The 72,089-nt window shown below is 39.5% G+C and overlaps 1 protein-coding gene, 1 long non-coding RNA gene and 1 pseudogene across 4 annotated transcripts; 1 reads left to right on the top strand and 2 right to left on the bottom strand.

The window, feature by feature from the left end:
• Positions 1–12,772: 12,772 nt before the first annotated feature.
• Positions 12,773–18,073, bottom strand: LOC149026243 (uncharacterized). The gene is made up of 3 exons (XR_016171464.1): positions 17,900–18,073; positions 14,339–14,579; positions 12,773–13,264 (listed from the first exon to the last, which is right to left on the bottom strand). It is a non-coding gene; the product is annotated as an uncharacterized LOC149026243 (long non-coding RNA).
• Positions 18,074–25,946: 7,873 nt separating this feature from the next.
• LOC149026242 (pentatricopeptide repeat-containing protein At4g20770 pseudogene) lies at positions 25,947–36,307 on the bottom strand (annotated as a pseudogene). Its single transcript, XR_016171463.1, has 2 exons — positions 33,566–36,307; positions 25,947–26,589 (listed from the first exon to the last, which is right to left on the bottom strand). The product of XR_016171463.1 is annotated as a pentatricopeptide repeat-containing protein At4g20770 pseudogene (transcript).
• Positions 36,308–36,405: 98 nt separating this feature from the next.
• LOC149026241 (alpha N-terminal protein methyltransferase 1-like) lies at positions 36,406–48,467 on the top strand. Of its 2 annotated transcripts, XR_016171462.1 has the most exons (9): positions 36,406–36,610; positions 36,758–36,902; positions 41,587–41,645; positions 43,558–43,677; positions 43,847–43,948; positions 44,842–44,896; positions 46,906–47,003; positions 47,503–47,749; positions 47,831–48,467. XR_016171462.1 is itself a non-coding variant. In XM_089143277.1 (8 exons), exons 1-8 carry the CDS (start codon positions 36,479–36,481, stop codon positions 47,620–47,622), a joined length of 831 nt encoding a protein of 276 aa, XP_088999403.1. In that variant the 5' UTR covers positions 36,406–36,478; the 3' UTR covers positions 47,623–48,467. The 2 variants fall into 2 exon arrangements, 1 of the variants encoding a protein (XP_088999403.1); XM_089143277.1 differs by having other exon boundaries at positions 47,503–48,467.
• Positions 48,468–72,089: the final 23,622 nt, after the last annotated feature.

Here is a 72,089-nt window from a genome sequence, read left to right as displayed (position 1 = left end):
CCAGTACTTAAACCAAACGATGATGTGAGAGAGAGGTGACTTAACCCCCAGCCATGGATTGTCCGAGAGGGATGAAGGACCCTTTGCCAACCGAGGATGAGCGAATTGAGACCTACCCAAAGAAGTATGGTGCTATGACTTAAAGCATGTCTGCCTATAGAGACCAGCATACATAGAGTTAGATTCATACATGCATTGTCTGTCTCATATCATATCACATTATGCTTTGGTTATGTTATCATGTTATTTATGCTATTATGGAATTACTTGCGTTACTGGGTTTCTTTCGATACTCACTCCTTTTGTACAATATCTTTTGTTAGACTATTCTACAGGCATTGATGACTATGAAGGCCAATATGAAGAAGCGCAAGATGAAGAAGCGTACAATATGCAAGGTGTTGGCAACTATGAAGATTACGTTGAGGATTCCTCGAGTGGTCTTACTTGTTACCAAGATTAGCCCTACTGTGGAGTGGGAACGTCTGAGCGTGATTGATGAAGTCTATGTTTATGAAGACGTTCTTTATAAAGTAGAATAGACTCTAGTTTAGTTGATTATATCTTTCTTTCTTTCTTTCTTCTCTTTAGAACCAGTTGTAATCTCCTTTGACTTTCGATCTACATTCCGCTGTACTCGTGGAGTGAGATTCCGCCTCACTCTACATTTTGATTATATATATCTATTGATATCATTTCCGCACTTTGATGACTATCTCGTTACTTTACTTTGATTCATTTGAATAATATTGTTAACCTTGATTTAGTCCTGTTCTTGATTATATTATTGTGAATGTGGGAGGTTGATTTACTCGATACTGGATCTTGTGGACTGTGGATCACACACTCGGGTATGCCAGATAGGGTACCGGCTGGGTGGATGTGACAGCTGCATACAAAGAGATGGCGTTGATTATAAGGAACCTTTTTCCTTGTGGTTAGGTTTGCCTCTATCCGCCTCATATTAGCCATTGTTACTCAGACGAACTTATAGTTTTACCAGATGGATGTAAAGACTGCTTTTCTCAATGGAGAACTTGAGAAAGAGATCTATATAAATCAACCTCAAGGCTTTGAAGCTAAGGGACTATAGCACAAAGTGTATAGGCTTAAAAAGTCTACATATGGCTTAAAGCAAGCATCTAGATATGGAATGTGCACTTCCACCAAGCTATGATGGAAAATGGTTCTCCCATGCTTGAGGAAGACCCTTGTCTTAAAACCAAGAGATTCAATGGTAATTTGGTCATTCTAACATTGTATGTAGATGGCATAGCTAGCAATAGCAAGGAGCTATTTGAAACCATTAAGAAATGGTTGTCTTGCGTCTTTGATATGAAGGACATGGTGAAGCAAGCTATATATGTGCTTTGTGTTAAGATTGTCAAAAAAAGGCAAAAGAGACTACTAGGTATATCTCAAGAGATCTATATTGACAATATCTTGAAGAGATACCAAAATGCATAACTTTTGAAATCCCCCAGATTTTTGACCCTTTAACCTATGGTTTTAGGAATGTGAATTCAGAACTTGAGTAGGTGACAACTGTGGGCCATTCAAGTCAAACCCGAAGGTTTGGAAATGGAACCCATGGTAGTGGATGACCCTATTGATGACTCGACCACTCTCTTAGAGTTTAAGAGGAGAGAGAAAGTCAATCATGAAGGTATTAAGAGGAGATTTTTGGCACTTTCGAAAACTGATGAAGGAAGATCCAAACACCGAGGTAAATATACCCAAACGTAGGCCCTTGAAAGACTTTTCAAACAAATAGAAAATCATCAAAATTGGACCCCGGTTGAGGGGGCAACCAAGGGCCGATCGACTAGCCGGTTGACTGGGTTGGGTCGACCGCCCTTTGCCCAGTTTGGGACAATTTGGGAAAATGGGTTTAAAAAATCCTATTTTATGCCTCCATTCATCACAAAAAGTATTTCTTATTACTAGAGTGGAGCTGAGGGCTTGGGAGAAGAGAAATCTAAAGAGATTTGCGGATTCTTTCCACGCAGCATCGCATCGAAGCTTGATTCATCGTGGTAATGCTTAGTAAGGTGAGTGTTCTTGAAAACTCTCTTCTTTAACCTAGTTTTAATGGTTTATATCATCATTGAATGCTAGGTTTTAGTAGTTGGGATTATTGGATTGTAATGAATGCTTCCCATTACTTCTCTTTATGTCTCCCAACGTTTTCAAGAGATGATTATATGAATCATTGCATTCAAAACCATTTTGAACCTCTCAGAGATGCCCGCGGGCATTGGCGATAGCCAATCTTGGAGCTTTTCGTTTGAGGCCTAATTGGGATGATTGGTTGGCATTTGAGGACCCTTTTAGTTTTAATTTGAAGACCCCAAAGTCCCGCTTCAATCTAATTTCGAATCAGAGCTGAAATCTGAATTTTCGCTCAAAACCAGTTGGTGGCAGGTTGACCGGCCATTCAACCGACCCAATAAGCCTATGCAATCTGCCATTTAATTAGAGATATTTGGGATGTGTGTTTTGGCCCTCTTTTGAAACCTAGTTGATTCCCAATTGTTACTTACTCATTCTCTTATGCAACTAGGATTATTTTGGGTCTAATTATACACTCTTTGGTGAACTTTGTGGGATTTTGGAAAGCTCTACGAACTTGAAAATGTGAAGAATATACATAACCATATCTTGCGTGATTGATGATATTATTTAACTTTCATCATTTGATATCTTGTATTATTTTGATATCTTATACCTTGTGATATATTGTGTGTGACTTTGCATGAGCGGAAGGTAAGATAAAGTATGTCTGTTTCTATTTTATATATATATATATATATATATATATATATATATATATATATATATATATATATATATATATATATATATATATATATATATATATATAATTATATATATATATATATATATATATCTATCTTAGAGCTAAGTACATAAATGTTAGGTGTTTAGAAGTGTTTGGCTAGATAATCCCATGAGTGCTACTAACCTTCTGGTAGGGGTATTGAAGCCAGTTAACCTGTGATGTCAGGGGCCAGGTCCTGTGAGCATCAAGCAGGCCCACTGCCATAATGAGATAGTAAATGTTGCATATAATAGACATGGCTCATGAGTGCTCAAGACTGGTAACCAACCCGTGAGAGGACATGAGAGCATTCTGTCCATTATATGTGGATGACCTTACGGTTGAGAAATGGAATCCAACAGATACCTCTTGTTGAGGATCCCATTTCTAGGTAGATAAGGATATCAGACCAACAAATGCCTCCTGTTGAGGAATGATATCCATATCATATGTAGTATGAGACCGTATGATGATGCATTGGGCCTAGAGTTGTCTTGACAAGCGCCCGTTCTCATGCCAAACTGTGATTTGAAAGAGTGATGACTTATATCCCCAGCAATGGATTGATTTGACTTGACCCAACAATTGCAGAGAACCCAATAGACGTCTCTTGTTGGGGAGAGTGATTGAGACCACCCATAAGAGATTGATGTATGACTTAATGCGTGTCTACCATAGAGACCTCATGATAAAGTTAAGAGCATAACACCATATTCATTCATTAGTTATATTATCATCATTATTCATATTATCATTATTAATCTTATATGTGTGATGTGGGAATTTGTGGATGAATGCTTGATATATTGTTGAGTTGACCTCACTGAGTTCTGTTGAACTCATTCCTTTTATATGTATGTTTCTCTTAGATCTTATCGTAGGAGCTGGGTTCTAGTAGAGAACTAGTGATGCTTTGGGAGTCGATAGTGTCCCTAAGATACATCTTTTGAGAAGGGCGAAGGAATCTTCTACCAAGACACTTAGATTATTTCCGCTAAAAACCATTCTTTCCTCTAAACTCTGATATTCAGTTTTGATTAACTTTAGTTTATGTTTTAACTTTAGTTAAGGGATGATTGAAACCTATTGATTATTCAGATTTTATAGCTTTGGTATTTGAACTTGATTTATTATTGTCCTTGATTATGCGATGTCATATGATTGTATGGATTTGTCACTGAACCTTGGTCTTGTGGTGTATCACACCCACAGGTATTCGGGTATGACTGGATTCGGCTAGGTGGGGTGTGACACAACTACAAACCAATAGATACTCCAATGGAAGAGGGTTTGCATTTGAGCCTTAACATGGGTCCTAAGACTCCAAAGGAGAAAACCAAAATGGAAAGAGTTCTCTATTCCAGTGTTGTGGGTAGCCTAATGTATATTATGTGTACCCAGCTGGATATTTGTTATGCGGGGGTTCGGTTAGTTGGTACCAATCAAACCTAGGCACAAAGCACTGAAAAGTAGTCAAGAGGATATCGAGATATCTTAGAGGAACGTATAATTACATGCTATGTTACCAAAGATCAGATTTGCGATTGGTTGGCTATAGCGATGTTGACTAGACTGGAGACATTCATGAGCGCAAACCTCTGGATATGCTTTTTTGCTGCATGACAGAGCTTTTTCATGGTGTAGCATGAAGCAGACTTGTATAGCGCTCTCAACCATGGAAGTAGAGTATGTGGCATGCTCAGCTACGGTGTAGGAGGCTGTTTGATTGAGGAGGTTTCTACGATATACTAGTTTGTGCTAACATCCAAAGAGCCATCCCTTGTCTTATGTGATAGGATGCCAACTTTTAGTTATGTCAAGGACCCCAAGTATTATAGGAAGACCAAATATATTCAACTGAGATATCATTTTGTTAGAGACACTGTAACAAGGAAGGAAGTTGTACTTAGGCACATACCTACAAGTGAGATGGTAGTTGACACTCTTACCAAACCTATAGCCAATGATGTTTTTATTTCTTATGTAAAATCCTTGTGTAGATTGTGACTTATTTATGTATTGAAACTTTCTTATTATTGAGTAATATCAGTTCATCATAATTTCTTTTCTTTTAACTTTCTTTGTGATTGTGTTCTTCTAGCATAAACGTGATATGTTAATAAGCATGAGAATGACTCACTCACACGAGCATTTGCCTCTGGCGTTTTAGTAGTGAGTGAAGATGAGACGGATTGTGAATGACTTTGTGTAAGCCACTTCACAATCAAGTTGTCTCCTTGATTTTGGAATCAAGATGAGATTCTCTATGGTGAAGAGAATAGAAATGAATGTTCCCACTATTTATGTTGCCTATTGAAGCCAGGTGTGAGAACTTTATGTGGTGTTGGGGTAGTGATAATAAAGAAACTTGGGTAGACGCAAGTGGTGCGACTAGACTAAGACCTGTATGGTGTTGAGAGAGACATACTATCACATCCACCCAGCTGGTATCCATCCACTTGAATACTCGAGGGAGTGATCCACAGTCACAAGGTGAGGTCTTAGACAATCACATACCATTTCACACAATAGACCAATTATGAGTAAGAATAAATCAACTTCATATATAATAATAAAGAGGTAAATCAAATAACAAGAATTTTAGAAGGATCTTAAAACCAAATCAGAGTGTGAAAGTGGTCAAAAATGAAACAATCAACTAGAAGGGAAAGTATAAACAATACTCCTAAGATTACAAAAAGTAAGCGTCCTTAAGCAAAATGTAACTATGAATCTCTCAAGTCTATGTTTCACAAATGGTGTTAACCAACTTATGAATCGCATTGATCTTGGTACCTGCAGTCATCACACGAACATTCGTCATCGTGTGCGTTAGAGTCCCCAAAATCTTGTACAGTGTACAGTCTGTTGCCTGCGCTTCGTACCTTGATATGTGGCATCTTTATTTGCAATAAGATCTAAAACAACAAATTCCCCGAAGTGAAATGCAACAATGTTCGTAGCCATAGTTTAATTCAAATCATCCTATATTGTATCATGATATGAAGTCAAATGCAACAATGTTACTATACTCTAACTGATGCTAGTCTCTATATGGTAGACACACATTATGATAGAATACTAGCCTCCTTTGAGTAGGTCTCGTCACTCTAATCTCTCACGGTTGGTTACCGGTCTTGAGATCCCGGGTAAGGGGTAAAGGCATCCTCTCGGACTATTACCATGGTTGGGGTTTAGATCACCACTCTTTCACACACCATTGGCATGAGAACTTGCACGTGTCAGGGATATACCTAGCGCAATGCAGGTCAACTACTTAGTCATATCAACCTAGGTTCAGATACCTCTATGCATCTCACACTCTTGGTTTAGTATCCTCCCCTACTAGAGTTAACATATCCTATGACTCCAACCAACTTGGACTACGCCTTTTCTTAACCCTATTGGTCATCCACATATAATGGGCGGGAAGCTCTCATAACCTCTCATGGGTTGGTTACTAGTTTTGAGTATCCATGAACCTAGGCCTATTATATGTAACCCTATCAATGAATGGCCCCCACAATGTGGTTGGGTCCTCTCATGGGTTGGTTACCAGCCTTGAGCGCCCACCACCCCCACACTGCTGCCACTGGTCACTCAACATCAATACCTACGCTAATAGGGTGTGATAAGACCTCCTAGTCATGGCAAACAACAAATGTGAAAAGTGCTAGGGACATCAGAGGACAGTGTCCCATACCACCTCTATTGATATCCCAAGCCAGGAGTACCCAAATAGGTATTCCCCAATTCACAATCACAATATACAACAACCTCCCACAAAGAAGTAAAAGGTCCAAATCAACATTCAAAGTCCACAAACCAATTCAAGTCCATAATGCCTTAAGTTTAATCCATACATCAATTTCAATAAAAATCGACTTGCATTCGGTAATTTCATAATATAAACATTATTTCCTAAGTCTTAGAACAACAACATGTGTATCAATATGCAAGTCTCATCTCAATTTAGAATGTAACAATTATTATATACAAGTGAATGTCCGACCTTGCTATTGTTTTGCAACTTCGAAAAGACACTCAGAGGGTATGCTCATGCTTCCCAAAGCATCCTAATAACATGCTGGTTCAAAGTTAGAAATAACTCCAGAGGTCCTATATCGAAAAGAGAAACAAAAGCCAACACTGCAAGGAGTGGTTGGTTGAGTGGGTTGCCTGGGGCGACTAGAGTAATTGACTAGAGGGGTACTGGTCGCATGGGTTGGTCGCCCGGGGGGACCAAGCCAATCAACCAGTCTCCAAGTACGAACATAATCTACTCAGATTGACTGTAGGCCTCTAGATTGGGTTCTAACCTGCTCCAAAATACATAGAAATTCTGAAATAATACTAGAACATGATCTAACATGATTTAAGCATTCAACAACACAAAAGAAACAAAAACCTAGCGAATCCTAAGTTGGGTCTTTTCCGAAATCAATCTAGAAAAATCACAGATGAAACAGAGCAAATGAGGATTCACTCTGGGGCAAAGAGAAGAGATAAATTAGGTTGATATAGTAATTAGAAGGCTCCTACTAGGTCTAAATAGTAGAAGAAATCAATTGCAAAAGAGAATTAGAAAGAACGAGGATGAATACTAACCTTAGAGAAAGTTACTCGCCGCATGGAAAGCTTTTCAAAATATCTCCACACTACTTTACCTTCGCGGAGGACTCTCTGACGAGCTCTAATGTCCTTTGACGGCTATGGATCATAATGACACGTTTTAGAATGAAAACACATTAAATAGGGCCTCGAAAATCTAATTTCCAAAATTGCCCTTTTCCACTAGGAACCAGGCTGGTCACCTAGGGCGACTAGGCTAATTGACCAGCCCTTGGAACTTAGTTCCAGAAGCAGAATCAAGTCCTAGAAGTCCATGGCTCTGCCCTAGTTCTGATTCTACACTCCAAAAGTGTCTTACACATCTAGATATTGCTCTTGCGGTAAGAAAATTGAGTCAACATACCCCAAGTCCAAGTAAGGAGCATTGGAGTGCAATTGTTAGAAATTTAATTTACCTAAAATATACTGTAAACTATAGTTCACACTATAGTGGTAAACCATCGATTCTGGAAGGGTATTGCGATGCTAATTGGATTTCGGATACAAACGAATCCTTAGCCACTAGTGGGTATGTGTTTACATTAACAGACGATGCAATCTTGTGAAAATTCACAAAGCAATCATGTGGAAAGGGCTTTACCATGGAAGTTGAGTTGATAGCCTTAGATAAGGTAGGAACAGAGGTCAAATGGCTTAGAAATTTAATGGCAGATATACTATTGTGGGAAAACAACCCCATTGATATCACTACATTGTGATAATCATGCAACTATTCACTTAGCCAAGAATAAGGTGTACAACTCAGCTTTACCATGGAAGTTGAGTTGATAGTCTTAGAGAAGGTAGGAACAGAGGTCAAATGGCTTAGAAATTTAATGGCAGATATACTATTATGGGAAAATAACCCCATTGGTATCACTACATTGTGATAATCATGCAACTATTCACTTAGCCAATAATAAGGTGTATAATGATGAAAGGACGCTATATACGCCTTAGGCACAATCTTGTGCAATAGTACATAAATGAATGAATGATAGCTATCGATTATGTGAAGTTAGAAAGAAATCAAACTGACATGTTCACAAAGGTTATGTCTGTCAAAAACTTGTATATTGCATCTATAGGAATGTGGTTGATACCTAATCTTTGGGTCATATGACAAATACACTACCTATGTAAAGAGGCTAAATACCTAAATTAGGTTTAAGGGGTACAAACGAAGTCATGGGATGATCGGTTCAGTCATGCCATTTGTAACTATTTCATTCTAGGGTATAGATGAATATAGTAGTACTACCACAATAATAAGGTTGAACGAAGCTCTTAATTAGTCTAATCCCAAGAAAGGTGGGGCTTAGTTAGTAGTTGTGCACATCAGAGACTAACCTAAGTGAATGTAGGGGGTTTGGCCTCCGCTAATGAGAACTTATAGGTGAGTTATCTAAACATTCATGAATTCAAGATAAAGGACAGACTTAGTTCAAAAGTCCAAAATGTAATATAAATGGTAACTTCAAAAGTCAACCTCTAAGACATGGATGATGGGTCAATCAACTACACTAATAAGGAAAGGTTCAAGGAGTTTGACTCTACCCGTACTTTGTAGGGTGACTCATTAGACCTAGTATAGGTTCATGTCCGAAAAACACCTATAACGATGTGTCCTTTAGTGTCTAATATAGTCACAACAAGTGTCATTTTTTACAATTTTGACATTTGTGGCTGGGGGATTGTTAGATTTTTATTAAAATCTATTTTATATTAAGTTTTAAGGTTAGTTTTTGCCTTTCTTTAATTTTAATTATTTTGTTAACGTGTGGGACTTATGAGTTAAAGATGGTAATGAGACATTCACGAGTAAAGGAGGCCCTTCATGACATTGAGCATGGGTGTGAGGTGGTTATTGTTAGAAAACAAGCTTTAAATAATCAAAAGAGCAGTTGAACTTGAACAGACAAAAGAGAGAAGAAGAAGAAGAAGAGAAGAGAGATGAAGAACCAGTAAAAGAGGCCTATGATTCTAGCTAAAGGGTCTAGAATCACAAAGCCGTTTTATTTATAGCTTCTAATGAATCTAATACAATTTGAGAGACAAGTAATTGTTCTCTAGAAAAAAAGAAAACAAAAATTACAACTCTAGTAACTTCCTAGCTCCTAAAATAGAAAGTTCTGAAAATAGAAACTATCACCAAAATAGAAACTATGTTTTCTAAAATCTCTCAAAACTCATGTAGCAAGACTCCTACATTAGGAGATGAATATCTTCCCCTCCAAAGTTGAGAAAAGAGAAACTCTCTCTCTCTATTTTCCTTCATCTGCTGGTCTATCTGGTTGGCTAGAAACGAAATCTCCTTCGGCTCTGGTCGCTCTACACCAACAGAAATTCTAGACTAGGCTCAGCAGGCCTTTCGCAGTTTTGTAGAAGCAAACCCAGAGTGGTTTTCCAACCGCATTTCTACTCAACCAGTGCACCTCTCAGATCTTTGGACTCCACCGATGGCTCCCCTTTACAAACTCAATACTGATGCTTCTCTCCCCCTTCGCTCACAAAAGGGAGGTTTGGGCTTTATCTTAAGAGATCATCAAGGAACCCCCATCTTCGCCATCTCTCAAAATGTTGATTTCTCTTCTGCTATAGTGGGTGAATCCATTGCAATTAAGGAATGTCTCTCATATGCAGCTCAACAGGGATTTCAGCACTGTGAAGTGGAATCAGACTGCCAACAGCTTTTGAATCTTCTAGCTGCTCCCCAAGTTGTTCCCCCGCTGGAGATCCAACACCTAGTTGACGAAATCCAGTTTATCTCTAGGGACTTCTTATCGTTATCATTCTCTTATTGTAGTCGGGATGCTAATAGAATAGCACATTCCCTAGCTCAGAAAGCCCTGTCCTTTGCAGGCCGGACAGTTTGGCAATTATCTGAATCTTGGCTTCTTGATCTTTGTCATCAAGATTCCATGTGTAACCCCTGCTCTTCTATCCAATAAAAATCTGAGTTACCAAAAAAAAAAGACTCCTACATTAGAAATAGAAAGTAGAATAATATCAATAGCACAATACTATTCATGTGAACAGTAAAAAACATATTTTACTGTTCACGTGAATAGTAAAAAATAGATTGAATTGTTTACGTGAACAAGTGACCGTGAGCGATAAAATAGCCCAAAGTGCGTACACTTCAATAGTTATGAAAATCAATTGCAATAGGGGAACCTTAAAAGCCTTGATCATGGTGACGAGGTGGGCAGACTCATAGGGTGGAATTTACTCAAATTCAAGCCATTGACTTTAAATTCTTATTGCACCTTCATGACCATTTATGGCCATTACCATGAGTGGGGTTAATGGACAACCTTAGTCTCAATCATAAATTGAGATGAAATAATTAAATGAATAGTATAAGCAAATATATTCATATTACCACCCATGCATGCATGTCTACATATTAATCATAAGAACAAACACAAACAATCACAATACCCATGAGATAAAATATTAATTAAATGTGCAAGTACATAATGTTGTATCACTCACTTTTCACGGCATTATCACTCCCCAAAAGTATCAAATCAAACACCAAAAGAAGGCCAATAAATCACCCAAAACCTAGCAGTTATAAGGAGAATATATGAATTAACATTTGGGATCAATTCAGACCAAGACTGGACATCACCATTCGATTGGACCTTGGAAGGGCTAGTCGGTTGGCTTACTTGGGCTTGTCGACTGCCCCTTGGGTGCAAACCATGTTGGGTCCTTGTTTCATTTCGAATCCCCAACTTTTGGGGGCTTTTGAAGTTGCAAAAGAACAGTGGTAATGCTAAAAAAATACTCCCAAACATCCAACAAAGAAGTAATGCTTAAAAACCACTCCCAAAACATCCAACAAAGTCTCCTAAAATAAATCCCCAAATTGTTTAACGGAGAGCTTTGCGTGAGTGTCTGTGAGATCTCAAATGGGGAGAACAAGACAAATCACCACTCAATAGGATTGAGAGACATGAAGATGATCATAAAAAAAAACATTCAATTTCTAACAACTACCACAACCACCACTAATGCCATCTACCATCATAAATACACCAACAAAATTGATAGAAAATGAGACATGAGGGTTTTCTTACCTCCACACACTTTCACAAGTGTGATTCACGCTTCGGCATGCGTAAATAGTCAACGATTCCACCAACTCTAATGCTCTCCATCTTGAGCTCTCAGCCTCCAAAAATGTTAAACAATTCGTGTAAGAGGCAAAAGAACAATAAAATCGAGTTTCAAACATAAAAAAACTCAAAAATACCCTTTTATGAGTAGAGCCCATCAGTCAACTGGACCAATTGCCTCCAAGAAATTGCCCCTATATCTTTCTTCATTCGAAAGTGGTTTCCGTCGGGCTTTGGTTGGGACACTCCTTTAAACTTGCTTGACTTAATGGTAACATTTACCTGGGTATTGGGGTCTTTCAACCTCGAATTCCGCGCATGCCAAATCCACCTTCCTAAGGCATCCATATTGGCTTATCTCTCCTTCCAAATCATTTATGGTGGCTGGGTCATCTTGTATCTTGTTTGTATCCATGTTTCAACTCCCAAATCCACAGTCTCGACTCGGATTGCCCACAGTTGCCTTCTACTGGTATTCCGGGTTCTTGGACCTTGAATGATGGATTGTCGGATTAGGATTCTAAGGGATTTCACACCTTATCCCTTTTTTCTTGTTATGGAAACTATTTCTAGGATTCTATCCAAATATAGGAACTTCAAGCTTTTTTATAAAATAAAAGTTGTCATAAATACCCCTTGGTGATACATTTTCTTTTGTAGAGCTTCTAATGATGTTTTTATGATAATAAAAGCTATATTGGAATATTCCCTTATCCCCCTGGACAATATATTAATTTAAGAGTAACTTTCAATTGGACCCCTTAGGTTTGACCAAATTCATTTTCTTATATTAAAAAAAAATATATATATATATTGCATTTGCCTCCCTTTTGGATCTTAAAAAAAACCAAGTAAGGACACACCGTCATTTTTATGAGCAAAATGTCCCTATACTCTTTCGGCTTCCTTTTCTTAATTTACCTAGATCTTGAATAGAGATGTGAGGACCAACAATTTGGTATTGTAGTAATTTTCTAGATGAATATGCTACTAGTTTGTGAAAGAAAATTGAAAAAGCATAAGGAATTTTTCATCACAAAAATAATAGTATATCCTTAATTGGTTTTTCTGAATACTCTTTCGTTGGGGGGGGGGGGGGGGGGGGTGACATACTAACAAAGTTCAAGTTGACAATTGCTACCAATTAGATTTTTCTTGTACATCTGACTCGTCAGTTGATTTCGCTCTAAAATTTGACAGCTCTCACAACAAAAACATTCATGTTCTTTACCACATACAAAATGAAAACAACCTAGATGTATTTGATCAATTTCCAGTATTTTCAGCTTCATCATGAATTCTTCAGATAAGGAAACCTGCAAAACAATGCAAACCCAATCAAATAACCCTTCAGAAATGCTGGGATAAGTTTTTGGTCATCGTCATTGTTCATTGTAGTACCGCATGGCCTATGACGTGGAGAAGGGTGAATGGTTTGAGCTCCACATTCACTCCAAGATCCATCATGAACAGCAAAATCAGGTTTCCCAAGTCAATGGAGACCATTCAAGTGTCAAATGCATAATCTAGATTCCTGAATAAGCTTTACCAAATCTCTCGTATTTTAGTAAAGAAGCCTTTTTTTTTTTTTTGGTCAACTAGTAAAGAAGTCTCACTAGTGCAAGAACGCAAGCAGTCACACCAATGCCACAAGATGCAACCACAGGTTTATCCAGAGAGACACCTGCAAAACAATACATGTTAAAGAGAATAAAAGTGTAATGGGGACCATACATGCACCGAAAATTTCATCAGGAAAAAGGTTGTGACATAAAATATGTACAGCTCTCAATGTATAGAAGGATAAATAATACTTCAATATATTCCGACTGCATAGAAGGATGAATCCACATTGGATTGAGTCATCTTTAAGTATTACATCAACTGGAACACCCATGAAATCAATTAGGAAACCCTCCCCCCCTTTTCTCTCTCTCTCTGTCACTGGAGCAGGTATTTCTCCGTATTCTGTGTTTCTTGTCCAATTGGCGTGAGATCTCATTAGTCTTGACAGTCCACCCTTAACTCCCCCCCCCCCCCCCCCCCCCCCCCCCCCCCCCCCCCCAAAAAAAAAAAAAAAAAAAAAAAGGAGAAGAAGAAGAAGAAAAGAGACATACCTAAGCGGAATGTGATTGTGAAATGGAAATAAAATATATACATACTTATTTATTAGAGATATGTTAAGGAGGGAGGGGTATTCTAAAGAACAAAAAGGGTATAGAAGTTCTTGAAGGCTGTGGTCAACCTCATTCAGTACATCAGGTGGCAATTCCTGACAATAATAGGTTTCAATTTTCCCTCCTCCAAAAAAAAATTGTATATAAGCTTCAATTCTTGTTTAAGAGGTACAAGATTTCTGCAATTGCTTTCTCAGGTTTTATGGGGCAGCCCTTAGTAATTGGGACCTGTAGAAAGGAGAGTGCTATAAGCAAAAAATAAACTGAAAGCAGATAGTAAAAACAGAGAAGTTCTTAGCTGTTGGAGATTTTCTATCTTGCAACTTTGAAGTAACCTAGCTAAAACCAAGTGTTAGAATTTCAAGAATCCAAATCCACCATCTTAGGATTTCAGTTCCTGTACCTAGCCTAGGGACTGAAAAGGAAACAAAAAGAAGAAGAAAAATAGAAGAAGACTAATGAAGACAAAGAAGAAGAAGAGGAGGAAGAAAGCTCACAAGTAAATGTTGATGCTCTCTGTTAAGACCCTGCTTAACAATCTTCCAAAACCAGCAGTTCCTTGTCCAGATTAGGAGAATTACCTGTTGCCTTCAGATTACGAAACAGAGTCCCTTGTCCATTTTTGCCTTAAAACTCTTCCGGATACAACCATTTAGATCTCTGATTGTCGCCACTAGAGGCCGTTGTAGCCTGAGAAAATGCTGAAGTCGACACCGCTAGTGTTATCGTTTGCTTTGGACTTGGTCGAGTCAGTGTTGTAGGGTTTGCGATTGAGGAATTGTTGCTCCCATAGTGTTTTATTTATAATATGCAATCAAATCTCTGTTTAGGAAAATTGAGTTACAGCCAAAAAAGAAAATTACATATTAGAATCTTCTAGATCTATTAAAAAGCAAGGCATCCAAGGGAGATTAATTGTCAACCAACAATAACAAACTTAGGAACTAACTAAAATAGAAACCTAAAAGCTAAAATAGAAAGTGAAATATTAACACTCCCCGTCAAGCTAGAGTATACATATCAAAGGCTCCAGTTTAGAATACCAAGAACATATATTAAAACTTCATCAATCTTGAGCACAAGTAGCAATAGTAGACTCTGATAAACACTGAGAGAACTTCACCTAGGAGATAACCAATAGCAGCTTAAAAAAGCAATATTTAATTCGTCACGTTGAACTAAGCATCTAATAATGAGAACAATCGATGTATTGAAGATGAACCAAATCCATAAGTACTGGGAAGTAAGACTTCTTTCTCTAAAACTTCAAACTGAATACCATAGAAAGTTAGAAGTTGGGGCTTTTTTGGGTTCGTTCTGAAGCTCATTTTTGTTGTCCGTTTTTATATAGGATGTTCAGGCATCTGTAGATGGAGTATTGGGAGGATTTGGGCATGTCAATGATACTGATATTAAGGGTAGTGAAGCTTTTCTTAAGACTCTATTGCTTGATTTCTTTGGAGATGATCTAAGGAATCGTCATCTTGTCGTTCTTGGTAATGTTTCTCTTACACTCATACGTATGGTAAGGTCTTGGGCTCAGTAGTTGGGTGCGCTTCTAGCACATTGGGTGGAAGCCTCTATTTAGAGGCATGAAGTCCAAGGAAGTCTGTGGTTCAATCCTCCGCTCTCTCCACACCTTTCCCTTCCCCTATCCAATCCCCTTGGGCCGGTGGCCCCCCTCCCCCCAGTCACTATGACTGGCATCAACTTGGCCACAAAATGAAAAAGAACATAACTTGAACAGATTAAAAATTGCATCCCAAAACAGTGGGATCGGTTGCTACTATCCTACTCCAAAGCCCAAACTGCTCATCAATTATGACAGGTATGAAATGAGCCAATAACTGTATTTTTAATTTGTTTAGTGAAAGTGGGTAAACCACTAACTAGAGTTGTTAATTTGTAAACTATCAAACCAGTAATCGTTGCTTTCAGTTGAAAAGGTTAATTCTCGTGGGGGTACAAATGTGCCGGTTTAGTAATCAAAGTATTGTAAACATCATCTTGAGTTGATGAGAGTACTTCTTGGTTATGGTTGAGGCTAGTGTTGTCCTTCTAGTTCAATGCTCAAACCCTGGCTTTGTTTATGTTGAACAAACCTCTCTAAGAGTCTTATCTCCTCTCATTCTTCAGTTGTATATGTTAGTGATAGATCTTATTGGGCATGATACCAGCAGAATTTTAAATATTTGTCTGTGTGATTTTGTATTGTTTACCTAATGTGGATCCAATTCTAGGGTTAGGGTTTCTGGGAAGATCCCCTAGAATTTAGGATAGCCCAGAATCTTCCAACAAATAATAAAAAATATTATATGATGCCTATGGGTAACCAAGAAAGTTGTTGGAATCTCTTAGGAGGGATATGGGGGTGAAAAGGGTTAATCCAAAATTATATGGGAAAGCTTTGGACAAACGAGAAAAATTTAGGGTTTTGTCAAAACCCAAGATGGGGTAGTGTACTTGGTAGTAGGATAACAAAGATAATACCAGGGAAGATGGGAAGGATAAAGGAAACCTGCAGTTAGGGTTTGGAGGGTTTTGGAGATGACTCTTGGAAAGGCTATTGGTGGTGGGTCTCCATTCAAGTTCTTGATTCTTTCTTCCTCTTCTCTCTTTTCTCTCTTTTCTTCCTTTTCTTTCTTTCTTTATGTTCTTCTTTACTTTCATCTTTCTTTCTTTCTTCTTCTTCTTTCTTTCTTTTTTTTTTTATTATTATTATTATTATTATTTTAATTTTATTTTTTTTTTTTTTTGTGTTCTCTGTTTTCTGTCGCCTCAAGGAAGAGAGACAGAGAGAGGGAGGTCAAGAGGGTTGGGAGGGAGAGAGTAGGGGTAGCAGGGCAGAGCTGGGGTGGGGGAGGGATCTACAGGGTTGTGGGGGGCAGGAGGGGGGAATAGGGGTGTCATGGGGATTTAGAAATGCTGCTGTCCAGGTGCAGCAGCAGGGAAAGGGGGTGGGCGGGTTTGAGCAGAACAGGGGAGAGGCTGGGGAGGTCTTGTGGGGGTAGGGGAATGTGAGGGAGGGGCAGGGGCTGCGGGGAATGAAGGGGAAGGGAATGAGGGATGGTCTGCGATGAGGAAGGATGGCTTTCAAGGGTTGCACAAAGAAGAGTAGGGGTGGGGGAAGGCTGTGGAAAGGGATGGGGACTGCTGTACTTGTTTACTTGCTGGACTTGAAGAAGATGGCTTTGAATGCTTGAAGATGCCAGAAATAATGATAGAGATGCTGATCCTTGAGCAAAACTCTTAAATTTCAACCATGGCCCCCTGAACAAGTAACCATGATCCTTAAAACTCAAATTTTGTTCAATAATCAGAGTTGAAGAATTACAAAGAAAGAATAGGCTATTTATAGCCCACTAAAAGACTAACACTATGTGGGATTCCTTAATAGATTAGGATCTCACCACATAATCTTGATTCTTGACATAGAATCTTAAAATCTAAAGACATGCTGAAAATAAAAGATTAGAGAATTTAAAACTCTATCTTATCTAAGGAGTTCACTTGAAAAAGAACTCCTTAGGACACTCATTACTAACTACCAACCCCACACTAACTCAAGTTAAGAAGTAAGACCCAATTGGACCCTAGGACTGAATCTGGAATTAATTCTAGCAATAAAAGAGGGCTGAAATGTCCTAAATACCCCTCCTAGGGGGTTCAACCAGCCTATGGAGCCATCTACGGGTCAAACTCATGGTTACATCATTACCTCAAGTCAACTTGAAAATAAATTGACCACATATTATACTGTGCTATGAAACAAATCATTAATAATCAGCGGAGTTTTGTAGGTTCTAGTACCAGACGTCCCTTCCATTTTTCTTTATTTCCTTTTTTGGAGTTTTCTTCTTCTTTTTTTTTTTGTGTGTGTGTGTGTGTGGGGGGGGGGGAGACGAGTTCGTGGGTTTTAATTTAAGCTGGAAGAATATTGCAAGTGTTTGAAGAAAGCTACTTCAATAATGAAAAATTGAAAATTACTGCATCTTGAATTCTCATGTATAAAAGTTGTTGCAGATTGTGGTTCTGGAATAGGAAGTCACAAAGAATCTTCTTCTCAGATATTTTAATAAGGTACAAATATAATTTTGCATCTAATTGACTATCTGTTCCCGTGTTATATCCACTGAAGTTACCTTTGAAGCAATATCATGAGACTTCCATGGAATTTCATGGACTCCCCATGGAACAGGCCCATTGTTGTCTCTTGGGAATTGCCTTTTTCCATCTTGCAGCCAGTTGTTCTGTCCTTAACTGGCCTGCATAGCTTTGTTTTGTATCTGATAGGACCCTCTCAAGCTTGGTCTGAGTCACACCAAAACCTTACTGACAGCAATAGATGGCAATAGATTCAATACAAACATTAACAAAATATATCTCTGTGCTTTCAATAACTCTGATAAACATCAACAACAGATACAAATAACACCAGCAAGCTATGAACTCAGAACAACAAAACAGCAGAATAACATTGGAGTTATAGTCGATTTCATCAAGCTTCCCTGATTGGATATAACTGATGAATACAGACTGATACTACTAACTGATAAGAACTTCTGAAATAAAGAGAAACTACACCGAACAAGTTCATCCCAATGGCTAGGCCATTCCCCAGAGGTTTCCCTCTCCTCAAGCATTTGCTTGCATCTTCTTTCTTCTCCTCTTCTCTCTCTCCCCTCTCTCCTTTTCATACTCCCTTGATCACATAACAAACTCTAACCAATTCTTACTCTCCTATCCAATCTTCTTCTGCCAGCTGGAATGTCTGCTCTGCAGCTCTGGTTACAGTAGATTCGTGGGTGCTGTCTAATAGAGAATTGCCACCTGTCCCCTCCCCTGCTTCAGATGCTAGGGGTGCTATGTTCTCTTTTGTCCCTGCTGTAAGTAATGCTGCTTTCCCTTGTTTACCCTTGCGTTTGTATACCTGAATAACACGGGGCTTATCAGTATCCCTTGTCCCTCTTGGTGCCCCCTGTATTTTCTTTCTATTTGTAATTGAATTCTTTTTTGACCCTAAAGAAAGGAAACTATGCCAAGCTTTTTGTTTCTCAAGAAATTCGATGGATCCTCAAAAACAGTTTAACCATTGAATATTGATTTTCTTCCTTGCTAAACAAGCATGAGGTAAAATTAAGTTTACATATTCTAATGCTTCGGTACTGTTAAGAATGATAAAATGCTTAATAGCTGTCCGATCTGAATATGTTTCCTGTCTTAAAATCAAACTATACATTCTTGGTAATATATAATCTCTACCCTATGTTTAACAACCACTCTCAGGTATTTCTTCGGATAAGTATCTTCTATAAATTCTTGGTTATATATAATCTCCACCCTGGGTTTAACAACCACTCTCAGGTATTTCTTCCGATGAGTATCTTCCCCGGCTTGTGCTAGCATCTTCTTCTTATTGTTGCCTTGACATCCCCTATCTTTCAGTGCCTTGTGTTGCCTAGATACCTTGACAGCTTCTGACAATGGGATGCCAGGTTTCAAAGTTTTTCTGGAGATAAGACCTCCAAATATGTGTGGAAGCAATTCATCTTTCTTGACACTACAAGGGATGTCACTACTTTAACTCAGAACTCAATGATGCTGACTCGACCTTTTGCTAGCATGATTGTATTATTGAAATGATAATGAGCTGCAGAAATTCCGCTTATAACATATTTTCATGTTGAGGTTGGACTGGTCATGTTTAATGCGTCAATACTCCTTTCCCTGAATTTAGCATCTTCGTTTTACGCTGTGCATGGCTATCAAGGTCCTTAGGGTCGGTCTCAATAAACTAAGGTGCCTAGGCAACTAAAAGCTTTGGAGAGCCAACTAAGCATAGAAAAAAATTCAACAGTTTTGGTCGAAATGCTTGCGTTTTTCAAAGACGAAACAAAACACAAGGTCAAAAATACAAAATGGATCATATTGACCGAAACGATACGAAATTTCGTATCGACACAAAATTTCGTATCGACATGAAAAGACACAAGCCCATGTTATAAAATCACCATTTTCGTCGGAACCTGCAATATTTCGCAGGTTCTGCCATTTCGACCCATATTGGCTCTCCAGATTTTGACATTTTATTTTTATTTTTATTTTTCTTGCTTTCATCCCTCATTTCACCTAATTTCTAGAACTCCACTTCATTGAAACACGAGATTTGGTCCTCCATTTGTGGATTTTCTCAAATCTTACAAGGTGAGTAACCAACTTCCTCATTTTTTTATTTTTGATTTGTTTGTGCCTTAATTCTTTTTAGATTGCTTCCAAATTTAAGTATGTTTACTTTAGAGTGTTGATCAATGAATTTGTAGTGTCAAAATTAATTTTTGGTTCTTCCTACTTTTTATTTTTATTTTTCTGTTATTAAAAATAATTTTATAAATTATGTATATTGTTAAAAATGTATATGTATAGAAGATGTGTGAGCTTCAAATTAATGTATGTGAGAGTTGAGACACCATATTGCTGTGATGGTGTTGAATCAAAATTTTTTCTTTTCTGTTAATTATCTATTTTTACTATATTTAATATATATTTAAATAATTTTAAAAATATTTAAATATTAAAAAAACTAATTAATTTCTGTTTTAAATTTAAAAATAGGAGAGTATTAGTGGAAGCATGTATGCAATTTTTGGAGCATGTTGTGGAGCTTTTTAAGATAATTATTGTGTATTTTATATATTTTTTAAATTATTTAGATATTAATAAAATATTTATTTATTTTTATTTTATATTTCAAAATAGGAGGTTATTATTAGAAGCATGTATGTAAATTTTGGAGTATATTGTGGAGCTTTCCAAGATACTTAGTGTTTATTTCTTGTATCAGACACTCTTTCAAAGATGTCAAACATAGCTTGGCAATATAGGAGGCCATTGATAGCTAATAGGAGGAAGCACGAGTATAATTACTGCAAGAAACAAATAACAGGAGGTGGGGCCACTAGACTGAAGGTGCATCTAGCTGGTGGAAACAAGGATGTAGTAGGGTGTCAAAAGGTGCCCTCAGAGTATAAGAAGACAATGGCCTCATATATTAGTGGGGGAAAGCAAAAGAAGAAACAGAAGAGAACACAAAGGGAGGAGTTCGAGGATGCATGTTTAGATGATCTCCTAGATCAAGAGGATTATGGTCTAGATGAGCCAGGAGAGTATGGCTATGACCCTGACCCAGAGGCCGAAAAGATCAGGAGGGCGATGATGATGAGTAGGGAGCAACAGAGGGTTGATGACATCAGGAGGCAACAGAGGTCTATAGGTTGTGGGTCTTCTAAAGAGCCAGCAGGTATGGGAGGCACAGGCAGCTTCCAAGTCCCTATAGAGTGTGAGGCAGGAGGTTCCTATCCCACGGGCCCCAACGAGGGATTGAGCTTCATCAACACATTTTATAGATCCGGATTTAGAGATTCTTCGTAATGATCCAGCCCTATTTAGGAGGCCTGAGAAAAAGCAGAGAAAGTTGAAGTACTTATGGGGGTGTGAAGTAGAAAGTGGGGATGACTTTCTCCAAATGGGCTCATTACCATAGTATTCCAGCACATATAGCCCAAGGGCCCTACTATAAGGATATGATTAAGGAGATAGGCAGGGCTAGGAGTGGTGTACATGGACCCACTCCATATGAGATATATAATGTATATTTGTCTAAGCATAAGGAGGAGTTAAATGAGTACATTAATGGATTAAAGCCTATGTGGGCTTATTATGGATTGACCGTGATGGCTGATGGTTGGACTGGTCCCACTAGACAGTCCATCATCAATTTTCATTTCTAAATACATATATTTACATTACATGTACACTTTATAACTTTGTATTGATGCCTTAATGGATGGACATATATAGGCTCTTTTGGCCTCCATGTGTCGCCCATTGCATTGACTTAATGCTAAAGGATATCGGAAAGGTCAAGCTTGTCAAGAAGACCATGGAGTAAGCTCGACAAGTTAGCACCTTCATTAATAACTAAACATATGCATTAAAGATGATGAGGGACAAGTGTTAGGGTGACTTAGTGAGACCAAACATAACTAGATTTGTTACCAATTGGATAGCATTGCAACTTTGAGAGTAGGAAGACTGGCCTTAGAAGCATGTTTGCATCAGAACAATGGTTTAACTGGGAGGGTTCTTCATCCGTAGGAGGAAGGAGGGCATGGTTGACTATACTCGATGATAGTTTATGGCATAATGTGAGGATGGTGGTGAAGATGCTTGAGCTTGTGGCACATGTGTTGAGAATGTTAGATCAGCAGAGAAGACCTACTCTACCACACATATGGGCTACAATAGATAGGATGAAGCAGCAAGTTGCTCAGGTCTACCCACACGGCAACAAAAAAGTCATCGACATCATCCAAGTTAGATGGGAGTCTATGTTGTAGCATCCATTGCATAAGGCTGGTGAGTTGTTAAGTCTAGAATTCAATTTAATTTTCATTATGCTATCACACTATTAAGTATTGATTGTTCCCTATTATTTTTTCTTTTTCTTACACAACATACTATTTAAATGCCAAGTACCATTACAAAGACAATCTTGGGATGAGGCAAGACTTGATGGATGTTGTACAAACTGTAGTGGAGAAGTTGGATCCGGATCCATTTAAACAAGCAATCATTCTAATGGAGGTGAGATAGTGATTTAATATTCACAATTCATAGTTTTATACTAAGTTATACCTAGGTATTGTTTTTCTTCTTCTTTATATATTAGATAAAGACATTTAGGGATGTCACTGAGAGCTTTGGTCGTTTTGTGGCATTATCGAGAAGGGAATCTACCCCTAGGGGTATATTTAATTATTATATTCTACTTTAACTTAGTTATTTAAATATTGAAATGACTTAGAGTCTATGTTTGTTGCAACTAAATGGTGGTTGCAATTTGGACGTGACTCAACCCACTTGAGTACGATTGCAAGCAAAGTGCTCTCCCAAACATGTTTTGCCACTGGTTGTGAGTGAAATTGGAGCACCTTTAGCCTTGTTCACTTAAAGAGGCACAACCGATTGGGTGTGAAACATCTAGAAGACCTTGTCGACTTACACTATAATATGAGAGTGAGAGAGGATCATATTAGACACGAGATGGACAGAGAGAGTAACAATATCGAGTTGGCCGACATATTTGAGATGAAAGATGATGAATAACCCAATAGTTGACTGAATCAGGGATAGTAAAGAGCCATTGTTGAATGAGGAGGGAGGTCATCCCAGTAGATAGATTGCAGAGGAGATGGGGGCTGACGTGGAGGACTTCATGGCCTAGGAGGGGAGTGCACATGCAGTGCCAGCTCGTCCCTTCATGCCACACCCTAGTGCATCCACCTAGAGTGAGGATTTGATTGTCTGGTCCGACATTGAGGATGATGTGACTTAGGCCTTGGGCGATGAAGACGATGGTGATGGTGATGACAACGACGATGATGATGACGGAGAGTATGAGGAGGGTGTTGGACCTCGTGATCAGGATTCAACTGATCCTAAGGACAGACCACCACTACCAACACCAACACCAACAGTACGTGAGAGTCAGGGGGTGGATGACCACTGAGATTCACAGGTGAGAGTCAGTTTACACACACGACACAGGATTCAAACCATATTGGAGTTGCATCTCGAGGCAAAAATGTTTCCTCTACATATTCGAGGAAGGAGAAGGGGAGACAACACAACTATAGCACAGAGGAAACGCCATCATATGGGTTATATTGTCCTGCTGATGCGGAGAGTTTGGTGGGATCTAAGAGATCGATAAACATAGATGATTCCTGAGACTCCACCTACAGAGGTTCCGAATGGCATAGGCCTGCAGAGTCCTTATATGATATTATTGTGGAGAGTATTGGTTCTACCAAGTTGACTTATGGAGCTTATGGTTATGACCTTATGGTGTCCCTCCTGGTTATCAAACTCATGATCTGGCACTAGTGGAGCCTTATGGTTATGGAGCTTCTGGTGTCCCTCCGTCACCTATCGGAGTCCCCACTGGAACCTTATTGTCAGTATGGACCTTATGGTGTCCCTGCCTTTATTGACAACCAGGGTATTCCTTCATTTGTTGAGCAGATCTTCCACTCTATACCACAACCACCACTAGCCTTTCCATATGTAGTTGAGCTAATTCCTTATTCAAAAATTCACAACTTCCCACCATCAAGAAATCTTAGGCATGTGGATGAGGCCACGTATAGAGTTGCAGTTGTTGACCACGTTGACAACTATATGGGGAATATCATGGGACTTGTATTGTCATTTGTATGGGGTGTAGACAGAAGAGGGAAACATGGAATAGAGTAGACTTGTAATTGGTAACATTCTCACTTTTTCTCATATACACTATATACTTGAATGTAACATTTTCAATGGTTTTTATGGTAAATTAGTAGTTCCATAGTGTCTATTATGCTTGAAATAGGTAGTATGCAAGAATCAAAATCATTTTGAGTCCATATGAGGCTCAAAATTGAAGTTTGAATTTTTAGAACAAAATTTTGGTCAAAACTAGGAATTTTTTCAGCCTTTTTCAAGGTCGAAATTCCTGTTTCGACTGAAATTTTTTTCTTGCAACTAAGTTCTTAGATGTTAGGCACCCACCTAGACAAACCTCAACACCATGGAGTTACTTTGTGTACCCATTATTTGTTATAAGAATAATGTAGTTATATGTGCCACCATTACCACAATAGCAATACATGTTTAATCTACTCTTCTTCTTTCTTTCTTTCTTTTTTTTTTTTGGGGGGGGGGGTGAGGCAAAGGCAGCATGCTGACACTAGGGGACCTAGGTGTCGCCTTGACAACTATGAAATCTATGTAAACCTTTGTTGCTATATATCTTTAAAGGGGTTAAAAGCAATTTTTGTTTGCCAATATATTGATAACATTTAGTTAAATACAAAATTTTTGGAGGGGTTGAAAATGTAAATAAACCAGAGAAGGCAACTATTGAAGTTCAAATTTCCTTCTTGATGTAATTTTTGGTTATGATTCTAGGCTTGTCACTTATACACAAACTTGTACATTTTCCAATGTAGAAAAAACATTATTATTATTATTTTTTTTGGGGGGGGGGGGTTCAAGGTATTTAATTGCCTGGGGATTTGGGTATCCGCCTAGCTCTTGGAAATCGGCCCTCCAAATACCCTGAAAAATATGATGCCATGTGATATCTAGTTGATTTATTTATCTGACTTTGGGATCCTCTTGGCTGTTCCAACCTTCTATGGAGGGATTTAGTCTGTTGGCCTGCTTTGAGAACTTCTCAAACTGTAAAAGTATCACATATCTGACTGATGTGTATGGGAGTCTGCAAAATTGCCTCATTTGTGAACGACTTCATTCCATTCTTTCTCACACTGAAACCTTATTTCTTTGGTTAGATTGTATTTTTAGTTGATGCTCAAATCAAAATGTTTGCACTATAATATCAAATAGACCAAGTTTTAGAGCTAGTCTAGTAAGTTTGGGTTGCTAAGAACCAAGTTTCCTTATCTGAGTCCAAGTCCTTTGTTTCAGGCTATAAATAGTCTTTCTAGTGTTAAGTATTTTCAAATTTGATTGATTGAATGAATTGAGTTTTGAGAAAATAGACTAGTATAGATCCCTGGGAGGGTGACCTGCGGCTGGGTTTGTGCATTGTTCTTCAACTTCAAGATCTTCAATCACCAAGTCAAGCATTCTACAAAGAGTTTTCTGCAGTTCTTCAACTCCAATTAAGTGAGATACTCCCGCCAAAACCCTAACCCTATCTTCCCCTGTCGTCCACCTTAACAATCCCTTCCCTCTCTTGTTTGGCCTAGTTCTACACCCCCCAACCCATCACAAATCCCCTATAGTTTCCTGCAATTCCAGCCCCTTCTTCTAGACCAAGAGACCTTCCCCCTTACAACTGTAGGCCATCCCTGCCCCTCCCTGTTTCTGCGCAAGCAGCAGTACCTCTCCTTATGTAAACCCCACTTTCCCACCCACTCTTGAAGCCTTTGCCCTTCCATAGAATTGCAATCAACCCTAGGACATAAACCCTAACCCAATTAGCCTATCCAACCTATTTTACCCTACTCTGAATTTTCTGCAAGTCTTCTTCAACCTTGGACTTCTGCAGAATTTTTAGAAGCTTCATTAAACCCTAAATCAGACCTTTAAAACCCCATTAACCTTTCCAAAACCCTGAGTCCTAAATCTGAAACATAAAACCAGCAAAGTCAAAGCCCAAAAACCCACCAACCAAAACCCATTCCCAAAACCCTAACCCTAACTGAGTCCCAGTTGGCCAAGGACTGGAATTTCCAACTCTGAGTTTGAATTCCTATTAAATTTCAGGCCTGAAATCACAAATCCCAGCAGCCTTATAACCCTAATAGCCTTAGCTGAAGCCTCCAGAAACCCTAATCAGTGCTGTTTCTTAATAAAGATGGTCCTGGTTAACAAACCCTAAGCTTGGGTTTGCATCAAGTAAGAGGGAAAACAGCAGGTTCTTTCCAGAATTCAAAGACTTAATGAAACAGGGGCAGCATTAAATAATCCAATCAACAACAGTTTTCTATTTATGAAAAGATACGGGATTTCTGTTGATTCTGATAACTAGCAGGAGATATGAAGAAAAAACAGCAGCAGTACTCACAAGCATATGCAAGACATCATAGCAATAACAGTAGTGGTGGGACTAATAGTAATAGGTAAAACATACCTCACAGTAGCACTGTAATATTCGTAGCAAATTGCAAGAAAAGAAACTTCCCCAAAATAAGAGCAATAGTCGATGTAGGTGTAGATAAGATTCATACTCCATCGAACAAAGAGGAAGGCATCCTAGAGACTGCAGTCAATTATCAGAAAAGTGAATTTTTTTTTTGTTGGATCTTATATCTTAGCATATCACAAACTAAACAAATAATGGCAAGAAGATTTTGCTGGATCTTATATCTTCAACAGATCACAAACTGAACAAATAATTTCAGAAACAACCTTCGTCCTCTGGGTCTTCAGCAGCAATATTAGATAGAAAAAAATCATCTCATAAATTGGTATAGAAGGATCTTAATTACATGGATACAGCAGCGATAGGTGGCCACACACCAGGTAGAAGAAAAAAAAAAAAAAAAACTCAGAAAATGATCAATGGCGAGAGAGGAGTCCCTAAGCTGATTACAGTGGCTCTGATACCAAGTTAGGATTTCAGTGCCAGTAGTCAGCCTAGGGACTGAAAGGGAAACAAAAAGAAAGAAGAATAGAAGAAAACTAAAGAAGATGAAGCAGAAGAAGAGAAGAGGGAGAAAGCTCACACGTATGTGTTGATGCTATCCTTCAGTACTTTATCTATAATATACAATAAAATCTCAGTTTAGGAAAACTCAGTTACAGCAAAAAAGGGAAAATACATATTAGAATTTCCCAGATCTACTAAAAAGTAAAGTATCCAAAGGAGATTACTCATCAACTAAGCATCAAGAAAATCAGGAAGTAACCAAAATAGAAACCTAAGCTAAAATAGAAAGTGAAATATTAACACACTAGATAAGAAATATTACGAGATATAACTACTGAAGCACATTTAAAGGTTTTTACAGAGAAGGAAATCTGTCACCAATGAAATCTAGGATCAGTTAAAGAAACCAGTTGGTTAGAAACAACCTTTTATCAGTTGACCACAATCAGGTTCAACAACAGAGGAACACAGTTCCCAGAATTGCACACTTTAGTCTTTAAATAATTCAATGTAAGCATGGTGACCTACTATTGAACATATTCAGCATCAGATTACAATTCAAACATGCCAACATAAGATAACAAAATGAACACATCTTGATATGAGATGTTCCTGAAAGCAAATTTTAGCTCCTCATCTTTTTATGCCATCTTACTCCCTACTCCCAATAAACCACCCCCCCCCCCCCCCCCAAAAAAAAAAAAAAGGGGAGGAATTCCGGAGGATTGGGAGCATTGATGAGGCAACTTAAAATAAGAGCCTTGTTCCAGTAAATTCAATGTCCGAGATATAGAATTTGTCACCTAGAACAGTTATAGCATTGCCTATTGGTAGATAAGTGATAAGTACACCAAAAAGAGGAATGATAAAGTATCATAGGAGACAAAAGAAAATTAATAAAATTGCATAGGATAAAAAATATGTCACACACAAAGCAAGAATATAATTTTATGTCTAGATGGGTAAATTTACAGCTTGTGGCAAGCCCTGATCGAACACACAGACTTTGTGATGCCAGAATACTCTAAACATCCTTTATCAATGCATAAAAAGCAAAAGACAGAGAAGCAAGAAAAAAAAAAGAAGAAGAAGAAGAAGGAAGAAAAGAAAAGAAAAGAAAAGAAAGAAAGGAAGAAGAAAAAGATAGCTACCTTGGCAAGGAAATTGGTACGTGATTACATGCTATTCAAAGACATTGAATTTTGAGCACGAACCACTCAACTAACCACCAAACACGAGCCGCACTAAAATATCCCCTTCCATCATAAACAACCACCCCATCTTTGTTGTCAATCCCAAGAGAAGAAACAGCAGCACTAAAAGCTTCCTCTGATGGCAACATCTGGGGCAGCTGATCTAAATTATTAAATAAAGGAAACAGCATCTCCTAGATGATGATATATTCTAATACAAATAAAAAATCATTAAAGAAACACAAGATCACCCCCTAATCATTCTGAAACAGCTTCTCAGCCTTAATGATAGTGTATAGGGTAATCATCAGGGACTACAAGATCACTCAACTCAATAGACAACCCATCTAGATGGTTGCAGACTACTAATTAATCATATCATTTTGTTGGTCATCAAAAGGCATCGCAAACATCCAAATAAACTTGTAACAACTTTAGATTTTTAGAAGGTCAGACCAGCAGGGACGATGATAGTGAAAAGGGAAGAGAAGAGGGGAGAAGAAGACAAAGAGAGAAAGGGGGAGAGAGCTTGTGTGCATTGAGGCTCTCCCCTATGTGCCTTATTTATCTTATAAATGCTCCTGTACGGAGAAGTGACACAATCCAGATTGAAGGAATTAGAAGAGCCAAGGGCAGACCTAAGATAACCTTAAGAGAAGTGGTAAGAAAGGATATGCATACCTTAGGCCTTGTATCTAGCATGGCCTCAAACAAAGCTGAGTGGAAGGCAAGAATTCATGTAGCCAACCCCATTTAGTTGGGACAAGGCTTCTTGATGATGATGATAGAATCCAATCTCAGTTTACGAAAACTTTCCTAAACTGAGTAACAGCAAAAAAAAGAAAAATACATAGTGCATAGAATCTCCCAAATCTACTAAAAGAAAATATAAATCTATTAAAAATGATATATCCTAGGGAAATTACTTATTAGCCAAACAATAAGAAAAATAGTAAGTAACCATCCACCAGCTGGAGCATAATACCTTCAACAAAACTAATTGTCATCTAGTTTCATTAGCATGTACAACTATCATCTTCTGTTTCTCTGCCAGTTCAAATTAATCTGTCCCAACATTTAAACTAAAAACCTCATAACGGGAAGTTCTGTACACAGCACCAAGCAAATTGATTTACACCAATTACAGCATAAATCGGATTGTTACAACAAACACTGGACCCGTTCTTGGTGCACTCAAGGTGCCATCAAGAAATGGGCCAAAGGTCTCCATAAGAGCAAGAACTTTCCAATGATGGATGATGAATGGATTAATAGGAGGTGGCCATTGCTACTACAGCAACTCAAATGAATGAGATAAAGAAAGAGGCATACATAAGACAAGGAGAAGTTTCAGCTTAAATCCTCCAATTGACTCATGTTGTAAGTTGTCAACCAACAAGGGATCAAAATGAAACAGCAAAAGCTTTAGATTATGATTCAGAAGTATACATAATGGATAAAGGGTTTAGCCGCTGATGATACACGGGCAAATGCCCATTATACGATGCACTATACAATTGACTTGTTGAGGTAGACAGTAAGCCATAAAACTTCAGCAACCAATCTAGGGGGCTCCCCCATTGGTCTGATGTTGGAATGACTATCACTTCCTAGATGGCTCCAATCAAAGAGGGAAGGCAGGGGGGAATGTGTTAAACCCTAATATAAGTTTTCAACACCAATGTGATGCAGAATTAAAGACATATTTAAGAAAGAAAAAATCCATTGGGTTAGGCCCATCAAAGCCCTAAAGCTATCACATGAATCAAGCCCATGGCTTTCATGGGCTAGGACTGTTTTAGTGGGTTAAAGTCCCACATATGTTGAACTTCATAATTGATACCCAAGCCCAAGTCTAGTTATAGTTGATACCGAAGCCCAAGTCTACTTTTTGAAAAGTCAATAAAAGGGGTTGTGGTTTGAAAATAAAAGAGCTCATTGTCAAAGGAGTTTTCCTTGTCAAAGAGTTAGGTAGTAGTTGAGTTATTAATAGGTAGGTGGTGTTAGCTAGTGATTGAATGTTACTATTAATGTTTGTCTCTTTAGAATGCTATATAAAGAGACTTATGTAAGATGTGAACACACAACTCATCAATTGAAATCAAATTGCTTTGTTAGCATTCCTTCTCTATGGAGAATCCTTGTGTTTGATCAAGGTAGGTTGGTGTTCGATCCAATCAATCCACCTTGCGATGTGAAGCCTGTGTGTTACATTGTTATTCTCAATTCCCTCATATTGTCCTTTTAATTTCTTCATCATAGTTCTGTCTCTGTTTTGAAGATCTGTTTAGCTCGTCTTGTTATGCTATTATCCTTATAATATCACTATAGTTTTAGCCCTTTTTCACATCTAAATTCAGTTTCATCTTAAGACTATCAAATCTGACCTTGATTCCCTGTGAAAGGTCCTATTTAGCTACTGTTTTGATCAATCAAATACAATACTACATTATTTGGTATCAGAGCTATGACAAAGAGTGAAACTTTTGGGTAGGATACTGATCTTATGGTAGCAATGATGGGGATGTTGCAACAATTGAGCAACCAAATCACTGCACGCCACAAGCAAGTGGAAGAGAGGTTCTCAGCAATGGAGTCTAGAGTTGTTGCCTCTACTCATGCTCCACAGCCTCCACTTGGTGAAGAATCCCAACCAACTCACTTTATAGCCAACTTTCCTCCCTGGATGAATATAGGAAGAGGGCCCCAAAGGATTCCAGTTGTGCTACCAACCCTCGAAGAGCACATACGGACTTATTTCACTGGAGAACAACCTACATTCAATAAGCATGTTGGTGACTCTCAAAAGGTAAAGCTTGAACACCAGGAGTTCATTCACACTAGCCATAACACAAGGCTGGTATTGGCTCTTGTTACGAGAGAACTTACCCCTCAACCTAAGGCGACATTCCTAAACCAGGAGTTCATTCACACTAGCCATAACACAAGGCTGGTATTGGCTCTTGTTACGAGAGAAGTTACCCCTCAACCTAAGGCGACATTCCCTCCACTTATCAGAGAGTTACCTTATGATTTTCCTGAGGTGGTTCCTGATGAGTTGCCTAATGAGCTACCTCTTATGCGCGATATTCTGCATGCCATTGATTTGGTATTAGGTTCGGTGTTACCAAACCTACCGACTTATCACCTCAACCTAGCAGAGCACAATGAATTCAAACGACAGGTGGATGAGTTGCTACATAAAGGATTCATTCAAGAGAGCTTAAGTCCATGTGTTGTACAGTCATTACTCACTCCAAAGAAGGACGGCTCATGGCGTAAGTGTGTGGACAGTCGAGCAATCAATAAAATTACAGTCGAGTATAGGTTTCCTATACCGCAATTTGATGCCATGTTAGAAATGAACTTAAGCAATGTCTTCAATGTGGTTGACTTACATCTTTATGTAGGACACCACTCTGATGATGGAGACACTAAACAAATGTTGAGGCTGCCCCAACTTAAGCCACCAATCACTGACATCATTGAGGAGGTTTTGAATGACTCTTACAAGACCACTCGTCGTGGCACTAGATACCATGCTTTCCTCATCAAATGGAAGAATCGTCCACGACATTATAGTACATGGATTCATGCTGATGATTTCAAGAAACTCGAACCCAATTTGTATGAACGTTACATGTCATTCATTCATTCGTCGGAGACGAATGTTTTCAAGCCGGGGATAATTGATGCAGAATTAAAGACATTTAAGAGAGATAAAACCCATTGGGTTAGGCCCATCAAAGGCCTAAAGCTATCACATGAATCAGCCCATGGCTTTCATGGGCTAGGACTATTTTAGTGAGTTAAAGTCCCACATATGTTGAACTTCATAGTTGATACCTAAGCCCAAGTCTAGTTATAGTTGATACCTAAGCCCAAGTCTAGTTTTTGAAAAGTCAATAAAAGAGGTTGTGGTTTGAAAATAAAGAACTCATTGTCAAAAGAGTTTTCCTTTATCAAAGAGTTAGGTAGTAATTGAGTTATTAATATGTAGGTGGAGTTAGATAGTGTTTGCATGTTACCATTAATGTTTATGCCTCTTTAGAATGCTATATAAAGAGACTTATGTAAGATGTGAACGCACAACCCATCAATTGAAATCAAATTGCTTTGTTAGCATTCCTTCTCTATGGAGAATCCTTGTGTTTAATCAAGGTAGGTTGGTGTTTGATCCAATCGATCCACCTTGCAGTGTGAAGCCCAAGTGTTATATTGTTATTCTCAATTCCCTCATATTATCCTTTTAATTTCTTCATCATAGTTCTGCCTCTGTTTTGAAGATCTGTTTAGCTCGTCTTGTTATGCTATTATCCTTATAATATCACTCTAGTTTCAGCCCTTTTTCACATCTAAATTCAGTTTCATCTTAAGTCTATCAAATCTGACCTTGATTCCCTGTGAAAGGTCCTATTTGGCTACTGTTTTGATCAATCAAATACATACTACATTACAATGCTATTTTCTTCCAATGCAAATAATAATAATAATAAATAAATGAAAAAAATTAAAGAAAGAAAGAAAGAAAAGAAAAAAGGAGAAAGAAGGTTTTAAGATGTCAGGGAAAGCATCTCACTCTATCTGATATCCCACCCACATCAATGAAAAGGGCACCAGGAATGTGAACAACCTGTATAAAGAGAAAAAATGAAATAATATTCCAACACTAGCATCTCTACTGCAAGTTGCACAGGATTGCAGCTTAAATTGTAACCTAGGAATTGGACATATAGAGTGAACATAGAAGCGATACGGAAGAGTTTCAATGCAATGGCAAAACTATTGGTAATATCAAGAAAGTTCAAAGAGAGACACAGTTGGAATCTGATACTCTTGAAGATTCCTATGCTCATCTGGCATGTACCAGGAGGGCATCCAAGATCTGAAGAGACAATTCAATGCTCATCAGCTGAAGAACTTCCACAAATCCAAAGAGGCAATTAAAACAACAATATTACTTCATACCATCAAAATATACTACTAGAACTAAGAACATTAAACACATACAGACAGTTATATCCATCTAATCATGTGTCAATCTGTTCAAACTATCTACATCTAATCATTGCTTACAATTTATGCAAACTCTAGAATATGTCATACAGAATCCCTTCCCTCGGGAAACGAAAACCTTACTCTGAATCATTTTATTCAGATAGATGCAAGTTGTCAACTCTTGATATGCATTGATGTACACATCCTATACATGTTGACATATCAAAATAATGAATTTTATGCTTTGTTGGAAAATTATAAAAATTCATAAATAGGTATTTTTCTTCTTCATATGATTTGAAAATGAAAATTTGGAACGATTTGGTAGATATGGATCATCATAAACAATTTATGATCACAAATGTAATCAAAGGCATTACTTTTGCTATTCTGACCTTGTGCTATGGGAGATTTCCTTGGTCCTGTTTCTATTTTTCCCCATTATGCTAGATCAAGTGGCAGGCCTAAGATGAACTTGCTTGCATTCAAACACTGTCCTGTTTTGACCAAGTTGGGTCTCAGTCTCTGCCATTGTTGCTGATGAATGCCTCCATGACAAAGTATCTTTCCTTGGGTGGCAGCCAGAAAAGACGAGCCATCATGTATGCATCAAAACAAGCTTAAGATAGGTTGGATCAGGTGACCACATTGCTGTTCCACACTGAACAATATCATGAAGAACAAGTTACATCTCTTAAGTTAGTTTCTATCATCCTTATAGAAAGGGGCTTCCCATCATCAACCATAAAAACTTGCACTTCATTCTCAAATTCAATCCAGCTATAACCTGGATATTTTACAACATATCTGTCACCCATCAGAGCCCTAATAGCTGATGCATCACCCCATCTTCCTAAAGCAGCATAGATGTTGGCAAGAAGCACATAAGGGGCTGAATTTTGAGGGTCCAAGCGGAAAAGTTGCTCTGCTGCCCGTTTCCCTAATTTAACATTAGCATGAACTCTGCAAGAGCTAAGCAAGACCTCCCATATAATTGGATCATCTTTACATGGCATCTTATTTACAATCACTTCCGCTTCGTCAAAACGAGCAGCACGGCCTAAAGAGTCAATGATGCACGTGTAATGGTCTGCCAATGGCTCCACCCCATGATATTGTTCCATTGAATTAAAAATTTTGATTCCTTCGTCAACCAATCCAGAATGGCTACAAGCAGTAAGAACAGCAATGAAAGTTATGCCATCAGGTTTCTTGCCTGATTGAATCATGTCTTTGAAAAGGTCAACAGCTTCCTCTCCCCGTCCATTCTGTGCATACCCATGTATCATCTCATTCCAAGAAACAGTATTCTTATTAGTCATCTCATTGAAAAACTGGCGAGCAACATCCACATCGCCACATCGTGAATACATATCAATCAAAGCGCTCCCCACAAAAACATCATTTACATGTCCATCTTTTGCTATCTGAGCATGTATTTGTGTCCCTTGGGACAGAGAAGCCAGTCTAGCACATGAACTGAGTGCACTAGAATAAGAGAATTGAGAAGGTCTCATGCCTTTCTCTTGCAACTGCCGAAACAAAGTGAAAGCTTCCCGGTGTAAAGAATGGAGAGAAAAACCCGAAATCATTGAATTCCAACAAACAATATCCCTTTCTGTCATTCTGTCAAAAAAGCACCTTGCCAGCTCAATGCTTTCACACTTGGAATACATGTCAATGAGTCCACTGGCAACAAAAATGTCGGTTTGCAAAGATGCCTTGGTCAAGAATGCATGCACCTGCTTTCCACCCTTCAGAAATCCCATTCCCGCACATGAGTTAAGAACAAGAGCCAAAGTTGTATGGTTAGGTTGTATATTCAGAAACTGCATCTTCCGGAAGAACTCCAAGGCTTCCTTATGATTTCCTTTCTGAGAGTACCCAGTGAGCAGGGCATTCCAAGAAGCTACTGTTGGGATTGACATCCTCTCAAACATCTGACAACCACTTTCCATATCCCCAGACTTGACACAAGCACCAAGCATACTAATATACGTGACCTCATCTGGTTCAAACCCATGTCTTTGCATCCTTCCCAACAACTCTATAGCTTTATCACTTCTACCCATCTGACCATACCCAGCAATCAAAATGTTCCAAGAAACATTGTTAACCTCTGGCAAACTTGCAAATAGCATCTCTGCAGTCTCCATGTTCTCATTCTTAGCATACATGTCAATCACCGAATTACTAACATGAAGATTCAATTCGAACCCAAGTTTGACAATGAGACAGTGTACTTGCAGTCCATGGACAAAACATGGGACCCCATGCTCGCTTTCTCCCCTAGCACAGACACTTAGTATGCCAGATAAAGACACAGGGTCAATTTTTATGCCAACCTTATGCATCTTAGTGAACATTCTCAAGGCCTCCTCAATGTGATCAGTTTGTGCTAACCCACACATCATTGCTGTGAACGAAATCTCATTTGGATGACACATTTCACCAAATAGTTGAATTGCATCACCAACAATCCCACATTTGCTATACATAGCCACCAAGGCATTTTCCACGTAGATGTCATGATCCAGGCCAACTTTGATAACAGCACTATGGCATCCCCTACCATGTTCTACATCCATCAAACTACCACAGGCCCTTAGAACACTAGCAAAAGTGAACTGGGAAGGCACAACTCCTTCCTTGCGCATCATAGAATAATAACCCAAGGCCTCACTCTCTGACCCATTTTGAACAAGAGAAGTAATCATAGTGTTCCATGAGACAGTATTCTTCTCGGGCATCGACATAAACAATTGAAGTGCATCCTGCAAGTCACCAGCTTTACAGAAAGCAGCAACAATGGCGTTCCATGTATAAATATTTCTTTCAGGCATTGTATCAAACACACGACGGGCAGAACCAATATCGCCACACTTGTTGTAGAACTCAATGAGCCTGTTGGACAGAAAGACATCTGAGAGTAGTCCATTAGCGAAAATCTGTGCGTGAAGGTGCTTGCCAAGAAGGTGCGCTTTTTTGTTTATGCATATCTGCAATAGATTTGCAAAGTGGATCACCTTACTTCCCATTTTGAGAATCCCACCATCGAATTTCTAAATTTTAGGGGTTTTGTGCTATATATCTGAAATAAACCTCAGGGGTAATCTTGTCAATTAAGCACGTAGAAGTTAGAAGTTAGAACACCCTCGAGGCCTCGATTCTTACCAATAAACAGGAGGAAAGCCAACATTCCCCCCCCCCCCCCCCCCCCCCCCCTACTCTTTGGCCGTGTCCAAACCTCCTTGGCTTGGATCTTCCTCCCGTTGACTGTCATAGTGCCTGCAACTCAGGCGGCTGAGATGGAGGTCACGGGGTTTGATTCCGAGGGAAAAGAATTCACGAATGCAGCGGAGATGTGGAGACAAGAAATCGGAGAAGGAGATCAACAGAAGAAGACTGAGTGGTATCATAAAGGCGTCGGGTACTGGGAAGTAAGACTTCTTTCTCTAAAACTCCAAACCGAATACCATAGAAAAGTTCTTTTCTGTTTCGTTGGCTTTTGGATATTTTTCAGCTGGAAGTTTGGGGATTTTTTGGGTTTGTTCTGAAGCTCATTTTTGTTGTCCGTTTTTATATAGGGTGTTGAGGCATCTGTGGATGGAGTATTGGGAGGATTTGGGCATGTTAATGATACTGATATTAAGAGTAGCGAAGCTTTTCTCAAGACTCTATTGCTTGATTTCTTTGGAGATGATCTAAGGAATCGTCATCTTGTCGCTCTTGGTAATGTTTCTCTTACACTCACTCATGTGGTAAGGCGTAGGGCTCAGTAGTTGGGTGCAGATGGTGGGTGTGGCTCTAGCACATTGAGTTGAAGCCTAAATATTTAGGGGCATGAAGTACAAGAATTTCTGTGGTTTAATCTTCTGTTCTTTCCACACATTTCCTTTCTCCTATCCTTTCTTTGGGCCTGTGGGCACAGTCACTATAATGGCATCACATTGGCCAAAAAAAAGTTGGGTGCAGTTCTTATAGTGTGGTTTCACGTATTGCAGTCAGACTGACTTTGGCCTTAGAAAAATCTGGAGTTTCTGTCTCTTCTATTGAAACCAAAGACGCGAAAACATTTAGGAATCTTCTTTTTTCTTTTACTCTGTTACTTATGACGAACAAATCTTGAACGGGTTAAAAATTGCATCCCAGAACCAGTGTGATCGGCTGCTGCAATCCTTCTCCAAGCGCTAACTGCTCATCAATTATGAAGGGTACGGAAATGTGTGAAGGACCATATTTTTAATTTGTTTAGTGAAAGTGGGTAACCACTAACTAGAGTTGTTAATTTGTAAACTGTCAAATCAAGAATCGTAGTTTTCGCCAATGGAAGGATAGTGCAGTGATTGAGAACTTCACCTCTCAGTGGAGAGATTGTGGGTTCAATCCTTACCGGTGGCATATGTAATATGACATTCCCAATTTTCCTATATATAAAGCGCCTTTGTTACCAAAAAGGCTAATTCTTGTGGGGTACAAATGTGCTGGTTTAGTAATCAAAGTATTGTAAACAGCATCTTGAGTTGATGAGAGTACTTTTTGGTTATGGTTAAGGGAAGTGTTGTCCTTCTAGTTCGATGCTCAAAACCTAGCTTTGTTTATGTTGAAGAAACCTTTTATGAGTCTTATCTCCTCATTCTTCAGTTGTTTATGTTAGTGATAGATCTTGTTGGGCATGATACCTGCAGATTTTTAAATCTCTGTTTGAGTGATTTTGTATTGTTTAACTTATGCGTATCCAATTCTAGGATTAGGGTTCCTTGAGAAGATCCCCTAAAATTTAGGATTGTCCAAGAATCTTCTAGCAAATAAAAAAAAAATATTGAAGGATGCCTATGGGTAACCAAGAAACTTGTTAGAATATTTGAGGGATGTGGGGGTGAAAAGGGTTAATCCAAAATTATATGGGAAAGCTTTGGACAAAAGTGAAAATATGGGTGGGATAGTTTACTTGGTAGCATAGAAGAAAATTCGACTGAAATTGTCGAAATGTCTGCAATTTTCAAAAATTAAATGAAATTTCAATTATTTCGAAAAAGTGTCAAATTTTGACCGAAATTTCGGAGATTTCGACCATTTTGACGAAATTTCGACTATTTCGACCGAAATTTTGAACATTTCAACATTCCAACTTGTTTTTCTTTAGTTTTGTTAATTTCTATCCCATTTTCACCTAATTTCCACAACTCCTTTGCCTTCAAACACCTCTTTTGCTCATTTTTTGCCTCCAAAAACCTCCTAAGCCACAACAGCTACAAAGGAAACTCCTACAACAATAGAATGTGAAGCATAAGCCATATCCAACAGTTCTAAACTTCCCCTTTTTTTATTTTTGTGTTGTTCATGCCTTATATGATCTTGGATTGCCTTGAAATTAATATATGTTTAGCCTAGGACTATGATCTATGATTGTGTTTTGTTAATTATCTTTTTATTATTTGCTACAATTTTTTCTTTTTTTGATTTTAATAATTATTTTCTGAAATTTTGTATTTTTATTTTATGTATATATATGATATATAGGCTTCAACTTAATATATGTGAGACATCATCACTTGATCTAGTCAGTCATTTTATTTTGTTGACTAGTTGTATATGTAACTATTCTACCAAACTATTCATGTATGTTGATGATTCTATGCCTGTATGCAATTCAGTTTGCACTTGTTAGAACCAATCATTTGTTAGTATACTTGAATGATAATTTTTCAATAATTTTTTTTTGGCAAAATACTAGTTCCACTATGTTTATTATGCTTGAAATAGGTAGTATGCAAGATTTCAAATAATTTTGAGTCCATATGAGGCCTGAAATTGAAGTTCCAATTTTCAGAAAAAAGTGTCTAGTTTCGACCGAAATTTTGACCGAAATATCGAAATTTCGGCCTTTTGCAAGGTCGAAATTCCGAATTTTCTTCCTTGAGTTGGTAGTAGTATAACAAAAATAATATTATGGAAGATGGGAAGGATAAAAGAAACCTGCAGTTAGGGTTTTGAGGGATTTGAGGATGACTCTTGGAAAGGCTATTGGTGGGTCCCAACTCAAGATCTTGATTCTTTCTTCCGCCTCTTATTTCTTTCTATTCTTATTTTCTTCGTTTCTGCTTTCCTTTCTTCTTCTTCTTTTTCTTCTTCTTCTTCTTTTTTTTCCCCTTCTTTTTCACCTTTTGTGTTTTCTGTTGCCTCAAGGAAGAGAGACAGAGAGAGGGATGCCAAGAGAGTCAGGAGGGAGAGGAGGGGTAGTAGGGCAGGTCCAGGGTGGGGGAGAGGTCTAACAGGGTTGTAGGGGGGCAGGGGAGGGAATAGGGGTGTCACAGGGGAAGGGGGTGGGAGGGTTTGCACGAAACAGGGGAGGGACTGGGGTGGTCTTGTGGGGGTAGGGGAATGTGAGGGACGGGCAGAGGCTTCTGGAAATGAAGGGGAAGGGGATGGGGAGGGTCTGCAGTGAGGGGGGGATGGCCTCCAAGGGTTGCACACATAGTTGTCAAGGCGTCGCCTTGGTGTCCTAGCGGCATTAGAGGGCCTGAGGCGATATTCGCCTCAGTTGGAGCCCATAAGGCGGTTGCCTCAGGCTCTGAGGCGTCGCCTCAGGCTCTGAGGCGTCGCCTCGGGCTCGCCTCGGACCCTGAGGCGACCGCCTTATGGGATTTTAAAAAACCACCATTTTTTATTCCAAATCAAAGGCCAAAAATAAATTGGAACTTAGATTCCAATTGGGAATAATCTAATGGCTGAATGCTTATACAAATGTTACATGGAATACATGGGATCATTTGTAACATTAATTCATTAACGTTTTGCAGTGGCCTCCGGTGATTTTGTTCACCATCTCAGGCAACGGTATGTCGCCGGCATGGTTTTTTTTTTCTTTTGTGTTTTAACAATGTTATAAGTTGCTACTCGTTGTTTAATTTCTGTTTGGAGATTATTAACTGATTATTTACTTCTTTGTGACTTGCAAATTGCAATTAAAGTTTCTATTGTGGTTCCTGTGACATAGCTACTTCTCTGTGACTTTCACATGGTTGTTATTCATGTACTGTTCTGATGTCATACTCTGAACCTGCTATTTGATTACTACATCCTATCCTACTCCAAGTAGTATTTGATTACTGCTGTTTAAAGGTCATTCAACATCTTTCATACTCGAACCCGCTATTCTGGTTACTGCATCCTATTCCTACTCCAAGTAGTATGATACTTGGAATTTATTTAGGACCTACTATGTGTGGTTTGTAGTATGTTGGATGACTTGAGGTAGGCTAAATGGCTAATATTAGTTTTTTTATTATATATAAGATAGGTTTATAATGAATTAGTGTATGAGATGTACATTAAAAAGTAAAAATTTCACTTAAAACGCCTCAAAAGCGCCTCGAAGGGCGCCTCGTCGACTCATCGCCCCAACTAGCTAAAACCGCCTCGCATCGCCTCGTCGCCGTGACAACTATGGTTGCACAAGGAAGAGTAGGGGTGGGGGAAGGCCGCAGGTGAGATAGGAGGCAGGGGAAAGGGATGGGGACTGCTGTACTTGTTTACTTGCTGGAATTGAAGAAGATGGCTTTGAATGCTTGAAGATGCTGGAAATAGTGATAGAGATGCTGGTCTTTGAACAGAACTCTTAATTTTCAACCGTGGCCACCTCAACAAGGAACCATGATCCTTAACTCAAACTCAAATTTTATTCAATAATCAGAGTTGAAGAGTTACAAAGAAAGAATAGGCTATTTATAGCCTACTAAAAGACTAACACTATGTGGGATTCCTTAATAGATTAGGATCTCAGTATCTCACCACATAATATTGACTCTTGAAATAATATCTAAAAATCTAAAGACGTGCTGAAAATAAAAATTAAATAATTTAAAACACTATCTAAGGAAGTTCACTTAAAAAAGAACTCCTTAGGACACTCAATTACTAGCTATTAACCCAACACTAACTCAGGTTAAGAAGTATGACCCGATTGGACTCAAGGACGGAATGTGGAGTTAATTCCAGCAATAAACGAGGGCTGAAATGCCCTAAATATCCCTCCTAGGGTGTTCAGCCAGCCTATGGAGGCTTCTTGGAGCCATCTAGGGGTCCCACTTAGGGTTTCGGCCAGGGGTCAAACTCGTGGTCACATCATTACCTCATGTCAACTTGAAAAGAAATTTAACACATATTAAACTATGCTATGAAACAAATCATTCATAATCAGTGGAGTTTTGTAGGTCTAGTAGCAGATTTCCTTCCATTTTTCCTTTCTTTTCTTTTTTTTTTGTGTGGGGGGGGGGGGGGGGGGTGTAGGGATTGGGAGATGAGTTTGTGGGTTTTGATTTAAGCTGGAAGAATATTGCAAGTGTTTGAAGAAAGTTACTTCGATGATGAAAATTACTGCGTTTTGAATTCTTACATAGCAAAGTTGTTGCAGATTGTGGTTCTGGAATAGGAAGAGTCACAAAGAATCTTCTTCTCAGATATTTTAATGAGGTACAGATATAATTTTGCATCTAATGGACTATCTCTTCCCATGCTATATCCACTAAAATTACCTTTGAAGCAATATTTTGAGACTTTCATGGAAATTTCAGGGACTCCCCATGGAGCAGGCCCATTGTTGTCTCCTGGGGATTGCCTTTTTCCATTTTGCAGCCACCTGGTCTCTCATCTTAACTGGCCTGCATATCTTTGTTTTGTATCCCTCGTCCCTCTTGGTGCCCCCTGTATTTTCTTTGTCTTTGTGATTGAATTCTTCTTTGACCCTAAAGAAAGGATCCCGTGCCAAGTTTTTTGTTTCTCAAGGAATTACCTAGATCCTCAAAAGCAGTTTAATCATTGAATATTGATTTTCTTCCTTGCTAAACAAGCATGAGGTAAAAATAATTTTACATATTTTCATGCTTCGATACTGTCAGGTATTATAGAATGCTAAAGAGCTGTCCGATCTGAATACGTTTCCCGTCTTAAAGTCAAACTATACATTCTTGGTTATATATATAATCTCTACCCTAGGTTTAACAACCACTCTTAGGTATTTCTTCCGATGAGTATCTTCCCCCATTTATGCCAGCATCTTCTTATTTTTTCCGGATATAAGACTTCCAAATATGTGTGGAAGCTATTCATCTTTAGGGATGTTACTACTTTAACTCAGAACTCGATGATGCTGACTGGACCTTTTGCTCACATGATTTTACTATTGAAATGATAATGAAGTAGCAGAAATTCCAGTTATATTTTATTGTTGAGGTTGGACTGGTCATGTTTAATGCGTTGGTACTCCATTCCCTGAATTTACCATCTTTGTTTTATGCTATGCGTCATTGTCAAGGTCCCTAAGTCTTTCTCAATAAACCAAGGTGCCTAGGCAACTGAAAGCTTTGGATAACCACCTATGTTCTTAGATGTCAGGGCACCCACCTTGACAAACCTCAGCACCATGGTAGTATATTTGTGTATCCATTATCTATTATAAGAATAATATAGTTTTACATGTTTAATCTACCCAATGCCTTTTTTTGTGTTTGTGGGTGTTATTATTTATTTTTTTCTTCTTTTATTGGGGGTGGGGTTGGGGGGGGGGGGGGGTGAGAGCAAAGGCCGCATGCTGACACTATGGGGCCTAGTTGATGCCTTGACAAGTATGAAATCTATGTAAAACCTTTGTTGTCATATATCTTTAGAGGTTAAAAGCAATTTTTGTTTGCCAATATGCCAATAACATTTAGTTAAATACAAGCATTTTTGGAGGGCTTAACTATTGAAGTTCAAATTTCCTTCTTGATGTATTTTTGGTTATGATCCTATGCTTGTCACCTATGCAAAAACTTGTACATGTTCCAATGTAGAACAGCATTATCTGGATTTTTTTTTTAGGGGGGGGTGTTCAAGGAATTTTATTGGCTGGGGATCTGGGTATCTGCCTAGCTCTTGGAAATCGCCCCTCCAGATGCCTAGGGGCACCTAGGCAATACCTTGACAACTATGATGCCATGTGATATCTAATTGATTTAGTAACTGACTTTGGGATGCTCTTGAGTCTTGGCTGTTTGCGACCTTATGTGGAGGGATTTAGGCTGTTGGCCTGCTTTGAGAAATTCTCAAACTGTAAAAGTATCACGTATCTGACTGATGTGATTGGAGTCTGCAAAATTGCCTCATTTGTGAACGACTTCATTCCGTTCTTTCTCACACTGAAACCTTGTTTCTTTTGTAAGATTGTATTTTTTATTGATGCTCAAACCAAAATGGTTGCACTATAATATCAAAAGAGACTCTGAAGGAACAGTTTTTTCATGTTGTAATTTTTTCGTCCTATACAGCATTACAGCATCAGAAATGCTTTGTATGTCTACATTTTTATTTTATGTTTTTCATTCTGATTTGCTATGTTTCGGTATAGGTTGATCTTGTTGAGCCTGTATCACATTTTCTTGAGGCTGCTCGCGAAAGTTTGACTCCTGAGAATGGTAGAGTCTCAGATATGCATAAGGTTGCCAACTTCTATTGCCTCTCACTTCAGGTATTTCATGGAAGATTACAATATTAGGTGATACCCCTGCATTTATGTAAATTACATTTAGTATTTTCATTAATATATAAACCCTTCTTTTAAAATAAGAGATAAGGAGAGTCAATATCCTTTGATAGGAGGTTCAACGCTTTGGATAATTTACTTGTTCTTCATGTAGGAATTCACTCCAGAAGCCGGAAGATATGATGTTATATGGGTCCAATGGTGCATTGGGCAGCTTGCCGATGATGATTTTATACTATTCTTTAAAAAAGCAATGGTAAATTATATTCTGTTTGATTTCTGTCAATAATTTTAGTTTTTGTGAAGCCAAGATAAAATAATTGTACTTGGTTTGCAGTTACAATTAAAGGAGAGTGACTGATGGTAGTACAGCAGCATTAAATTTTCTGAAGCTTTTGGTTGCCATGAGCATCCATTTGACCACACTTATATTTTCTTTCATACATGCAGTTGAAGTTTCCTTCATGTTTACCTCAATTTTAAACGAGCTTTTCTCAAGGAATCTATAAGACCAAATACCACAGTGGCAGTTGAACCTTGAAAATAAAAGAAACTTCCTTGAGTATTTCTCATTTGTCTAGATCAATACTAGCAGTTTGAGATGACTTGGTTTTTTGGGTTCACTGGGAAATGCCCCCATATGAGTAAAATAGTTGCAAGGCTGATAGTATTTTCTTCTGATACATCGATCTGACATTTCTACCAGGTATTTGTGCACCAGTGCTCAAATTTTCTGCACTGTTTAATTAGATTTATATAATTTTATATATGTGGTAGAATAACCTTTTTTTGGCTGTCAAAAACTATTTCTGGTTAGAATAATTGACGATTTCTTCATGTTTTAAAATGGTTTCCTTTCTTTGTGAAAGATTTTCTGTAGTCCTTCATAGAATTTGTAACCAATAAATTATCCTAATATCTATGGGCCAATCCATGCATGTACTCTAGGGATACTGCAGATTTTGGTTTGTTCCAGCTGATGCTAACCGATTCAACCCGACGTGAATCTCAAATCTAAGTACTTGAACCTAGTATAATTCATAGGTTAACAGAAATATGATGTTTAGTAGGAGAAGTTTTTGTTTGCTAATTTAACTTGTTATTCATTTGATCTTTAAATTGGTCCTGACAAACCCTGGTACCTCTCAGGTTGGTCTGAAACCTGGTGGTATTTTTGTCCTGAAGGAGAACATCGCAAAATCTGGTACATCCCTCGGACAAAAAGATGAAAATATTTAATTCTTGCATCTTTCTACTCGTAGTTGTAGTTTGCTATTATAAATTCATTCAGAATTAATAGAGAATATGTTTCATTCCGTTATTGCTGAATGGTGTGGTGTCACTCTTTAAAGCAAATGTAGAGCACACATGTATAATTAAATCTGTTGGCATTTTATTTAAGTTTATAACAGTAAAATATTTGTGTATTTGTAACAGTAAAATATTTGTGTATCTCTTAATTATCTTCAAGATAGAACTGTCTTGAAATTCTCTAGTGGGAGCAACATAACCCCCTTCTGGGGTTGTCATTTATCAGCCTGTGAAAGATTTCAACTTCTTCATTGAGAGCTCACTACTACATTTTGGAACCTATTGATTTCACATTTTTTTTCTGAAAACAGCTTTTTCTTGGGTATATTGGTCCTCATTTCAGATTCATTTTCCCTTGGTGTAATTGATATAAGAACTCGTGAGATGTGCCTTTCTTGTGGATTAAACATAATCAGGTTTCTTCTTTCTGTTCATGGAAAAGAGCATGAGGTCACTGATACCCCTCTTCTAATGGATTGTGATGCTAACGTCTCTGCTTACCTGTCCTTTTTGTTGGTGGAGATGTCTTCAAGAGTAATTTTGGCTGACTTTAACATTTCAGATTTGGGATTTGCCCAGATCAATGACAAGCTCTAAGAATGTTGTTTGAGGTGGTATGGCCGTGTACAATGGTGGCCTGAGGATGCCCTAGTATGGAAGTGTGATCTGATTCTGATTGAAGGAGCTTAAAGATATAGGTGCAAATCTAAAATGACCATAGAAGAGGTAGTGAGGAGCAACTTGCGTAGTCTGGGTCTGATAGGAACTATGATCTTGGATTGAGCGTGTTAGGACTCTAGTATGAGGCCATGTGGAGGAGAGAGGGAGAGAGAGAGAATTATGTTAGTTGAGGGTTATAAATAGAGGGACAAGTGAGTGGAGAGGGGGAATGTTTTATGAGAGTTCTTGGGCAGCCGTAGGCTGAGGGACACCATTGTGAGGTGTTGGGGTGACTGGCACCATAGAAACTAGAGTCTATCTTGTTAATTCTTGCAATTTTGTATTCATTTTCTAAGATATTATTAGGGTCTTATCATAGCGTATTGAAAGCCAAAGGATTCTTGTTGCCAACCATCTAGCTGAATTTTGGTGACTTGGTCTGTACCTCTTTCATCTTACATTTGTTTCCTATTTTACACTTCTCTCGTATCTTCATTTCTGCATTCCACCTACTTCCGATCAGTTTTCCATGTAGCTGATCCCATTCAGTGAGGTTAAGGGTTTCTCCCCCTTTTTTTTTTTTTTTTTTTTTTTTTTTTGGGTGGGTGGGGGGGGATAAGCCTTGGCATGGTGGTCGGTATATATCGCGGTCGTAGCCTGAGGTTAAGGCATCGGAAGAGCCTATCAGTGAAAATTTCCTGGTGTTAGACTGCATAGGAACCCCATGACTCTGCTTGGCCTTCTTTTGTTGTCGTAATACTTGGTTCTTTCTCTCAGCCAATTATCTTTTAGTTCATGGTAATGTAGCAAGTAATGTAAAACAACACCACAAATTCCAAGTATCATGTAGATGGTTTATGAACTTACAATACAACAGCACACTTGCCCCCCTTTCCCCCCTGGGTTCTTTGTTTTTCTGGGCTTTGTGGATAGAAGAACATATTTGAGGGCTAGAAAAACAGAACAGAACATATTTTTAGAATATCACCTATAAACAAATTATGAATACCTTCTCTGACTAATTGCAAGAAACATGTAGTTGATTCAATGCTATCCATTTGAAGGTTAGGGTTTGTCAATTAATTATATTTCGACACATGCAAAGATTTATTGAGTTCTAGTTGCACCGACCAGTTTTGTAATGACTGATTTGTGGTACTTTCTTGGAAGTGAAATTAAAAAGAAAAGTAAAGCCAGTCCAAGCAAAGGTAACTAGTTTGACTAATCAATGTACATTTGCAGGATTCGTGCTTGACAAGGAAGACAGAAGCATAACAAGGTCTGATTTATACTTCAAGGAGCTCTTCAAGCAATGTGGTCTACATCTTTACAAGTCAAAGGTATGCTCAAAGGCTTACATATCTTGAGGACAGTACATTAGACCATCACATGTAACTGATTAATAATTTAATGGTTAATGACATACCCCGGCTGGAAAAACTAAATTTAACTACGAAGAAAGCATGTAGGAACCTACAACGTTCATGAATGAAATTCATTGAGGACCATACCATCATTGCCTCAAGCCATGGTTAAAACTTAGAGCACCTAAGTCTCAGAGCATGTCCGCTTTTCCTTGAAATTATAATGTGGAAACTTTATTACCATTATTGCGAATTTATTACAATTAACTGAAATCTGCTTCTCACAGTTAGATGCCTTGGTTTTTATGTTCCATAGCTATCCAATCAAAACTGCTGCCTTCCTTGTGTTATTGCTGCTACGACTTCACAACCCTTGTCTTTCACCACCACCAAGCCCCAGTGATCGATCGACTTATTTTCTTTATGAGATGTTATATACTTGTCTGAATTGAATTTTTCTTGTATTTTGTTTTAGGATCAAAAGGGATTTCCAGAAGAATTATTTGCAGTGAAGATGTATGCACTAACCTCTGAAATGCCAAAGAAACATACCAGATCCAGAATGCATTCACATAAGCCTGCCATCATCAAGTGATGAAGTGGTCAGTTGAAGGGTACAACAAGGTTCATGTGTACTGTAGGTTAGAGTTGGTTGACTTTACTCCTATCAAGATCTTCTGTACCATGTCAAGTTGGTGGTATGACTGATTTGTAACATGATGGTATGTACATTGATTTTGTTTTCCAAGGCTTCATTAATTTATTTATCCGATGTAACTGAATTCTGTGTAGCCTGAAAACAGGGTTGCCTGGGGAAAGGTAATGCAGTGCTAATTTCAGATCACTATCATCCAGTTGAAGGTCAACTTGCAATGGAATTGCAGGCAACAAATGGAACCAATTTGGGTTAGTAGTGGAAAATCAATGGATCAGATTCACCCAAATTTCTTATCAAAAACTGTAATTTGATTAGAGAGTATTACAATATTGGAAACGAGGCTTGATCTGATGATCACGTTCTTAGAGTCTGAAGATTTCTCCTTATATGAATTCCTAGGCTTGTGAAAAAAAGACAATCCAAATAACAAGCTTGATGATAGAAATCTTTCGACTTACTTCTAAAATATAACCTGAGGATCGACTACACTGAAATGAGACTTAAATAAGAAAACAAGATATTTACCCCTCCCCCTCCCCCCAAAAAAAAAAATGAAGAAGATAACATTTTCAAGTGGAGTGTGCTAGCTGAATTAAATTTCAATGTCTAGGTTTGAAGTTTTAGAAAATTCTTGGTTGAAGTTGGAACTCAAGTAAGCAGGAAAAAAAACAGATTTTTACGCTAAAAGCAGAATCAGAATTGGAAGTTGATATGAAGCGAGATGAGTGATACCATAACTATCCAGAGTAATGAAAGGAATGGAAACAAAAGATTAGAGAAGAAATGAGACACAATCTCATAAGCCTAACTTACAAAAGGTAAATAAACTAAAAATTGAACTGTTGTTGAACTGGAGTGTCCTATTCTAACTAACCTAAAAGGTTAATTAGTAATAGAAGGCTTGAACCCATCCATACAGCAAGTGCAGCTACTCTGTGGCCCAAATGGAACGATTGGGCTAATAAGTCTGAGGTGTTCTGCAAAATTTGTTAAGAGTGAGATTTGCATTCGGTTCGATTTTAGAGCACAGAGAAACGAACTAGTTTATCGAACACGATTCCAGCTAATTTTTTTGTTCTCACAGCACATAGAGACAAGAAAAATGTTTTCCGAGAGAGTTATCAAACGCCTCCTAATTCACTCTTATAATCGCTTCATTCTTTACGAACAAAAGAACAGGCAGGTCTCCACTTTATGTTTGAGGAAATACCCCAGAGAGGAAAACCATTTCTTCACTGAATCATAAGATCATGATTTCTCTCCCTTCTCTCACTTGTGACTTGTGCCCTCTTAATCTTATCGGGTCCACTTTTGAAATAGACCATTCATTTCTTTGTGAATAAATGACATATGTTCATTAGTCACATCAAAAGGTTGAGATTGAATTTAAAAGATACAAAATTTTTCATTTTAATTTAATCATAATCTTTTGATGTGACTCATAAACACTTGTCACTGATCTAGAGAGAAATGGATGATCTATTTCCCTGTTAGAAATGGACTTGATAAATTCCTCTCTTATAAATTCCTCTCTTATGTCTCTTCTTAATTGGTCCTCTCGGATTTATATTCTGTCTTTAGTGTTTCCCCTTTGCATATTATTTTTACCTGTCTTCCCAGCTGCCACGTGGGTGTGGTGCGATGGCATTTTGACAAAGTACATACAAGGTGTTTGATGGGTTTGTTAGCTTTCGTCATCACGTCTAGTCACCTCTCTCTCTCTCTACTTATTGCTTGCTTTTAATCTTGTTCTCTTGGCTCTCTTGCTACCGTGCCTTCGGTTTCCATACAAGGGTATATGTCATTTCACCATACTAGAACAAATACTACTGCAGAAGTCACGAACTCCAAATAGAAAAGAAATGGAGGAATGGAAGAAGAAACAGAGCTAGAGACTAAGGGACTTACTTGTTTGATCTTAGATGAGTGGCAAATGGAGGCTGAAATACTTGAAATTGCGAAGACTTGCTGAAGATTTCAAAGTGCAGACGAACTCATGAAATGACAAAGTAAAGTTGGAACTAAAAAATGAAGGGGTTGAAATAGATTTAAAAGAATGATTTGTACGAACGACATGCATCCAGATCAACAGTTGAGTTCGAACGATAGTTCGAGACATGATCCAACAAATAAGATTAACCCATATTCAACGATGGGATGAAAAAGATGGTTCGAGTGTAAGGCCTTAATGATGGCACTTGTTCCTTAGGGCCACGTGGCACTGATGGCATGAAGCACGATAGACGAGTGCGGCTTGATGAAATGTACCGTTGTGCAAGCAAGAACAATAAATGTGACGTTTGGAGAATGGGAAGACATTTGGACTTCAACCTACCATTTTAGGGGGTTGTGATCAAGAAAAGGCAAATCGAGCAAATCGGTTGTTTCATCCTGATCAGTTGGCCTGGGTGGCTCATGATAAGGATAAAATAACAACGAACCAGGTTTAACCACAGTTTGACCAGTGAACTTAATCAGTACTGGTTTGAGAATTGAACCCAGAGGTTTCATAAGTTTGAAAGAAACTGACTGTTATGAGAAGAGACGTGTTTTTGATACGGAAGTTTCCTACCCGACCGGGTCAGACCCGGCTGGGGCTCCGCATACCTACAGTCGAGATAAGAACCGACCAGCTTGATTAAAGCGTAACAAACGTTGGACCAATATGGCAACCGTTCTCAATTGAGAAGGTCAACTCAGTCACTGATCGAGCGGGACCAACGACATGGAGGCATAATCGCAGGAGAAACAACAGCTTCCGCCGGGTAAACTTACCAAATACATAAAAGGTAACGCTTACAGTATAAGAAGAGGGACATACCCCTCCGATAAGCATCGAATACATTCTGAGTATAGTCTTGTGTAATCCTTGCACAGGACCTTAATCTGTTTGTTTGTGTAACAACCCTCGTATTTCTAACCCGAGATCCGTATTGTAGGTCCGAGAACCCGAAGGTCTAGTCGGGTAAATTTGTGGAGTGTCCGGATAGAAGTCCATGATCCATACCCTGAACCCATGGATCTGGGTCCTCTGTCTGAAGAACTTGCCTTGCTTGGTAGTTGGTCTTCTGGATGGAAAGTGATGTCTGGAGATGTCCGGAATGAAGGTAAGATCTCTCCCATCTCTTCTTTAAGGCTAGGTTGTACTTGGTTATCAACCCCCTAGCAAAAGCACCCTTGTATGGCAAAATACATGGGGGCGGTTGTTAGTGGCGTTCGATCAAACCAAGCGACCGCTTGATCTGTTTTCGGGGTTTTGCCCTATTTTGCCCCTTGACTTCTATAAAAGGTAACCCTCGTCCAATTTACGAATATTTTATTCGTGGTTACCGTTTTTGGAGGTTAGACGGCTGCGGAGAAGTGCCGAAAGCGGATCTGAAGTGCTGGTAGTGATCCTTCCCTATTTCTGGTATTCTGAAGTGAGGTAATGGATTCACCCTTCATCCTTTATCTCCTTTGTCTTTCAATTTCTTGTTAACCCATCCCCTCATCATGGTGGTTACCCTTTTGATCAATCATAACTCTCTTTCCAATCTTCTTGATGTGATTCATCCGGAAATGAAACCCTGCTTTCGTGAAAAGGATAGATCCAGTCAAGGGGAGAGTTCTGGGTAATCCAATGATGGTAATTGTTAGGTTTCCTTTCACCCTTTGGCTTTGGGAGTGTTAGATTCAAGATTTAGGCCATGATCACTCGAAATCCGGATTGGAAACGGGTGATCAGAAGCCTAAGTTTCGAATTGAAACTCTCTGTTTTTGGGGCGGTCACTAGTGGCGGTCACTCAACCTAAGCAACCAGCTGGTAAACAGTGACCAAATGACTTTTGGTTTTGATCCGAATTGATTCAATTGACTTATGCATTATTGTAACCCTGTGTATAGATGTTCTCTGTTTGAAGAGAAAGTCTTATAATAGTTTACGAATCTCTTTTTACAGACAATTTACTTATATGCAGGTAAGGACATTCAATCCTATATTTATGAATAGACTTAAACATGCTAGTCCAGTGTCTGTTAGAATTAGTCTTTCATTATATAAGTTGCTGTAATCATGTTTTACATACTAATCTTGTTGTATTGCTGCTGTTTATCTTGTTTACATATATACTTTGTTGATTATGGATGTGATATACTGATGATGCTTAGTATGAGGTTCTGATGGATGAGGTATTCCTTTGGGATATCTTAGCTTGGGATATCAGGAGGCTGTGGAATGGGACACATGCCTGCTGATGTCTCCAACACTATCATAACTATTGGATGACATTCTTAGGTAGAGTCTAGAATTGCATGGCTAGGTACCCCACATGCTACTACCCTTTCGGTAGGGGGATTGAAACCGGATGATCCATGATGATAGTGATGTGACGTTGGTCCACTGTTAGTCATATAAGTGATAGGGTTGCATATGTTAGGGTTGGGCTCATGGACGTCCAAGGAACGGACAGGGTGTCGTGAGGAGTCATCGGTAAGATTTTGAGCATCAAGGAGAAAGTCACCCGCAACCAACCCGATCGAGAATATCAGTTGCACGAACGCACTCCCAAAAGGAGGATACTACTGAATCTGATGGAAACGGGGCAAGGCAAAATCGTCTTCGTAAAAGTGTTGGGATTTTATAATTATTAATTTAATTATATGCCCAAGGGCAATATTGGAAACTCACTATTAGGGCGGTTACAAAATAGGGTTATATGTTTTGGTAACCACCGCATAATTGAGTGTGATTACATTACGTAAGTTTTTCCTAAGAAGAGGCGGCTCCCATCTCTCTCTCCCTTTCTCCAAGAAACGCAGGAAGGAGAAACCCATTGGGGGTTTCCTTCCTTTGCTTTAGATCACTCTTCCATCTTCTTCCCGCACGGCATTTGGGTTGTGAAAATTATTCCCTTTCCTAGTGATTGTGGAATCACCCCGGTAGAGCTTTGGTGGTGGAACGAGAACGTGGATCCATATTTACTTCCGCTGCATATACTTCATATTTGGGAAAGCGAATCCAGGTAAGGATCTTTCCCCTATCAATTATAGAATTGAAAATTACATGGAGTATTACCTACATTGGTATCAAAGCCAGGTTCCCACGATTCTTTGTTCCTCCCTATTCTTTAATTTCATTGTATGAATCCAATGGGAGGATCAATGGTTTATGGAAACCCATGGAGAATCCAGGGTTTAATATGAAACCCATGGGATAATTGATAAGGTTTTTTAAAAACCCTTATGTTTTGGGTTCGAATCCAAGTGGGAGGATCCTTGTGAATTTCCCTAATGAAGTTTTGCATGAATTGATAATCCATGATAATTATTTTTGTTTAGTATTTATTGTTGGATTTTTTTTTTTCATGTGTTTTTGGATGATTTTTTGGGAGAAAAAAAACGTGTTTTACCGTTTTTTGGAAAAAAATTCGTTCAAGAAAAATTGTGAAAAACGCTGTTTTTTGGTCATTGTGGACCAGACGAACCACGGTCTATTGGTCTGACAAACCACAATGACCTAGACAGACGACCGTCTAGTTGTAGAAAGCCAGACGGATTCCCAGACGGAGAGCCGTCTCAGAATCCATATGAGAATTTGTCCAGTTTTGAATGTGTTTCTATTTATTGGACATCAATGGCTCAAAAATCTATGTGATGTTTGAGCATTGAGGGCCTAATGGGGCCTAGTGGGAGCTAATGAGGTAGAAGTGTTCTGTCTGAACCACATCATAGCATTAACATGATTGCATGTTTTATTTTATTAAAACTGTTTTTAATTATGGGTCTAGTGATCATGTTTCTTGTACAGAATGAAACTAGTGTATAAGTCTATGTGGGTTTCCATGAGAATTTGATTGAATGTTTTGTTAGCATCTCTTTTGGTTTAAATGCTTACCCCATAGGTTGACTATGCTAGTGTGATTTGTTGTTGCCCGTGTTGTGTTTTATGCTAGAATAGTTGAACTCATCCTAGTATATAATGTCTTTAGAATAAATGGCTGCTACCAAGAGCATTATTGCTGACTTCGTGAAAGGAGATAAACTGAATGAGAGGAATTATGACCTCTGGCACCGAAAGGTGCAGTATCTCCTAGAAGAGCAGAACATGCTGGAAACCATAAACTAAACCATGTCCCCACCTGAGGAAGGTACCATTGCACAGTATCGTAGGGACCTTGAGCTTTACAATGCCTGGAAGAGGAAAGGCCGGGTAGCTAGGATTAGTATCCTAAGCTCCATAAGGAATGACCTGATGCTTCGGTTTGAGAAGCATAGGACTGCAAAGTCTTTGTGGGAGGCTATGAAGTTCCAGTACAGAGGGACTTCCACCACAAGAGGCCGCCACCTTGGCTCACCTTTGACAGTTATAAAATGCGCCAGGGTCACACCATGAAGCAGCATATAACCATCATGTCTAATATGATTAGTGAGTTGAGCGCATGTGGGCACCAAAAGACTGATGAGGAGCAAGTCTTTGCAGTCATCAGGTCACTGCCGAAGACTTAGGAGTATATGAAGATCTTCTTGACTCATCCTGATGATATCAAGACTTTTGATCAAGCTCCCAAGCATCTTGAGCTAGAGGAGGATCGGATGTTGGCCGATGCCCCTCAAACTGAAGTACTTGCTGCTGAAGCTAGCACTAGTAAGGGTGCAGGCTCTAAGTGCAAGAGGGAGAAACTCAACCTTAGCGGTCTAGGCAAAGTAATCAAGATGGGAACAGAAACAAGAGTGGTTTATGAGACATGGTTTTTTAGAGTTGTATTTGAAAACTATTCTTTGGTTTTGTATCTAGGTGATACAGTTTATGGTTATGGTTTTCTTAATAATGGTTTTATTGTATTGGATACAATTGATAATTTATCTAATCCTAGTAATGCTTTTGTTTGCCAAAATACTGTGTGTATTTATTCTAATTTGTGGCATGCTAGATTATGACATATTGGCTTAGATAGGATGAACAGGTTGGCAAGAGAAGGTCTCTTAGGCCAAGGTTCACTATTTGATTTGCCAACCTGTGAGTCATGTCTAACAGGAAAAGCAACTAGAAAACCATTTAAAAAGGTTTTGAGAGCCTCTATTCCTTTAGAACTTATCCATTCAGATGTGTGTGGACCCATGAATGTGCATATTAGAAAAGGATAGGCTTATTTCATCACATTCATAGATGACTATACACGGTATGGTCACATTTATTTAATTTCTCATAAGTCAAAAGCTTTAGAATGTTTTAAGAAATTCATGAGCTTAGTTGAGAATCAGTTAGATAAAAGGATTAAAACTCTTAGAATGGATAGAGGTAGAGAGTATCTCTCCGATATGTTCAAAGGGTTGTGTGATGAAAAGGGGATATCTAGACAACTTACTATTCCAGGGACTCCACAGCAAGATGGGGTTGCTGAGAGGAGGAATAGAACCTTGCTAGACATGGTGAGATCCATGATGGCGCAGGCAAATCTACCCATCTCTTATTGGGGAGATGCTTTGCTGACTGCAACCTATATCCTCAACAAAGTTCCAACCAAATCGGTTCCTTCCACACCATATGAGTTGTGGAACGGAAGGAAGCTAGATTTGAGTTACTTGCGCGCATGGGGATGTACAGCATATGTTCACTCTACTTCTCACCAATATGGAAAGATTGGACCCAGAGGAAGAAAGTGTGTCTTTGTGAGATATTTTGAACCCTCAAAGGGCCATGTCTTCATTGTACTAGATGAGAGTGAGAGGAGAACGGAACTTGAGTCTAGGGATGCAGCATTCTTGGAGAATGATTTTCCATCTCTTTCAGGAGTTAACAAAGAATCATCGGAATTCTTTGAAATATAAAATAATGGTCTTGTCACTCAGGGATTCATATTCTGAATAATGAACTTGGGGTTCATCCAGAAGATCCTAGTGGAAGTGGGAGTGCAGATGTGATAGCTACCTTAGAGGGTGAGCAATCTGACATGCACTTGCGCCGTAGTGGGCGCGGGCTAGTTCCTCGTCGACGTTTTGACATAGAGGATGACACCTACATGGTAACTCCTGAAGAGATCGACTGTGAGATGACTTCAGTCAGTGAGCATGAACTGAAGAGCGTGCAGGAAGCTCTTGCGGGGTCAAGCTCAAAGGAATGGTTGAAAGCAATAGAGGAAGAGTTGGAGTCGATGAAAGTTAATTATGTCTGGGACTTGGTTGATTTGCTGCTGGGCCGAAAGGCAATTGAGAACAAGTAGGTTTTCAAGATCAAGAGAAAGGCGGATGGATCTATTAAGAGGTTCAAGGCTCGTTTAGTGGCTAAGGGCTACACCCAACGAGAGGGCGTTGATTATGAGGAAACTTTTTCCCCTGTGGTTAGGTTTGCCTCAATCCGCCTCATACTAGCTATTGTTGTTCAGTTGGACTTGGAGGTTTATCAAATGGATATAAAAACTGCTTTTCTTAATGGAGAACTTGAGAAAGAGATCTATATGGATCAACCTCAAGGCTTTGAAGCTAATGGACTTAAGCGCAAAGTGTGCAAGCTTAAGAAGTCCATATATGGCTTAAAGAAAGCATCTCAATAGTGGAATGTGCGTTTCCACCAAGCTATGATGGAAAAAGGGTTTTCCATGCTTGAGAAGACCACTGTGTTTACACCAAGAGATCTGATAGTAATTATGTCATTCTGACATTGTACATAGATAACATACTTATGGCTAGCAATAGCAAGGAGCTATTGGAAACCATTAAGAAATGGTTGTCATTCGTATTTGATATGAAGGACATGGGTGAAGCAAGCTATGTGCTTGGTGTCAAGATTGTCAGAAATAGGCAAAAGAGATTATTGGGTTTATCTCAGGAGACCTATATTGACAATGTCTTGACGAGATACTAGATGCACAACTGCAAACCAATTGATACTCCAGTGGAGAAGGGTTTGCATTTAAGCCTTGATATGGGTCCTAAGACTTCAGAGGAGAAAACCAAGATGGAAAGAGTTCCATATTCCAGTGCAGTGGGTAGCCTTATGTAAGCTATGATGTGTACTAGGCCGGATATTTGTTATGCAATGAGTTTGGTTAGTCGATACCAATCAAACCCAGGCATAGAGCACTGGAAAGTAGTCAAGAGGATATTGAGATATCTCAGAGGAACGAGTAACTACATGTTGTGATACTAAGGATCGGATTTGTGGTTAGTTGGCTATAGTGATGCCGATTGGGCTGGAGACATTGATGAGTGCAAATCAACCTTTGGATATGCTTTCTTGCTGAATGGCGGGGCCATTTCGTGGTGTAGCAAGAAGCAGACTTGTATATTCCTCTTGACCATGGAAGCAGAGTATGTGGCATGCTCAGCTGCGGTTCAAGAGGCTGTTTGGTTGAGAAGATTTCTTCAACATACTGGAATTGTAATGACATCCAAAGAGGCTGCCCTTGTCTACTGTGATAGTGTGAAACCCAGCCCTAACCTTGACCCGGAAACCTTGTTATTTGTAGGTCCGATGACCCGAAGTAAAGTAAGAAGTCAGCTTTGGGCCATCCCAGTAGAGGACTTGGTGTCTGGCTTTGAATCCATGAAGGTTGATGATGAGGTTCTATTTATGGAAACAGAATCCTGATGAAGATCTAATTAGTTGATGGACTTGGAGTGCTCTCTATCTTGGTTTGAAGGCATTTCTACCTACTAGGTAAGTCACTTGACTTGTGTGCAAAACCTCTTTAGGTTTGGATTTGATCTGGGCCTTCAATTCCCTGTTTTGGCCTTGCTGTCGCATTGGTCGACCGATTGGTCGATGGGCCGATCGACCAATCCACTCGACCAATGGGTGCTGTCTTTGGCAATTAGGTTGATTCTTGCTCTATTTAAGTCTAACCTCGAGTCCACTTCGTATTTGCTGCCTCCAAACCCTCTGGAACGAACCAAAGACCTCTGCAAGTCATCTCTCTTGCATCCTTGGAGTTTTCTTGGCGGATCTTCGTCGGAACTCTTCTTTTTGCATCAAAAGGTATGTCTACTCTCTCTTCTTCTCCTACATCTTTGTTTTTCTTTCCTTTTTGAGTTGAGACAGTAGAAGAGATGCTGCATCCTCTCGTTGCAAACATCTCTCGAACATGTTCTCATGATCATCCTAAGGATTTAAGGCTAGAACAATGATCTTAACCATGATCATTGCAAGCTTTTGAAGGATTCATGATCAAACCATGATTTAATCTCTGTTAATTTCCTAATCTGAATTCTGATCTCCTTGGATCTTCTTTCATTGATCATGTTAGTGGTTAATGGTTGTGTTTTCTTTCTATGATCCATAATCCATAGAATTCTAGTTGTTCTCTTCTACCTTACTATGTGTTCTTCATGATGCATGATAGTACATATATGGTAGGTTTTATTTCCTTATTTAGATTTATGCTTCTAAGCCTTATTCTATGAAGACCTATGCATGTTTTCATGTTTTCATTACCGAAAGCAATGATCCATCCTCCTATTGTTCTTGTCCTTGTTTTCTATTTCAAAATTCATCAAGATCCATGTTTGATTTATTTATGGTAACTTTTTGTTTCCTAATTTGGATCTTGATACCTTGATTTGATTAGTGTTTTGAGGTCCCCTATATGCTAGAATACTACTGATGTAGTCTACCCCTTGATTAGTACCCTTTTGAACCACCAAATTCGGATTTCATATCTCAAAACTCCGATTTTCTAAGTTATCGTCTGCATTGGTCGACTGATTGGTCGACTGGACCACTCGACCAATCCACTCGACCAATGAGTTCAGCAACTCCAGAATTGGTCTGTTTCGGATGTTTTGCTATATTTTCTGTTAGGGAACTTTCCTAATATGTTGTATATACTTGTTTAGGACCTTCTTCTCAAGTTTGCCAAGATCTTACTTGATTTCTTAGGATTCTTTGCGAGTTATAAAAGGTAAGGATGGTTATTTCCTTAATTACATAGATAGCATGAATCTAGTTTCTATATTTGAATATCATTAATATGTTTCTTAAATTAGATTCTTACAATGATATACTACTGTTGCATAACTTTGATTACAGTAGCATTGCTTATTCATATTGAATTGATTCATGTATGATTTACTTACCAATGTTATACAAATGATTGTAAATATTGATTTCTTTCCATATATGGAGTTACCATATATGTGATGATATGAATTGATGCATGTGTATGCTTACGTATGGTTTGGAAAGGAGAGGTGTCCTTTTGACATTTCTGTCCTTGGACTACTACGGGAATATTATGGGATGTTTCCGGAGATGCCCTCTGGACACCTTCCTAAACTGTTGGATGACATATATAGGATTGTCTAGTAGTGTTTGGCTAGGATGTCCTGTTATGTCAGACCCTAATCGGAGGGGTATTGAGACCGAACGACCCGTGGTAGCAATGGGGATTCATGGGCGCTCAAGACCGGTAACCAACCCGTGAGAGGACAGGAATCACATTGTGGGGGCCATTTATTGGTAGGGTTGCATATGGTTAGACTTGGGCTCACGGGCGCTTAAGACCGGTAACCAACCCGTGAGAGGACGTGAGAGCTTCCCGTTTACCATATGTGGATGATCAATAGGGTTGGTGAGTCCGTAGTCAGGGACTATGAGGACTCTAGTGTGAAGGATACCGGAAAGGATCGTCAGGGACGAGGAATGGAAGTATCTGGATCTGACTTGATGTAACCAAGTAGAAGACTTGCATTTGGCTAGGTATTACCCTGACATGCGCCAGTACTTATACCAAATGGTTGTGAGAGAGTGTGTTGACTTAACCCCCTGCCAAGGTTTGTCCTGAGGGATGAAGGACCCATTACCAATCGGTCGCCCGAGATATCTTAAATGGTTGGAGGGAATCCAAGATATCTTAAATGGTTGAGGATGTGAGTGGACTTTCCTAAAGAAGTACGGTGCTATGACTTAAAGCATGTCTGCCAATAGAGACCAGCATACATAGAGTTAGAATCATTCATTCATTGTTTGTCTCATATCATATTGCATTTATGATTGTTCTGGAATCCTGCCATTTATGTTATTATGGATTTTAATCGCCTTACCGAAGTTTCTTTGAAACTCATTCCTTTATTGTACAATGTTGTTAGACTATCCTGCAGTACGGAATACTATGACGGTCCCTATGAGGAAGCGCAAGGCGAAGAGACATATCTCCGGGGAAGGTGATTGCGGTTACCACAATTACTCCTGAAGATCCCACGGGTGGTTATGCTCCGTACGATGCTTAGTCCGACCATTGAGTGGAAGCGTCCTTGTGCTATTTATGAGATCTACACCTACAAGGATGTCGTCTACAAAGTGGAGAATAATTTAGTTACCCAATGTACTTGCTACTGGGATTAGCTTTTATCTAGTTTATTCTTTCGAGCTACTTTTCCGCTGGATGTAAAGTGGGATTTTTGCTTCACTTTACTTATCCGTTTGACACTCGATTATATCTATTATTCCGTTTCGTTTATGATTCATTCTTTCATTATTGGATCTATGATTTATCTTCCGCACTCTTGTTATGGTTGTTCATGATTATGTTATTGTTTATGTGGGAGGTTGATCACTCGATACCTGATCTTCGGGCTGTGGATCACACTCTCGGGTATGCCGGATAGGGTACCGGCTGGGAGGGCGTGATGATTGGTATCGAGCCCAAGGTTCGAGGAGATCCTAACCACAAAAGGCAACAACTGAACATTCCTGAGTCATTGATCTGAAGTGACTCTTCTACTCTTAGAAGTGAATAATAGAACACTGAATTAGAAACTTGAACTTTGAGGCATAACAGAACATTTCTGAATAACATACCATAATTATACTTGAACAAATGACACTAATGCAAGGAAAAGAAAAGTGCATAACATACAATAATTAAAGAGAAACAAAATGAACTTCATTAATTTCAAAAGTTTTTACAATGATTACATCTGAAATGCATAAATGGGAAATCCTAAGGTACAGTCTATCTAGGTGATCTACTCGATCTCTATATGCTCTCGAACTCCTCTCGCTAGCTGAGTCACCCGATGCTCTATCCTGTCCGTCGAGACTCCATCCTCTCGTACATCTGCTCCTGTCTGACCTCCATCCTCTCTAGCATGGAAGTCATCGATCTCATCTGTGCACCAAGATCTGAAGTCTCCGGAACCGCATGTGAAGGGCCACCCGCCTCGAAGTGTGATGAAGGAAACTCGTGATGCACGGGCTCAGCCTCGCGCATATCTCGTATCATCTCCGGCCTGATCATCACTATCGGGACCGATATCCTCTTCTCCATCCTCTCGATCCCTCATCCTCATCCTCTCGATTCATCATCATCCTCACCCTCCGGACCAGGAGATCTCTCTAGCGATGTAGTCTCATCCGTCGAATGGTCCGAGTCCCAATGGGGTATCCCCGTGATCTAGTGTCCATCGGAGTATCCTCGAAACTCACCCCGAAATGCCCGAAGATCAAAGTCGAAGCCTCCCATAGCAAAGGTTCCGCATGCTAGGCCGCAGAACTAAGTCCAGCATGACCTGCTGAATGATGTAAGAAAGATCGATCTCGAAGCCCATGTAGATGCGGTAAATGACCAAGGCCTCCATCACTGTGACCCGATGGTGATGTCCGGCTTTCGGCATGATGTTCCGGCCGACTATGCGACCGATAATACGTGCAGAACCCGTCATCCGTCCGCTAGTCCACGGTGTGAAGCATCGGCGGCTATCCCATAGCGTAGAGCATATCTCGCGAAGCTCGTACGGCATCGGATGGCTGTCCCGGTCTGCTCCGGCAGGTATCCACACACACCGCTGTGGGTAGTAAGGGACCTGCAAGATCTCGGCCGAGTGTCCGGGTAGAGAAGCGAATCTGAGTCCGGTGGACCCTGCTCCCGAGGACAAGTCCGAGTGGATGTCCCTGGCCCCGAGCCTCCTCTGTGTAAGTAAGGTTGCTGAAGAACAACCTCACTAGCTCCGGGTATACCGGCAAATCCTCGGTGAAGAGGTGAGTCCACTGTAAAGTGTCGAACCTCTGCCGGATCCTGAAGGCTCTGAGCTGGCGTAAATGAAGTAGACGCCCCATCTCGATGTTACAATAGCTGAAGTAGGCCTCGTACGAAACTCGGCCTCGAGGTGTGTCAAATAGGTCCGGTCTTCTAACCTCCTCTCTGGGCTCGAAAGGAACCCGACCTCGCCCCCGAGAGCACCTACGATGCGACCTCTACCTCTACCTCCTCCTCGTCCTCCCCTCTCGCATGATGTATCTGTGGAAGAGACAAGAGACATTTCCAATTAGTGCTATTTCAAGATTTGAGCTAAAAGGGTATTTTCGTAATTTTTTGGAAAATTTCAAATTTGGGGGAAATTTGATTTGAACATACTAGCATGTGCACAATACTTGGAATTTCATGTCTATGAAGTTGTTTTGATGAAAATCGAACGAAAACTTGGATTAAAGCGAAAAATTCAGCAAGAAGAAATTTGGGGATTTTGCAATTTAGGTCAAAATTGGATTTTTGAAAAGTTGAAATTGGTTAAATCAAATTGTATGGACCTATCTGCAATGTCATCTTGAGCATGTAGCATTTGATCTCGTGCGAAAATTTCAAGCGGTTTGAGAGAAAACGAAATTTTTCTAAAGATATCGATTTCGGTATAAAACTTTGCGAGATGAGCACCAAATGTGTTAAAACTTGTTGTCTATGCATGTCATTGTGTTTAAAACCTAGGGAATATGTTTCTAAGCATTCCTAAGCATGATTTCTAGCATTGGATACAAGTAAAGCATGGTTTTATTGAAATGCAAGCATGAGAAGATGAAAATGGAAGGAAGATTAAGAGGTTTACCTTGTTTGTGAAGATGGTGTGTTGTGTTGTTGTTGTTGAAGCACTAAATCACCTCAAGAACACTTGTGGGAACTCTTGGATATTTTCCCTAGAGCTCTCTCACCTTTGGAAGAAGTTAGAATGAGGTTGGAATGTGGAAATGAGGCTTATAATGCGAATTTTCGTATTCTGTCTTCATTGGTCGACTGATTGGTCGACTGGGTCACTCGACCAACCACTCGACCAATGGTCACAGTGACCTCATTTGCTGTTGAATTTTTGGAAAATGTGATTTTTGCCTTATGGAATATTGTTTGATGACTATATGGATATATTTGAGCATGATTTAAGTTTTCAAATCATTTGGACTTGTGGTTTATGTTGAATCTTCGAAATTCGGTATTTTGATGTTCTCGGTTTTGCAGAATGGTTACTCTGAGAAGTGGGCGTGGTGAATCCAGTGGTCATGGAGGTGGTGAAGTACCTCAGGGAGGTGGTGAAGTACCTCATGGAGGTGGTGAGATACCAAATGCTGATCAGGGTACTCATGAGATCCCTGGTGCCCCGAATGTGGGAAGTTTCGGAGATATTGCCAATATCATGGGCAATATGATGCAGCGACAAGCAGCTCGGTTCAACCAGATGTTGGTGGGTTTCATGACTCTGCATAATGAGACCCGGGCTGGTGCTAATGTGAATCCTCATGCCGCGATCCCGAATGCGGGAGGTTTAGTTGGAACTCCTCATACTACTCTGATGGAGAGTTTTACTGAAGATGCAAGTACCCACTTTTCTTGGTGTCACCAAGGACCCTTTGTTTCCTAACAAGTGGCTTCGTGAGTTGGAGAAGGCTTTCCGGCATCTGCAATGCTCGGAAGCTCGGAAGATTTTGTTTCTTGAGCGAAGTTGCAACAAGAAGCTGATGCATGGTGGATCTCCACTCGTCTGTTTTGGAAGGTTTGCATGCGGGAGTTGTAACTTGGGAGTTGTTCAAAGAGGCTTTTGTATGAACTACTTTCCCGAGGCGGTGAAGGATGCAAAGGAAGGCTGAGTTTATGATTCGACTCAAGGAACTTTGTCCGTGTTGGAGTACCAACAGAAGTTCGAGGAGCTTCATTTCTTTGCTCCAGATTCTTTGAAGGAAGACCTCGCCAAAGCAAAGAAGTTCTTCAAAGGACTGCGCCCGCCATTAAAGCTTATCTCACAGTCCAGCCTATAGTGAGCTATGCTCAAGTGGTGCGAGAACTCGAAGAAGTTGGAAGAAACAGAGAAGGAAAGTGCTCGTGTGCGAAAGCCTTGGCGATCAAGGAATTCTGGTCCGGTGGATCGCAATGACCGTCGTTATGTGAGACCTACACCCTACCCCACTCCTACCTTTCGGGCTAAGAGTGTAGGTCGAACACGGGTTTTCAGCAGCCCGGCCGGTTTAAACAATATGGCGGAAACCGACCACCAGCAAATGCTAGTGCAAGTGCAAGTGCGAGTGCAAGGCCTTTTGTTCGGAAGTCCTCTGTTGCAGCCACCCCTGTTGGATCCAGCAATCCGGTTTGCTTCTACCGCAAGCAAGCTGGTCATTTTGCTCGTGCTGTCCGAAGCGGCCGCCCAGACAGACCCTGCCCGGTGGTGAAGAGTGCTCCTGCTCCTCCCTCTCGGTAGAGTTTTCGGTATTTCGATGCGAGCAGGATCCAATCCATGATGTGATTACGGGTACATTGTTAGTCGCTTCTATTTCTGCATTTGTCTTATTTGATACGGGTGCATCTCATTCGTTCATGTCATCTCGCATTCATCAAGAAGACTAACCTAATCCCGAGAAGTTGTCTAGTTGTTTATTGATTAGTACACCTACTGGTCTGTTGTGAAATTAGATAAGGGGTTATCTAAATGTCCTGTGTTGATTGGTGAGAAGAACTTGGAAGCCAATTTTGTGATTCTTGACATGAAGGACTTCGATGTTATTTTGGGAATTGATTGGTGACAGCCCATAAAGTTGTGTTCCTTTGTTCCTCAAAGAAGATTCAGTTCCATATATGTGGAAGTCCGGTCTTTGAATTTCAAGGTGAAAAGAGAAGGGTTTGTAAGAAGGTCTTTGTCTCTGACCGATGCAAGTCTATGCCCTAGTGGATGATGCTTCATCCGAAGGCAAGGGTATAGTGGAGAAAAGAGTCGACGAAGTCGAGTTGTCTGCGACTTTGTTGATGTCTTCCCCGATGATCTATCAGGAGTGCCTCCGGACAGAGATGTCGAATTCTCTATTGATCTCGTCCCTGGTGCCGCTCCTGTATCTAAAGCTCCGTATAGGATGGCTCCTACTGAGTTGAAAGAGTTGCAAAATCAGTTGAATGAGCTCATTGATAGAGGTTTCGTACAGCCTAGTGTGTCACCTTGGGGAGCTCCGGTCTTGTTCGTCAAGAAGAAAGACGGTAGTATGCGCTTGTGCATCGACTACCGTGAGTTGAATAAGTTGACTATCAAGAATAGATATCCACTGCCCAGAATCGATGATCTCTTCGATCAGTTGAAGGGTGCTTGTTGTGTTCTCGAAGATTGACTTAAGGTCCGGATATCACCAATTGAAAGTGAAGTCTAGTGATATCTTCAAGACAGCTTTTCGAACGCGGTATGGTCACTACGAGTTTAGAGTCATGCCTTTCGGATTGACCAATGCTCTGCGGTGTTCATGGACCTCATGAACCGAGTATTTCATGATGTGCTTGATAAGTTTGTGATTGTTTTCATTGATGACATCTTGATCTATTCGAAGAGCGAAGAAGAGCATGCGAGACATCTAAGTTTCACTTTGCAAAGGTTGCGGGAAAAGAAGTTGTTTGCTAAGTTTAGCAAGTGTGATTTCTGGCTTAAGAGAGTGGTTTTCCTTGGTCATGTAGTTTCAGCCGAAGGTATTCGTGTCGATCCCGAAAAGGTCCAAGCTGTGGCTGATTGGGAGAGACCGAAGTCAGTAACGGAAATAAGAAGTTTTCTTGGATTGGCGGGTTACTACCGAAGGTTTATTGAGAACTTTTCTCGGTTGGCTGCTCCTATGACTAAGTTGACCAGGAAGGAAGAGAAGTTTGTTTGGTCTGACGCCTGTGAGAAGAATTTCCAAGAGTTGAAGGATAGATTGACAAGTGCCCCGGTTTTGACTATACCGATAGTTCCCGTGGTATGACAGTTTATACCGATGCGTCAAAGATTGGTTTGGGTTGTGTACTGATGCAACATGGCAAGGTCGTAGCCTATGCTTCTCGGCAATTGAAGGATTATGAGCGGAATTACCCCACTCACGATCTAGAACTTGCCGCCGTTGTCTTTGCTTTGAAGATTTGGAGACATTATCTTTACGGTGAGAAGATTGCCATTTTCACGGATCATAAGAGTTTGAAATACTTCTTTACCCAAAAGGAGTTGAACATGAGACAAAGGAGATGGTTGGAACTCGTCTCCGATTATGATTGTGATATTCAAGTATCATCCTGGGAAAGCAAATGTTGTTGCCGATGCTCTTAGTAGGAAGAACCAGGAAGAAGACTTTGGATTTAAATGCTTTGAGTCTACCATTGTGGTCTTCTATTGAGAGTTTTGGTTTGGAAATCGTCCACGAGAATTCTGATTTTATTCTTTTCGCCATGACGGCAAGATCTGGTCTTAGAGATAAGATTGTTGCTCTGCAGAGTTCTGATCATGAGTTTTTGACCAAAGTTGAGAAGATTTCTTCGAATCCTGAGTCGGATCCCGACTTTGGTATATCCATGGATGGTGCTTTGTTGTTTAGAGGAAGACTGTGTGTGCCTGCAAACGATGAAGTTAAGAATGAAATATTGAAGGAAGCACACCAGTCAGTCTTTACTGTACACCCGGGAAGCACCAAGATGTACAAGGACTTGAAGGAACATTTTTGGTGGATTGGTCTAAAGGCGGATGTTGACGATTTTGTTGCCAAGTGTGAGACTTGCCAACGTGTGAAAGCCGTCCGACAACCTCCATCTGGATTACTTCAACCCCTTCCTATTCCTAGTTGGAAGTGGGAAGATATCTCCATGGACTTTGTGACTAGCTTGCCTCGGACAAGTAAAGGCAATGACACTGTGTGGGTGATTGTTGATAGGTTGACCAAATCAGCCCATTTCATTCCTATGAGATCACTCATACTCTGGATAAGCTAGCCAGGCTTTATGTGGATAATGTGGTTCGTCTGCATGGTGTGCCTTTGAGTATTGTTTCGGATCGTGATCCTAGGTTCACCTCAAGGTTTTGGAACAGTTTGCAGAAGGCCTTGGGAACCCAATTGAACTTGAGTACAGCTCATCATCCACGATCGATGGACAATCCGAGCGGACAATTCAGACATTGGAAGACATGCTCAGATCTTGCGTGGTGGATATGGGTGGTAATTGGGATGAACACCTAGCTTTAGTTGAGTTTGCCTATAACAACAGTTATCAAGCAACAATAGGCATGGCTCCATTCAAGGCTTTGTATGGTAGTACTTGTAGGACACCTTTGTACTGGGTCGAGACAGGTGAAAGAAAAGTCTTAGGTCCCGAGATGATTGAAGCTACAAGTGCTATGGTAGATATGATAAGAGAAAGGATTAAGTCTGCCTGATCCGAGACAGTAAATCTTATGCTGATAAGAGAAGGACCGATTTGGAATTTCAAGTTGGAGAGAAAGTCTTTCTCGAAGGTCTCACCAATGAAGGGTGTGATGAGATTCAATGTTAAGGGTAAGCTTAGCCCTCGTTACATTGGACCTTTCGAGATTTTAGAAAAGGTTGGACCTGTTGCGTATCGATTAGCATTACCTCCGTCTCTTGCTGGTGTGCACAATGTGTTTCATATTTCGATGCTCCGAAAATACATAGAGAATCCGGAACACATTTTGCAGCAAGCACTGAAGGACTTAGTGCTGATTTGACCTATGATGAAGAACCGGCCGAAATCCTGGATAGGAAGGACAAGCAGCTGCGGAATCGCGCCATTCCTTTGGTGAAGATTCGGTGGAAGAACCATACCCCTGAAGAAGCTTCTTGGGAGAAGGAAGAAGACATGAAGGAGAAGTTTCCTTACCTCTTTGGAATCACAGTACGCTTTCAATTTCGGGGACGAAATTTCTTTAAGGGGGGAGAATGTGAAACCCAGCCCTAACCTTGACCCGGAAACCTTGTTATTTGTAGGTCCGATGACCCGAAGTAAAGTAAGAAGTCAGCTTTGGGCCATCCCAGTAGAGGACTTGGTGTCGGCTTTGAATCCATGAAGGTTGATGATGAGGTTCTATTTATGGAAACAGAATCCTGATGAAGATCTAATTAGTTGATGGACTTGGAGTGCTCTCTATCTTGGTTTGAAGGCATTTCTACCTACTAGGTAAGTCACTTGACTTGTGTGCAAAACCTCTTTAGGTTTGGATTTGATCTGGGCCTTCAATTCCCTGTTTTGGCCTTCTTTGTCGCATTGGTCGACCGATTGGTCGATGGGCCGATCGACCAATCCACTCGACCAATGGGTCTTGTCTTTGGCAATTAGGTTGATTCTTGCTCTATTTAAGTCTAACCTCGAGTCCACTTCGTATTTGCTGCCTCCAAACCCTCCGGAACGAACCAAAGACCTCTGCAAGTCATCTCTCTTGCATCCTTGGAGTTTTCTTGGCGGATCTTCGTCGGAACTCTTCTTTTTGCATCAAAAGGTATGTCTACTCTCTCTTCTTCTCCTACATCTTTGTTTTTCTTTCCTTTTTGAGTTGAGACAGTAGAAGAGATGCTGCATCCTCTGTTGCAAACATCTCTCGAACATGTTCTCATGATCATCCTAAGGATTTAAGGCTAGAACAATGATCTTAACCATGATCATTGCAAGCTTTTGAAGGATTCATGATCAAACCATGATTTAATCTCTGTTAATTTCCTAATCTGAATTCGATCTCCTTGGATCTTCTTTCATTGATCATGTTAGTGGTTAATGGTTGTGTTTTCTTTCTATGATCCATAATCCATAGAATTCTAGTTGTTCTCTTCTACCTTACTATGTGTTCTTCATGATGCATGATAGTACATATATGGTAGGTTTTATTTCCTTATTTAGATTTATGCTTCTAAGCCTTATTCTATGAAGACCTATGCATGTTTTCATGTTTTCATTACCGAAAGCAATGATCCATCCTCCTATTGTTCTTGTCCTTGTTTTCTATTTCAAAATTCATCAAGATCCATGTTTGATTTATTTATGGTAACTTTTTGTTTCCTAATTTGGATCTTGATACCTTGATTTGATTAGTGTTTTGAGGTCCCCTATATGCTAGAATACTACTGATGTAGTCTACCCCTTGATTAGTACCCTTTTGAACCACCAAATTCGGATTTCATATCTCAAAACTCTGATTTTCTAAGCTATCGTTCTGCATTGGTCGACTGATTGGTCGATGGACCACTCGACCAATCCACTCGACCAATGAGTTCAAAGCAACTCCAGAATTGGTCTGTTTTCGGATGTTTTGCTATATTTTCTGTTAGGGAACTTTCCTAATATGTTGTATATACTTGTTTAGGACCTTCTTCTCAAGTTTGCCAAGATCTTACTTGATTTCTTAGGATTCTTTGCGAGTTATAAAAGGTAAGGATGGTTATTTCCTTAATTACATAGATAGCATGAATCTAGTTTCTATATTTGAATATCATTAATATGTTTCTTAAATTAGATTCTTACAATGATATACTACTGTTGCATAACTTTGATTTAGAGTAGCATTGCTTATTCATATTGAATTGATTCATGTATGATTTACTTACCAATGTTATACAAATGATTGTAAATATTGATTTCTTTCCATATATGGAGTTACCATATATGTGATGATATGAATTGATGCATGTGTATGCTTACGTATGGTTTGGAAAGGAGAGGTGTCCTTTTGACATTTCTGTCCTTGGACTACTACGGGAATATTATGGGATGTTTCCGGAGATGCCCTCTCGGACACCTTCCTAAACTGTTGGATGACATATATAGGATTGTCTAGTAGTGTTTGGCTAGGATGTCCTGTTATGTCGGACCCTAATCGGAGGGGTATTGAGACCGAACGACCCGTGGTAGCAATGGGGATTCATGGGCGCTCAAGACCGGTAACCAACCCGTGAGAGGACGAGGAATCACATTGTGGGGGCCATTTATTGGTAGGGTTGCATATGGTTAGACTTGGGCTCACGGGCGCTTAAGACCGGTAACCAACCCGTGAGAGGACGTGAGAGCTTCCCGTTTACCATATGTGGATGATCAATAGGGTTGGTGAGTCCGTAGTCGGGGACTATGAGGACTCTAGTGTGAAGGATACCGGAAAGGATCGTCGGGGACGAGGAATGGAAGTATCTGGATCTGACTTGATGTAACCAAGTAGAAGACTTGCATTTGGCTAGGTATTACCCCGACATGCGCCAAGACTTATACCAAATGGTTGTGAGAGAGTGTGTTGACTTAACCCCCCGCCAAGGTTTGTCCTGAGGGATGAAGGACCCATTACCAATCGGTCGCCCGAGATATCTTAAATGGTTGGAGGGAATCCAAGATATCTTAAATGGTTGAGGATGTGAGTGGACTTTCCTAAAGAAGTACGGTGCTATGACTTAAAGCATGTCCGCTAATAGAGACCAAAGCATACATAGAGTTAGAATCATTCATTCATTGTTTGTCTCATATCATATTGCATTTATGATTGTTCCGGAATCCTGCCATTTATGTTATTATGGATTTTAATCGCCTTACCGAGTTTCTTTGAAACTCATTCCTTTATTGTACAATGTTGTTAGACTATCCTGCAGGTACGGAATACTATGACGGTCCCTATGAGGAAGCGCAAGGCGAAGAGACATATCTCCAGGAAGGTGATTGCGGTTACCACAATTACTCTGAAGATCCCACGGGTGGTTATGCTCCGTACGATGCTTAGTCCGACCATTGAGTGGAAGCGTCCTTGTGCTATTTATGAGATCTACACCTACAAGGATGTCGTCTACAAAGTGGAGAATAATTTAGTTACCCAATGTACTTGCTACGGGATTAGCTTTTATCTAGTTTATTCTTTCGAGCTACTTTTCATTTGGATGTAAAGTGGGATTTTTGCTTCACTTTACTTATCTCGTTTGACACTCTGATTATATCTATTATTCCGTTTCGTTTATGATTCATTCTTTCATTACTGGATCTATGATTTATCTTCCGCACTCTTGTTATGGTTGTTCATGATTATGTTATTGTTTATGTGGGAGGTTGATCACTCGATACCTGATCTTCGGGCTGTGGATCACACTCTCGGGTATGCCAGATAGGGTACCGGCTGGGAGGGCGTGACAGATAGTACGGCAGCTCTTAGCTATGTCAAGGACCCCAAGTATAATGGGAAGACCAAACATATATAGTTGAGATATTACTGTGTTAGAGACATTATATCAAGGAAGAAAGTTGTACTTAAGCACATATCTACTAGTCAGATGGTAGCTGGCCCTCTTACCAAACCTATAGCCAATGATGTTTTTATTTCTCATGTAAAATCCTTGGGCTTGTGTAGATTGTGACTTACTTTTGTACTGAGACTTTCTTATTATTGAGTAATATGAGTTCATTCCAGCATTTATTTTATTCACTTTCTATGTGATTGTGTTACTTCTAGCATAAAACAAGATATGTCAATAGGCAAGAGAATGGTTCACTCACACGAGCATTCTTTTGTACTGAGACTTTCTTATTATTGAGCAATATGAGTTCATTCCAGCATTTATTTTATTCACTTTTTGTGTGATTGTGTTACTTCTAGCATAAAACAAGATATGTCAATAGGCAAGAGAATGGTTCACTCATACAAGCATTCGCCTCTGGCGCCTTGGAGGCGAGCGGAGATGAGACGGATTGTGAATGACTTTGTGTAGGTCAATGCATAATCATGATGTCGCCTTGATTTGGAATCAAGATGAGTTTCTCTATTGTGAAGAGAATCGACATGAATGTTCCCACTATTCATGTTGCCTATAGGAGCCAATGCGAGTACTTTATGTGGTGCCAAGGGAGCGACAATAAAGAAACTCGGGTTAGGCGCAAGAGGTTGCGACTAGACTAAGACCTGTATGGTGTTGAGATGGACATACGTTTTATTGTATATAAAATGCTCCCCCATGGCATGTATATCATACTATGTGTACTTAACGATCATTGGAAATGACAGGATGGATCCCTACTCCTCTCATTGTGTGAGTCCTGGACTTTATGGTCCTTCAGTGTTCTTAGTGACTTTCAATGACATCATGAAACGAAGGGTTGATGTGGCTACTTTGAGGTGTTACCTATGGTCATGATAGATTCGACCTAAAGGGGCATTATTGGGAAAGGAGTCAATCCTAAGTGTAGTGATGGTTTGGGGCGAAAGGAAATGTTTGATTTAACTGCACCCTAAAAGTGTTTGCTGGCGCCAACTGTATGTGTTACAGTAGTGAACATTTCAAGGACAAGAAGGTGATCTCTCAGAGGGATCGAGATACCTTTAGTTTGGTGAGTTTGAATAAACCTAGGACAATGTGTTATACTAATGCTTATTTGATATGTTTCTTTGAGTGATGTGCCACTCTGGCCTTCTAGGAAGGTTTCTAGTTTGGG

This window comes from Hakea prostrata, chromosome 2 (genome assembly GCF_041222555.1).
Source record: "Hakea prostrata isolate BN-2017 chromosome 2, UWA_Hpros_2, whole genome shotgun sequence".
Lineage (NCBI taxonomy): Eukaryota > Viridiplantae > Streptophyta > Magnoliopsida > Proteales > Proteaceae > Hakea > Hakea prostrata.
This window is presented reverse-complemented; position numbering and strand designations above follow the sequence as displayed.

Excerpts from the sequence above, each read along its gene's own strand:
- LOC149026241 (XM_089143277.1), top strand. The coding sequence starts at position 36,479 with ATGGAGGTCACGGGGTTTGATTCCGAGGGAAAAGAATTCACGAATGCA. Across the intron at positions 36,903-41,586 it reads TCGTCATCTTGTCGCTCTTG|ATTGTGGTTCTGGAATAGGA; the intron begins GTAATGTTTCTC and ends AAGTTGTTGCAG. Across the intron at positions 41,646-43,557 it reads TTCTCAGATATTTTAATGAG|GTTGATCTTGTTGAGCCTGT; the intron begins GTACAGATATAA and ends GTTTCGGTATAG.